The 72,089-nt window shown below is 43.3% G+C and overlaps 2 protein-coding genes and 1 long non-coding RNA gene across 5 annotated transcripts in view; 1 reads left to right on the top strand and 2 right to left on the bottom strand.

Annotated features, from left to right (window-relative positions):
* The window catches only part of LOC125514884 (uncharacterized), a 5,037-nt gene extending 4,138 nt beyond the window's left edge, over positions 1-899 (bottom strand). For all 3 annotated transcript variants that reach the window (XR_015608799.1, XR_015608798.1, XR_015608800.1), the window contains exon 1: positions 1-899. This exon is cut by the window's left edge. This is a non-coding gene — a long non-coding RNA (uncharacterized LOC125514884).
* A 22,531-nt stretch (positions 900-23,430) lies between these two features.
* On the top strand, positions 23,431-28,742 carry LOC125512661 (uncharacterized). Its single transcript, XM_087528732.1, has 5 exons — positions 23,431-24,057; positions 24,222-24,282; positions 25,087-25,378; positions 27,932-28,011; positions 28,358-28,742. The coding sequence occupies exons 3-5, from the start codon at positions 25,130-25,132 to the stop codon at positions 28,623-28,625; spliced, it is 597 nt and encodes a 198-aa protein (XP_087384858.1). The 5' UTR covers positions 23,431-24,057; positions 24,222-24,282; positions 25,087-25,129; the 3' UTR covers positions 28,626-28,742.
* Positions 28,743-31,263: 2,521 nt separating this feature from the next.
* Positions 31,264-33,418, bottom strand: LOC125516906 (uncharacterized). Its single transcript, XM_087530754.1, has 4 exons — positions 33,303-33,418; positions 32,481-33,069; positions 32,310-32,366; positions 31,264-32,154 (listed from the first exon to the last, which is right to left on the bottom strand). The coding sequence occupies exons 1-4, from the start codon at positions 33,416-33,418 to the stop codon at positions 32,029-32,031; spliced, it is 888 nt and encodes a 295-aa protein (XP_087386880.1). The 3' UTR covers positions 31,264-32,028.
* Between the last annotated feature and the right edge of the window lie 38,671 nt (positions 33,419-72,089).

Below are 72,089 nucleotides of genomic sequence, written 5' to 3'. Positions count from 1 at the left end.
GCGCGTGGAAGCAGGGGGGCGCCGGGAGCGAGGGAGGAGGTGGGGGCGGGGCGGGGCAGCGCTGGGATCCAGGAGGAGGTGGGGGAGGGGCGGCGCTGGAGACAGGGAGAAGGTGGGGGTGGGGCGGCGGCGGGATCCGGGAGGAGGTGGGGGCGGGGCGACGGCGGGATCCGGGAGGAGGTGGGGTGGGGGGGCGGCGCCGGGAGCATGGAGAAGGTGGGGAGCGGGGAGAAGGTGGGGGCGAGCCACGCCAGGAGCCTGGAGAAGGTGAGACCAGGGGTGAGTCGTATGGGTGGGGTGGGTTTTTTTGTCTAGTACCCGGCGGGTTAAGTAGCTGATCTGGAAAAACGAATGCGCGTCTATATATATATATATAGGACAACACTATTCTAACCCCAGAATTAGAATAATTATTTGGATCACAGCCAGCCCTATATAGGACCCGCTGGAGGTTCCTGAGATCTGAAAATGCCACCGAACACAAAAAGGAAAAAATCCCCCTGTACCTCCCCACGCCCCCACTCCCTCCCCGATCCAGCAACCATCCCCACGCCCCCAGTCCCTCCCCGATCCAGCTACCCACCATCGCCGGCGCCGGCCCGCCGCGGGATACGGCCACCGCACAGCAGCCGCGCCGCCCCCTCCCTGAGATTCGGCCACCGCTTCCCTCCCCGGATCGCGCCGCTGCCCCGTCACCCTCCATGGATCATGCCGCCGCCACCTTCCCTCCCCGGATCCCGCCTCCAACCGCGCCTCTGCCGGCCCCTGCAACCAACTGCGCCGTCGTCGAGGCCCGACCTCCAACCGCGCCGCCGCTGAGGCCCGACCTCCAATCGTGCCGCCGCCCCGACACTGCCCACAATCGGCGTCGCCGCCCCCGCCCCGCCACAACAGGCAACCCCTCCGCCCCAACCACTGGTGCCTGCCCGGATCCGTTACCACCATGCGTCGGCAAACTCCCTGCCAACCACAAGCGCCTGCCCGGATCCGTCGCCACCACTCACCGGCCACACGCCCTCCGCCCCGCCCCAATTTCCCCTACGGCGCGAACTTTCCTCTTCTCCGGCGCGAACTTCCCTCCCGTCCGCCATGACCTTCCTTCTACGCTGCCGCGACCTTCCCTTCCCTCCGGCATGCCCTCCTACTCCTCCGCGGCCCCGTCCCCACCCTCCCTCCCCCGAACAACTTCCTGGTGCCTACTCATTGCATCTTCCTCCATGATATTGCTGCCCTCTTCCTCCATGCTGTTGTTTGTGTATATGGCTAAAAAAAAAACGTGTTTTTTTAGATTTTACCTTGGCTGGGTGCATGCTCTATCTTTGGTTACAGGAGAATTTTGTATTGTGAGAAAAATTACTTCAACTGTTGGGTATTTGTATACAAACGTTATTTGTAACAATTTGTCGTGTTTATTAAAAATACAGAAGTTTGCCATTTAAAACTTGCGCAGTTCAATTTGTACTAAAAAGATAGAAAATAAAACAACAGTAAAGTTCACACATCATGGAAAAAATATGATCGTGTTATTTTCGGTGTTTGCTCATATAACTAATTTAAATGCAGAATCTTAGATATTTTTAGTTGAAACATACGAAACAATATTTACAACATGAAAAAGTAAATTCAATAGTAATTCAATTTTCTGTTTATAAAATACAAAACTAAGAAGTTAAAATTATAAATAACACATTAGTTTGATGTAAAAATAAAGAAATAGATTTTCCCTATTTCTAAAAAATAAAGCCATGAAGGTCAAATTAAACTAATAAAGTAGTCCAATGCTCATTAAAATTTTGGATTTTTCTTATTTCTAAAAAATAACCAATTTTTTAAAAGTTAGATTTTCCTCGTTTCTAAAAAACAAGAGAGAAGGTCAGATCAAAATACAGAGCAGTTCAAAAAATGTTTATAAAAAGATGGATTTAAAAAAATCTAGAAAATTTGACATAACCAAGAAGATAAAAAAAACATAGAAGTTCAATTTGAAATAACCGAGAAGGCCAAAAAACAAAGAATTTAAAATTTAAAAACCTAGAAAATTGTTGGCTTATTTAAAACCATATTTTTCTAAGAAGTTCAATATAAAAAGAGAGAAGTACGAAGGTTAAAAAAACTTAGATGTTTTCTCGTCACTAAATAATAAAATGAACAAATTAAAAAAAAGGAAAAACTATAATTTCAAAAACAAATTCATGTTCAAAAAAAACTAGGAGTATAAAAATAAAATAACGAAGTGGTTCAATATTTATTAAAAAAAACTAGGATTTTACCTTCTTTAAAAAAACTCAGGTATCAACTATTATTAAAGAATCAACCATGAAGATAAAAAAAGTCGTCAAATTTATGTTTAGTTAAAAAACAAAAACAAAAAATTTACTCAAAAAAATGTGAAGTTCAAATAAAAATAACATAGAAGTTCAAAGTATATCAAAACATGGGATTTAGAAGGTCAAAAAACAAAAACAAAAAATAATGTTGTTTTGGGCATTTTTCCCCAATACTAAAGATTAAAACCAAGAAGGTCAATTTTAAGAAATGGAGTAGTTCAATGTATTTAAAAAAACTCAGGTTTTCTCGTTACTAGAGAATAAAAACTAAAAATTTCAATTGGAAAAAGCGGAGCAGTTTGATATCTATTTGAAAAAATCGGATTTTTCTAGTTACTGAAGAATAAACCAATAAGTTCAATTTGAAACAACAAAGAAGTTCGAATTTTCTAAAACACCCTCCAATTTTCACATTTCTAAAAAGAGAGAATGAAGTTCAAATAAGAAAGGTAGAGCGGTTCAATGTCTATAAAAAGCTCAAATATTTTCACGTAACCGAGAGAAGTTTAGATTGATAACCACCAGAAGTTCGCGTAGTACACGGTGTGCATTTTTGTATTAAAAAGAATAAAAAACAAAGGCTAAAAGTTTTGCTGCTAGAAACTCAAGTGCTCGGCCCGAAAAAGTTCAAAATTTCTTGTGAGAGAGGTTGAACAAAAATACGTGATAGAAGTTCAAGGTGAAAACAGCGGGAAGTTCAACTACTGCAAAGAATGCATTTCAAATGAGAATAAAAGTATAGAAAATTAAAAGCTTAAAAGGTTTGTTGAAAGAAGTTCAAGTGCTCTGTCCGGGGAAGTTCAAAAATTCTTACGAGAGAAGTTCATCTTGTATTTCCATGTTCGATTTTTTCCGCATAAAAATCAAATACAATTCTTTACTCAAAAATATATAAAGTTGAAGTTCAAATTGAAACAACAGAGAAGTTCATAGTTTATTAAAACCTAGGATTTACCCGTTCAAAAAATAAAAAACACAACGACATTTTTTGCACTTTTAAAAACAACCTCATAAACGAAAAAATGGTTGCTAGAAGTTCAAGTGCTCGACGAGGAAAAGTTCGAAAAATTCTTGTGAGAGAGGTTCACCGTGTATTTAGATGTCCAAAATATATAAAAAATATATGTTGTTTTTTTGTGTTTTAAAATAACTCTCTCAAAGCAGAGAGAAGTTCAACGTGATAACAACCGGAAGTTCACGTACTACATGGTGTGTGTTTCATATAAGAAAAAATACAAATAAAGTGAAACAAAGTGAAGTTCAAACAGACATGCCCCAGAAGTTCAACTACTTCATGCAGCGCATTTCCGTTCGCGATGAACGCAAAAATCATGATCTCGCCATTTTCTAATTTACTAAACGGCAGGAATATTATTTGTGTAAATTCAAGTCCTCGGTCGGAGAAAGTTAAAAAAATATTGTGAGAGAGTTTGTACAAAAGAAATATCATTTGTGTAACATTGACGAATGGATGAGAAAATTACAAACGAAAATACGTCATAGAAGTTCAACGTGAAAACAGTAGGAAGTTCAACTACTACATAAAATGAATTTCAAATGAAAAACTTTTAAAATCGTCGCGAGTATGAAAAAATGATTAATACGGGAAAGTTGCGTGTTTACAACAGCTTTCCATCGGTATATCACCCGCTCAATTCCCGTGAGTGGATGGAGAGCTACGAGCAGTGGATGAAGATCTACTAGCAAAAAATCACATGAAAAACAGAGTGAAGTTCAGGAACACGCACCGAGAAGTTCAGGTTCTTCACGCGGTGCATTTTCGAAGAATCTGTTTCGTGATAGAGGCAGAACGAACGATCCCGCCGTTTTCGAAATTACATGAAAACGGAAAGGAATCAAAGAAAACCATCAACATGAAGAAGTTTCGCATTTTCCGTAGCTTTTCAATGGTATATTATTTGCCCAATTTCGATAAAGTTTGTAGAAATTACGGTGAAAATACATTTTTCACCATTTTCGAAACTGACTTAAAACCGTAAAGAATTGGGAGAAGCAATACATACCAAAAAGTTTCGTATTTGTTCAAGCATTCCAACGCCATATCATTTGCTGCATTCGGATGCACGATTAAAAAATTAGCTCGAAAATACGAACTCGGTAGAACTTGGACCATTTTCTAAATTACTCTTAAATCATTCAAAATTAGAAAAAAAACGTCCAAGATGAAAAAGTAGCGCATTTTCAGAAGCTTTCCAACGCCATATCATATGCCTCCATTGGATTAGCCGTTTAGAAATGACATCGGAAAAACTAACTCAGCTGTTCGGTTTACGAAATTATACGTTTTTTCAAATTACTCTTTAACCATTTGGAATTAGAGAAAACTTTCAACATGTGGAAGGAGCGGTTTTGCAGTAGCTTTCCAACGCCATATTATATGCCTCATTCCGATAAACGGTTTAGAAATGCGATCGAAAATACGATTCACATTTTTTTGTGAAGAAAAAACAGTTTTCAAAACTGCTCTTAAACCGCTTATATTTTGCCAAAAATTTAACTTGGGTCATGATACTGATGTTCATAGCTTTCCAACGGTATATCGCAAGCCCCGTTTGGGCAATGTTGGCGGAAGTTCAACCTAGTTCACACGGAAGTTCAACGTACTACTAGCGAGGCAGGTCAGGTTGTGATCAGAATATTATTCTGATCCCGTGATCAGAATAGTGTTCTATTCTGATAATATTATATCAGAATAGTTATTCTGATAACACTTCCGCACTGCACGCTCAATGCAAGTGCACGTCATTGTTTGAACCAAGTGTGCTGCAGTACTCACACGAGTGAACTTCCCGTCGGGAAAAACTGCACGCAGTGTTGTTCCGGTACTGTTTTCGCTCTAATTTTTTAATCATTATCGAAACAAGGCGTATAACATATCATTGAAAAGCTATTGATTAGGCGCAACTTCGCCATGTTGAACATTTTTCAAGATTCCTCTCGGTTTAAGAGCAATTTCAAAAATGGTGCGACGGATGACGAGTGGCAGCGAGCGTATTTTCATGATTTTTTCTAAACCGCTCATTGGAATAAGGCAAATGATACGCCATTGGATATCGTCGAGGCGCATCTTTTTCATATCTATTATTTTCTCTAATTCGTTACGATTTAAGAGCAGTTTCGAATTTACTAAATCGCAGAATTCTGTTTTTTTGAAATTTTTGCAATTTTCGGTACTGTTTTTGCTCTAGTTTTTGAACCGTTTGTTGAAACGAGGCGTGTAATACGTCGTTGGAAAGCTATGGACAAGGCGTGACTTTCATATGTAGAAATGGTTTTGAGGTTCCTTACAGTTTTAAGTTAATTTTGAAAATCGTGCGGCGGACAAAGAGTGGCAGCGATCATTTTTTGCAAAAAAATTACAAACCGGTTGTCGAAATGATTCAAATGATATGCCGTTGGAAAGATATCGACGAGACGCAACTTTTTCATGTAGAACACTCTCTAATTCCTTACGGTTTAAGAGCAGTTTTAAATTTACCGAAATGCGGACACTCTGTTTTCGCGACACCCAAATCGACGTGGGTACTTCATCCAACTGAAAACCGCACTGCATCGGATGAAAAACCACACTGCATCAGACATGTTAGAGAACGGCATGGTTTATTTTATTCAAACGTAATTTTTTCAAGGATGAGAAAGTTGAGTGCACTTCACATCGGCTGTAAATGAACCACAACACTATCAAGAAGTGAACCGCATTACTTTTTTTCGCTTCCGTAACAAATTTTTTTGCACTTACGGGATGAACAACATCATACGGCCGACTGCACTGCTTCAGAATGAAAACTGCACTGCATCAGACGGGCAAGCGAGCTGCATAATTTCTTTTGTCGGACACAATTTTTCTCATACAAGTTTTTGTTGTCTTCTTTTTACTTTTTTATGAGCGAGAGTAGACCGCAGAGACTAGGGCAAGTGAACCACATCATATATCGAAGTAAACCGCATTACCATCTTTGTTGTTTCGCTAAATTTTCACACTTTTCATGTTAGGTGCAAGTGAACAGCAACACTCTAAAAAGTAACCCACATCCGAGGACCAAACGCACTGCATGACCAAGTTTTGAAACACATGAACAAAACAGAGTGCACTCTCTCATATGCAAAATAAATGTGCCTCTGTGACATCGAGGCAAGGCAAGCGTAGTTCATTTTTTCTTTTTGCATTGCAAACACATAATTCGCGTCATGGGGATACATTGAAAAATGCATTCGCAAATCACAAGAGAACTGCACCCATGATCAGGCCAAACCTCCTGCCCAATCTAACCAAACTTCGTGCCGTGGCCGTGCCCGCAAACTGCAAGGCTGGACTGGTAGAACTTCACCTGCACGTCGACAATGCAAACTGCACGTAGATGAAAATGGGTCCAAAAAAATGCGAGCTCGGGGAAATATTCTCGCAAATAACAGCTGCCGAAACTGCACGCCGGCGGGCCGCAAGCTACCCCTGCTGGAGATGTGGGCTGCGGCAAACTCCGGCTACACAATGGATGATGGGTGCAACAGGTGGATGACTTTGCAGCGCGGCGAGGTGTGCACTGCACACGTCAGAGGAGGGCAGGAGGGCGTTACCCGGGCACCTTTGTCGCCTTGTTGGACGTCCCGGTGTTGATGTCACAGAGGAGGGACAAGGGGTGGCGGGTACGGTGGAGAGAAGGTCAAGGCATCTCGGATCTGACGGTAGGCAGCGGCCGCTCTTGCTGAGCCAGGCGGGGGGAGGGGTGCGCCACGGCCTGGATCCGGCGCAGGGCATTGCCGGGGGTGCGCCGCGACCTGGATCCGGCGCAGGGCGTCACCGGGAGGGTGCGGGATTGCGCTGCGGCCGGGATCTGGGGGCCAACAACGCGGGTTGCAGGTGGTCTGAGGAGGGAAGGTGGGGGACAGAGGGAGTAGGTATCGGACGAGGAGCTTGGTAGTAGTGTGGCTCGCCGTGGCCGCTCGTGTGGGAGGGGAGGAGGAGCGCTTCTCGCCGGATCTGGCGCCAGCTGGATGCAGGGGCGGGATGGCGCGTTGGTTGGGGTGGCTGGGCGGTGCGTCGGAGCGGGTAGGGCACGGGGAGAAGGTGGGTGGGAGGGGTGGCACATCAGAGAAGGATGAAGGTTGTGGGGTGGGAGCGACGGCGGATGGTGGTGTTGTGGTGGGCTGGCGTAGAGGAGAAGGTGGAAGGAATGGTTGTGGGGGCGGTTGCGGGTAGAAGGAGGCGGGTTGGATGGGGCAAGTTTTCGCTGCAGTTTGTTTTTGGATCTTTTTCGATGCTGAAGTGTTACCAGAATAAGCAGATTGTTATTAGAATAAGACTTTTAAAAGGTGTTATCATAATAGACCCACCCTATATATATAGGACAAATTTTATCTACCACCAATGGTAGTAACCACCTATCTAGGTGCCCTCCACGTGTCCCCTTTCCTCTCCCTTAAACGTAGCATCAAGTCTACCGGGTTGAGAGATATGGTTAACGGGTGTTGTAATCCAATAGGCAGCGACTTCGTTTTTGTGATTAAAATAATCCGGCAAGCTAATGACGCGCTGGTCCAACAACCTCCTCAATTTTGTGTGCAACAACTTGTCTATCTATGAGATAAGGATGCAAACGAGATCCGATTATTCTTGTTAGGTGGAGGGCAATTTTTTAGTCAGATTAGTTTTGGTTAAAAAAAGGTAGCGTGCAAACGTTATATCTCTTGGATTTTCTACACAATATAGTAAACAGTATATAATACTTTTAAAACCATTTGGAGTCTGTATACTTGTAGTATGGAGTATTAACATATAACTATTGGAGTAATGGTATGGCCTTTACGTGAAATACCTTAGCGTATAAAATAGTACCACAAAAACGTAGTATTGTGTATGTAGTATACCTCTTTTTAAGAAGTATACGGGTCTACATGCTACTTTTTTTTGGGAGGGGGGGGGGGGTGTACATACTAGTCTCGTTAGTACTCCCTCCGTCCGGAAATACTTGTCATTAAAATGAATAAAATGGGATGTATCTAGATGTATTTTAGTTCTAGATACACTCCTTTTTGTCCATTTTGATGACAAGTTTTTTCGAACGGAGGGAGTAGGCAAGTGTCCATGCTACTCTTAGTTGTAGTATGGAGTATATTACAAAACTTAGAATGGAGTATGTGTGTATTTTCTTTTGAAATGGTAGTACATAATTTTTTCACTTATGAAAAAATCATATAACTTTTCTTTGAACCAAAATATTGATTAGTATATTCATTCCAAAAAATACTATATCCAGAAAGTGACACGCAATATATCAAGAAAAAAATGTAGCATTGCTATAAAACGAATATGGTGCCATTTTTGGGAAGTATGGAGCATATAGTACATGCTGAAAGGAGGAGTATATAGAATGGAGTAATTTTTTTAGAACATATGGAGTATATAGTGTGTTATATATTTTCAAAAAACTATGGAGTATTTCCCTTTAGATGAAGTACAGAGTATATAGCATGAAAAACTATTGTATAATATAAATAATGATGTACTCCCTCTGATCCAAAATAAGTGTCGTGGTTTCAGTTCAAATTTGTACAAAAATCACGGCAATTATTTTGATTACATCATAAATACCGTATATACGCCACCGAGCGGTCTCCGGCGAGGACGAAATAAATTTAATGCATGCGTTACGTGCCAACTTGAAGTAGTATGTACTAGTATATAAAAAACGATAGTGGTATGAATTAGTATATACACAAAAGTAGTATGTAGTGTATAGACGTCCCTAAAAATTTATGTAGTATACACACACAATTAGTATGTAAAAGAATTAGCATGGATCGTGTGTATCACAGTCATGGTTACAAGTAGTTCGTTGATAAATTCATGAACTCCAGTCTGTGATTGATGCTCAAATGTTGCCTAGATGGATGTGGATGAGAGACCCAAAAATACATTGTTCTTTACTAGGAAATTAACCGTATATTTCTGTGAAGTACAAATGAATATCACGCATGCTACAACTGCCTTTATTAGATCTTGGAGTATCGTGTTCCTGAGCATGGGTCAGGTATGCGGACGTCGTCATCGTCGACGGCGATCGACAACGTTGCATGGTTTGGCTGGTTGTCATCGGCTACGGCAGTCGGCAACGTCGCATGATTTGGCTCGTCGACGGCGGTGAGTGATGTCGCATGTTCAAGTACACGACTAGTTGTCGTCTCCATCACGCGTACAGTCACCCACAGGTCACCGGTGAACATCGATCAACCTTGTGCATGTCACGTCGCCTCAACGCATTACTCCATGCGGTGCTCATAGCCTGTTGATCCACATGAAGCAATAGAGATGAGAGTTGAAAGATCAAGGGACGAATCATGGAAGCATGCACCTGATGTTCAAATTTCATGTATATAAGCCTATGGATGCACACAAACCTGCCGTCGGCTAACCACGTCGCCGCATGCATTGAGGACGGATGGTGCCACCTGTCACGACGCCGGCAATCAGTTTTGGATGCCCTTGGTCAAGATCGCATCCAATCTATGGATATGACACATGAGAAATTCCTGATCTGATCGAGGAAACAAGAGAGAGAAAGTCGACTAGCCATAAGCGAGAAAAGAATGATAGATATCCCCAGAATATAGGAACGGTAGTTCTCCATTGCAGGTCGTGTTCATATTTTAAACCCGCTAATTCCAACGCACCAGAAAAACCATTAAAGGCTGCACGCATCTTGGAATAATGTACTGTGGATGAGGTAGAGGTAACTACCACTATGTGGTAGGAAGGATTTTTCCTATATATACATAAACACTATTCTGATCACGGGATCAGAATAATATTCTGATCACAACCTGACCTGCCTCGCTACTAGTACGTTGAACTTTCGTGTGAACTAGGTTGAACTTCCGCCAACATTGTCCTAATGGGGCTTGCGATATACCGTTGGAAAGCTATGGACACCAATATCATGACCCAACTTAAATTTTTGGCAAAATATAAGCGGTTTAAGAGCAGTTTTGAAAACCGTTTTTTCTTCGTACAAAAAACGTGAATCGTATTTTCGATCGCATTTCTAAACCGTTTATCAGAATAAGGCATATAATATGACGTTGGAAAGCTGCTGCAAAACCGCTCCTTTCACATGTTGAAAGTTTTCTCAAATTCCCTATGGTTAAAGAGTAATTTGAAAAAACATAAAATTTCGTAAATCGAACAGTTGAGTTCGCTTTTTCGATGTCATTTCTAAACGGCTAATTCAATGGAGGTATATGATACGGCGTTGGAAAGCTTATGAAAATGCGCTACTTTTTCATCTTGAAAGTTTTTTTCTAATTTTGAATGGTTTAAGAGTAATTTAGATAATGGTCCAAGTCCTACCGAGTTCGTATTTTCGAACTAATTTTTTAACCGTTTGTCCGGATGCAGGAAATGATATGGCGTTGGAAAGCTTGAACAAATGCGAAACTTTTTGGTATGTATTGTTTCTCCCAATTCTTTACGGTTTAACTCAGTTTCGAAAATGGCAAAAAACGTATTTTCGCCGTAATTTCTACGAACTTTATCGGAATGGGGCAAATAATATACCGCTGAAAAGCTACGGAAAATACGAAAAAATTTCATGTTGATGGTTTTGTCTGATTCCTAGCCGTTTTCAAGTAATTTCGAAAACGGCGGGATCATGCGTTCTGCCTTTATCGCGAAACAGATTTTTTGAAAATGCACCGCGTGAAGAATCTGAACTTCTCGACGCGTGTACCTGAACTTCTCTCTGTTTTTCACGTGATTTTTTTGCTCGTAGGTCTCCATCCACTGCTCGTAACTCTCCATCCACTCACCGGAATTGAGCAAGCTATATACCAGTGGAAAGCTGATGTAAGCACATAACTTTCCCGTGTTGATCGTTTTTTCATACTCGCGATGATTTTAAAAGTTTTTCATCTGAAATTTATTCAGCGTAGTAGTTGAACTTCATGCTATTTTTACGTTGAACTTCTGTGACGTATTTTCGTTTGTAATTTTCTTATCCATTCGTTAGGGTTACACAAATGATATTCTTGTTGTACAAACCTCTCTCACAATAATTTTTTTAACTTTCTCCGACGGAGTACTTGAACTTATAACGACAACAAATTTAGCCTTTGCATTTTTATTTTTTTTAATACAAAATGCACACCGTGTAGAACGTGAACTTCTGGCAGTAATCAACCTGAACTTCTCTCGGTTACGTGAAAATATCTAAGTTTTTTTATAAATATTAATCTGATTTTCTTAATCCTTTTTTATGAAATTTTGAAGCGCTCTATTTTTAAAAGTTGAACTTCTTGTTATTTTATTTTTGAAATTCGTGTTTCCATTCTTTAATAATGAAGAAAATCTGAGTTTTCTATAATCATCGAACTTCTCCATCTTTTTAATATGGACTTCCTGGTTTTATTTCTCAATCTTTTTTTATCAATTTTTGAAGCGCTCTATTTTAAAAGTTGAACCTCTTGTTATTTAATTTTTGAACTTCTTGTTTCCAGTCTTTAATAACAAGGAAAACCTGAGTTTTCTATAATCACCGAACTTCTCCATCTTTTTAATATGGATTTCCTGGTTTATTTCTTAATCTTTTTTATGAACTTCTCGGTGTTTTCAATTTGGACTTCTTGTTGTTATTCATTTGTAAACCAAAAAAATCCTAGTTTTGTGATAAACATCGTACAACTTCTTGGTTATTTCGAACTAAACTTCTTGGTTATTTAAATTTGAACTTCTAGAGTTTTTATTTATAAATGGTGAAAATCCTTCTTTATTGAATTTTGAACCGGCCCACTATTTATATTTGAACTTGTATAGTTTTTTATTTAGAAAATTGTGAAAATCTTTTTTATGAATTTTAAAGTGCTCTATTTTTTTGTTTGAACTTCTCACTTTTCATTATTTTAGTAATAGAAAAACTCGGATTTATTTTAAACATCAAACTACTCTCTTATTTTTATATGAACTTCTCAACTTTTTTATTTTGAACTTTTGTTTATTTTATTTTTCGAAATGGGGGAAATAAAACCGATATAGTTTTCCCTATAAGGAATTTCGCGAGTTTATTCTTAAGTTGAACATGTATTTTTTTTTCTTTTTCTTATATATCTAGGTTTTCCATATAACTTTTGTTCATGAAATTCCTTTTTCTTTTCAAGAGAGGGGTTCTATTATTTTAGAAAAGAGGTGGGAGGCAAGTAGTAGGAAATTTTGGATTTATTTTAATATTTTTTAGCTTCCATATTTTGAACAATTTGAACTTGTCATAATTTTTCCTACGAACATTATTGGATATGTGTTTTTTTGGTTTTATGAACACAATTATATTTTCGAGCCATACAGGACAAAATAACTAACTGAATAATGGGGAGAGATAGCAATGTGAAGCATCGTATGTGCCGAAATGTTGTTTCCCTTGCTGGTGAAACCTTGGCCAATGCTAAAGTTGATCTTGGAGAACACACACAAATAGACATACACACATATGTGGAGAGAGAAATAATATGTGCACACACTTAGTAATACATGAACCTTCCTGGAACTAATACATGAACTTCTTTGTACAGACTTCTTTGACACGTTCAAATGCACATCTGTTCCAAAACAAAAGCTTAGGAGAATAAAATCGGGCAAAAACTTGGAAACATGAATGCACATATAAGGGGGTGGGCAAAACAATAAACTACGTGTATACGGCAATGGAAAACTGCAGCTAACTAGCATAAGAGATTGAGGAGGTTCTCATTTGTGTCACATATGGCCAATTGATGGCCTCGTAGTTCAAGATGGTTGTAGGTTGAGGTACTAGTAAGGATGAAAGAACGAACCTAGGCAAACAAGTGTATATGTAGCATGTTCTTTTTCTTGGACAGACCAAACATAATCAAGTTACATCACAATCAGCAGCTGATTGCACCTCTCGCACCAGTTGTACCATCACATGTGACCTTGCCACATCCATGGAGAAGAAGACTGTCATTTGTACTGCTCCTGGTGTCGTTTACACTAGCTTTCACTTTTGCCTGCACGATGCGCCCCTCTGAACTCATTGTGTGGTAGCAACAACACCCAAAAAACAAGGAATAACCTATCTGAATCTTAACCCCAATACTGTCTGAACTTCAGTCCCCCTCAAACTGATGTGTCCGCCATTTCAGAGTAGGGATGAGCTGCGTTCTCTTGGTGTGCTGCTGCAATTCCTCCGTGGAGATGGATCTTCAGCGACTTGAGCACAACATCATGAACTTCAGCGTGGAGTGAGCTTGCCGTGACAAGAGGAGAGGCACGACAGGGCTGGGCCAAGCCGGTGTCTTCGGCGGAGGACCACGGCCGCGCGATAGCTAGTTGGGTGCAGGGACTCTGTGGCTACACGTAGATGGACGACGACGGTCGGAGAGCGGGAAATTGGGCGGCCAAAATAGTGTGGGCTGGAGCATGCGACCGCGGCGGCACACGAGTGGCGGAGGCGGTGCCGACCTCGACGGAGCGGATGGCTGCACCACTCCGTCGTCCCCTGCAGTTTTGCCTGTGGTCGAACGCACGTGATGAAGGTCGGGGCGGCACCCCATGAAGGTCAGGTAGGGGCGCATGGAGACCAATGGCAGCGAATGTGCAGAGGATTGCCGGGGGAGACGCACGACTGCTGCCAGGAAGGGAGCCACAACGGCTGCTGCCGTGGAGGTCGGCCGCACCGGGCGCTAGCGCGAACGTGACGTGGGAAGGTGGTGGGATCGGGATGTTTCGTCGGTGGCACGTGGTCGTGAGGCAACAGAGGGTGGATGCGTGCACGCAGGATCCATGGCGGCCATGAGCCGCGGCCGGATGCGTACGCGCGGGATCCGGGGTGGCCGGATCCGCGAGCGGTGGCGCGTGGTTGGCCGGAACCCTGGAGGACAGGTCCTCGCGGCGGCGCGCGGGGAGCATCCGGGGAGAAGAGGTCCTGGCGGAGGCGCGTGTGTAGAAGGGCGGTGATGGCCGGCACGGTGGTGGAGGTGCGATATGGACGCGGAGGCGAGCTGCGCCGCTAGTGGTGGTGGCACGCATGGCCAGAAGATGGGGTGGGGGCGAGGCGGCGCGGCGTGCCGGACAGATCCGGGGGTGGGGGCGGTGCGACGGCTGGATCCGGGGGCGGCATGGCGCGGTGGCCGGGGAAGGGGTTGAGGCAGCGCGCGGTGAGCTCATGGCAGCGGCTCAATCGGTGGAGAGGAATAAAAGTGTGAAGGTTGGGGGAGGAGTGGGTGGGATCTGATTCGGGTGTTTTTATCTCAGGAACGTCTGATTGCCTCTATACTATATAGGGGCGCTCTGATCTAAATAACTATTCTAACCCCAGAATTAAAATAGTGCTACTATATATATATATACATACATATATATATATATATATATATATATATATATATATTAGGGAACGTAGCATAAATTTAAAATTTTCCTACGTGTCACCAAGATCTATCTATGAAGTCATCTAGCAACGAGGGAGGAGTGGATCTACATACCTTGTAGATCGCGCGCGGAAGCGTTCAAGAGAACGGGGTTGATGGAGTCGTACTCGTCGTGATCCAAATCACTGATGATCCTAGCGTCGAACGGACGGCACCTCCGCGTTCAACACACGTACGGAGTAGCGACGTCTCCTCCTTGATTCAGCAAGGGGGGAGGAGAGGTTGATGGAGATCCAGTACCACGACGGCGTGGTGGTGAAAGTAGCGGGATTCCAACAGGGCTTCGCCAAGCGCTGCGGGAGGAGGGAGATGTGTCATGGGAGGGAGAGGGAGGCGCCAAGGCTTAGGTATGGTTGTCCTCCCTTCCCCCCACTATATATAGGGCCAAGGGAGAGGGGGGGCGCAGCCTTGGCCCTTCCTCCAAGGAAGGGTGCGGCCAGGGAGGAGTCCATCCTCCCCAAGGCACCTCGGAGGTGCCTTCCCCCTTTAGGACTCTTCCTTTCCTTATCTCTTGGCGCATGGGCCTCTTGGGGCTGGTGCCCTTGGCCCATACAGGCCAAGGCGCACACCCCTACAGCCCATGTGGCCCCCCGGGGTAGGTGGCCCCACCCGGTGGACCACCGGAACCCTTCTGGTGGTCCCGGTACAATACCGGTGACCCCGAAACTTGTCCCGATGACCGAAATAGCACTTTCTATATATAATTCTTTACCTCCGGACCATTTCGGAACTCCTCGTGACGTCTGGGATCTCATTCGAGACTCCGAACAACTTTCGGGTTACCGCATACTAATATCTCTATAACCATAGCGTCCACCGAACCTTAAGTGTGTAGACCCTACGGGTTCAGGAGACATGCAGACATGACCGAGATGACTCTCCGGTCAATAACCAACAGCGGGATCTGGATACCCATGTTGGCTCCCACATGTTCCACGATGATCTCATCGGATGAACCACGATGTCAAGGACTTAATCAATCCCGTATACAATTCCCTTTGTCTATCGGTACGATACTTGTCCGAGATTCGATCGTCGGTATCCCGATACCTTGTTCAATCTCGTTACCGGCAAGTCTCTTTACTCGTTCCGTAACACATCATCCCATGATCAACTCCTTGATCACATTGTGCACATTATGATGATGTCCTACCGAGTGGGCCCAAAGATACCTCTCCGTTTACACGGAGTGACAAATCCTAGTCTACGTTTCGTGCCAACCCAACAGACACTTTCGGAGATACCCGTAGTGCACCTTTATAGTCACCCAGTTACGTTGTGACGTTTGGCACACCCAAAGCACTCCTACGGTATCCGGGAGTTGCACAATCTCATGGTCTAAGGAAATGATACTTGACATTAGAAAAGCTTTAGCATGCGAACTACATGATCTTGTGCTAGGCTTAGGATTGGGTCTTTGTCCATCACATCATTCTCCTAATGATGTGATCCCATTATCAATGACATCCAATGTCCATGGTCAGGAAACCGTAACCATCTATTGATCAACGAGCTAGTCAACTAGAGGCTTACTAGGGACATGGTGGTGTCTATGTATCCACACATGTATCTGAGTTTCCTATCAATATAATTCTAGCATGGATAATAAACGATTATCATGAACAAGGAAATATAATAATAACTAATTTATTATTGCCTCTAGGGCATATTTCCAACAGTCTCCCACTTGCACTAGAGTCAATAATCTAGTTCATATCGATATGTGATTAACACTCAAGGTCACATCCCCATGTGACTAACACCCAAAGAGTTTACTAGAGTCAATAATGTAGTTCACATTACCATGTGATTAACACTCGATGAGTTCTGGGTTTGATCATGTTATGCTTGTGAGAGATGTTATAGTTAACGGGTCTGAATCTTTCAGATCCGTATGTACTTCGCAAATTTCTATGTCATCTTGTAGATGCAACTACTACGCTACATTTGGAGCTATTCCAAATAACTGTTCTACTATACGAATCCAGTTTACTACTCAGAATAATCTGGATTAGTGTCAAAGTTTGCATCGGCGTAACCCTTTATGACGAACTCTTTTACCACCTCCATAATCGAGAAAATTCCTTAGTCCACTAGTTACTAAGGATAACTTTGACCGCTGTCTTGTGATCCATTCTTGGATCACTCTTGTACCCCTTGACTGACTCATGGCAAGGCACATTTCAGGTGCGGTACACAGCATAGCATACTGTAGGGCCTATGTCTTAAGCATAGGGGACGACCTTCGTCCTTTCTCTCTATTCTGCCGTGGTCGAGCTTTAAGTCTTAACTTCATACCTTACAACTCAGGCAAGAACTCCTTCTTTGACTGATCCATCTTGAACACCTTCAAGATCATGTCAAGGTATGTGCTCATTTGAAAGCACCATTAAGCGTTTTGATCTATCCTTATAGATCTTGATGCTCAATATTCAAGTAGCTTAATCCAAGATTTTCATTGAAAAACACTTTCCAAATAACCCTATATGCTTTCCAGAAATTCTACGTCATTTCTGATCAGCAATATATCAACATATATTTATCAGAAATTCTATAGTGCTCCCACTCACTTCTTTGGAAATACAAGTTTCTCATAAACTTTATATAAACCCAAAACTTTGATCATCTTATCAAAGCATACATTCCAACTCCGAGATGCTTACTCCAGTCCTTAGAAGGATTGCTGGAGCTTTGCATACTTATTAGCATCTTTCAGGATTGACAAAACCTTCCAGTTGTATCACATACAACCTTTCCTCAAGAAAATCGTCGAGGAAACAATGTTTTGACATCCTATCTGCAAGATTTCATAAATAATGCAGTAATCGCTAATATAATTCCAACAGACTCTTAGCATCGCTACGAGTGAGAAAGTCTCATCGTAGTCAACTCCTTGAACTTGTCAGAGAACATCTTAACGACAAGTCGAGCTTTCTTAATGGTGATACCTACCATCATTGTCTGTCTTCCTTTTAAAAATCCATATGTACCTAACAGCCTTACGACCATCAAGTAGCTCTTCCAAAGTCTACACTTTGTTTTCATATATGGATCCTCTCTCGGATTATATGGCCTCGAGCCATTTTGGAATCCAGGCCCACCATCGCTTCTCCATAGCTCGTAGGTTCATTGTTTTCTAGCAACATGACTTCCAAGACAGGATTACGTACCATTTTGAAGTAGTACGCATCCTTGTCATCCCACGAGGTTTGGTAGTGACTTGATCTGAAGTTTCATGATCACCATCATAAGCTTCCACTTCAATTGGTGTAGGTGCCACAGGAACAACTCCTGTGCCCTGCCACACACTAGTTGAAGAGACGGTTCAATAACCTCATCAAGTCTCCACCATCCTCCCACTCAATTCTTTCGAGAGAAACTTTTCCTCGAGAAAGGACCCTGATTCTAGAAACAATCCCTTATTGCTTTCGGATCTGAGACAGGAGGTATACCCAACTGTTTTGGGTGTCCTATGAAGATGCATTTATCCGCTTTGGGTTCGAGCTTATCAGCCTGAAACTTTTTCACATAAGCGTCGCAGCCCCAAACTTTTAAGAAATGATAGCTTAGGTTTCTCTAAACCATAGTTCATACGGTGTCATCTCATCGGAATTACGTGGTGCCCTATTTAAAGTGAATGTGGTTGTCTCTAATGCCTAACCCATAAACTATCGTGGTAATTCGATAAGAGACATCATGGTATGCATCATATCCAATAGGGTGCAGTTATGATGTTCGGACACACCATCACACTATGGTGTTCCAGGCTGTATTAGTTGTGAAACAATTTCCACAATGTCTTAATTCTGTGCCAAACTCGTAATTCAGATATTCATCTCTATGATCATATCATAGATATTTTATCCTCCTGTCACGACGATCTTTCAACTTCACCCTGAAATTACTTGAACCTTTCAATAATTCAGACTCGTGATTCATCAAGTAAATATACTCAACATCTACTCAAATCATCTGTGAAGTAAGAACATAATGATATCCACTACATGCCTCAGCACTCATTGGATTGCACACATCAAAATGTATTACTTCCAACAAGTTGCTTTCTAGTACCATTTTACTGAAAACGAGGCTTTCAGTCATCTTGCCCATGTGGTATTATTTGCATGTCTCAAGTGATTCAAAATCAAGTGAGTCCAAACGGTCCATTTGCATGGAGTTTCTTCATGCATATACACCAATAGACATGGTTCGCATGTCTCAAACCTTTCAAAACAAGTGAGCCCAAAGATCCATCAACATGGAGCTTCTTCATGCGTTTTATACCGATATGACTTACGTGGCAGTGCCACAAGTAGGTGGTACTATCATTACTATCTTTTGGCATGAACATGTGTATCACTATGATCGAATTCAATGAACCATTCATTTTAGGTGCAAGACCATTGAAGGTATTATTCAAATAAACAGAGTAACCGTTATTCTCCTTAAATGAATAACCGTATTGCGATAGACATAATCCAATCATGTCTATGCTCAACGCAAACACCAATCTCGATGGTAGAGGGAGCGTACGATATCTGATCAACCTTGGAAATACTTCCAACACATATCGTCATCTCACCTTTAGCTAGTCTCCGTTTATTCCGTAGCTTTTATTTCGAGTTACTAACACTTAGCAACCGAACCGGTATCTAATACCCTGGTGCTACTAGGAGTACTAGTAAAGTACACATTAACACAATGTATATCCAATATACTTCTATCGACCTTGCCAGCCTTCTCATCTACCAAGTATCTAGGGTAATTCTGCTCCAGTGGCTGTTCCCCTTATTACAGAAGCACTTAGTCTCGGGTTTGGGTTCAACCTTGGGTTTCTTCACTAGAGCAGCAGCTGATTTGCCGTTTCATGAAGTATCCCTTCTTGCCCTTGCCCTTCTTGAAACTAGTGGTTTCACCAACCATCAACAACTGATGCTCCTTCTTGATTTCTACTTTTGTGGTGTCAAACATCGCGAATATCTCAAGGATCATCATATATGTCCCTGATATATTATAGTTCATCACGAAGCTCTAGCAGCTTGGTGGTAATGACTTCGGAGAAACATCACTATCTCATCTGGAAGATCAACTCCCACTCGATTCAAATGATTGTTGTACTCAGATAATCTGAGCACAAGCTCAACAATTGAGCTTTTCTCCCTTAGTTTGTAGGCTAAGAAAATCGTCAAAGGTCTTATACCTCTTGACGTGGGCACGAGCCTGAAATCCCAATTTCAATCCTTGGAACATCTCATATGTTCTGCGATGTTTCAAAAACGTCTTTGATGCCTCAATTCTAAACCATTTAGCATTACGCACTGAACTATCATGTAGTCATCAAAACGTGTATGTCAGATGTTCGAGGTTCAGCACACTGAGCGGTGCATTAAGGACATAAGCCTTCTATGAAGCAATGAGGACAAACCTTAGTTTATGGACCTAGTCCGCATAATTACTACTATCAACTTTCAACTAAATTTTCTCTAGGAACATATCTAAACAATAGAACTGAAGCGCGAGCTACGACATAATTTGCGAAGACCTTTTGACTATGTTCAGGATAATTAAGTTCATCTTGTGAACTCCCACTCAGATAGACATCCCTCTAGTCATCTAAGTGATTACATGATCCGAGTCAACTAGGCCGTGTCCGATCATCACGTGAGACGGACTAGTCATCATCGGTGAACATCTTCATGTTGATCGTATCTACCATACGACTCATGCTCGACCTTTCGGTCTCTTGTGTTCCGAGGCTATGTCTGTACATGCTAGGCTCGTCAAGTCAACCTAAGTGTTTCGCGTGTGTAAATCTGTCTTACACCCGTTGTATGTGAACGTTAGAATCTAACACCCGATCATCACGTGGTGCTTCGAAACAACGAACTGTCGCAACGGTGCACAGTTAGGGGGAACACTTTCTTGAAATTATTATGAGGGATCATCTTATTTACTACCGTCGTTCTAAGTAAACAGGATGCATAAACATGATAAACATCACATGCAATCAAATAGTGACATGATATGGCCAATATCATTTTGCTCCTTTTGATCTGCATCTTCGGGGCTCCATGATCATCGTTGTCACCGGCATGACACCATGATCTCCATCATCGTGTCTTCTTGAAATTGCCTCGCCAACTATTACTTCTACTACTACAGCTAACGGTTAGCAATAAAGTAAAGTAATTACATGACGTTTATGTTGACACGCAGGTCATAAATAAATTAAGACAACTCCTATGGCTCCTGCCGGTTGTCATACTCATCGACATGCAAGTCATGATTCCTATTACAAGAACATGATCAATCTCATACATCACATATATCATTCATCACATCCTTTTGGCCATATCACATCACAAGGCATACCCTGCAAAAACAAGTTAGACGTCGTCTAATTGTTGTTTGCATGTTTTACGTGGTTGCTATGGGTTTCTAGCAAGAACGTTTCTTACCTACGCAAAACCACAACGTGATATGCCAATTGCTATTTACCCTTCATAAGGACCCTTTTCATCGAATCCGATCCGACTAAAGTGGGAGAGACAGACACCCGCTAGCCACCTTATGCAACTAGTGCATGTCAGTCGGTGGAACCAGTCTCACGTAAGAGTACGTGTAAGGTCGGTCCGGGCCGCTTCATCCCACAATGCCGCCGAATCAAGATTGGACTAGTAACGGTAAGCATATTGAACAAAATCAACGCCCACAACTACTTTGTGTTCTACTCGTGCATAGAAACTACGCATAGACCTAGCTCATGATGCCACTGTTGGGGAACGTAGCATAAATTCAAAATTTTCCTACGTGTCACCAAGATCTATCTATGGAGTCATCTAGCAACGAGGGAGGAGTGGATCTACATACCCTTGTAGACCGCGCGCGGAAGCGTTCAAGAGAACGGGGTTGATGGAGTCGTACTCGTCGTGATCCAAATCACCGATGATCCTAGCGCCGAACGGACGGCACCTCCGCGTTCAACACACGTACGGAGCAGCGACGTCTCCTCCTTCTTGATCCAGCAAGGGGGGAGGAGAGGTTGATGGAGATCCAGCACCACGACGGCGTGGTGGTGGAAGTAGCGGGATTCCAACAGGGCTTCGCCAAGCGCTGCGGGAGGAGGGAGATGTGTCATGGGAGGGAGAGGGAGGCGCCAGGGCTTAGGTATGGTTGTCCTCCCTTCCCCCCACTATATATAGTGCCAAGGGAGAGGGGGGGGGGGGCGCAGCCTTGGCCCTTCCTTCAAGGAAGGGTGCGGCCAGGGAGGAGTCCATCCTCCCCAAGGCACCTCGGAGGTGTCTTCCCCCTTTAGGACTCTTCCTTTCCTTATCTCTTGGCGCATGGGCCTCTTGGGGCTGGTGCCCTTGGCCCATACAGGCCAAGGCGCACACCCCTACAGCCCATGTGGCCCCCCGAGGTAGGTGGCCCCACCCGATGGACCACCGGGACCCTTCCGGTGGTCCCGGTACAATACCGGTGACCCCGAAACTTGTCCCGATGACCGAAATAGCACTTCCTATATATAATTCTTTACCTCCGGACCATTCCGGAACTCCTCGTGACGTCCGGGATCTCATCCGGGACTCCGAACAACTTTCGGGTTACCGCATACTAATATCTCTATAACCCTAGCGTCACCGAACCTTAAGTGTGTAGACCCTACGGGTTCGGGAGACATGCAGACATGACCGAGATGACTCTCCGGTCAATAACCAACAGCGGGATCTGAATACCCATGTTGGCTCCCACATGTTTCACGATGATCTCATCGGATGAACCACGATGTCAAGGGCTTAATCAATCCCGTATACAATTCCCTTTGTCTATCGGTACGATACTTGCCCGAGATTCGATCATCGGTATCCCGATACCTTGTTCAATCTCGTTACCGGCAAGTCTCTTTACTCGTTCCGTAACACATCATCCCGTGATCAACTCCTTGATCACATTGTGCACATTATGATGATGTCCTACCGAGTGGCCCAAAGATACCTCTCCGTTTACACGGAGTGACAAATCCTAGTCTCGATTCGTGCCAACCCAACAGACACTTTCGGAGATACCCGTAGTGCACCTTTATAGTCACCCAGTTACGTTGTGACGTTTGGCACACCCAAAGCACTCCTACGATATCCGGGAGTTGCACAATCTCATAGTCTAAGGAAATGATACTTGACATTAGAAAAGCTTTAGCATACGAACTACATGATCTTGTGCTAGGCTTAGGATTGGGTCTTTGTCCATCACATCATTCTCCTAATGATGTGATCCCGTTATCAATGACATCCAATGTCCATGGTCAGGAAACCGTAACCATCTATTGATCAACGAGCTAGTCAACTAGAGGCTTACTAGGGACATGGTGTTGTCTATGTATCCACACATGTATCTGAGTTTCCTATCAATACAATTCTAGCATGGATAATAAACGATTATCATGAACAAGGAAATATAATAATAACTAATTTATTATTGCCTCTAGGGCATATTTCCAACAATATATATATATATATATATATATGACAGGGTTATTCTGTTACCAATAGAATAATATTCTGTTACCATCGGTCCCTATAAAGTCGTGACGCGCAGACCACAAAACTCCCTAGCCCGCCCCAACCTAACCCGCCTCCTACCCACACGCTGCCGCCGGCCGTCCGCCCGCCCCACCCTACCCACGCGCTGCTGCTGCCGTCCGACCGCCCCACCCTACCCACGCGCCTCCGTCGCGAACCCCACCACATCCCTCAATCGCACACCGACGCCCTCTCCCTCCGCTCCGGCCGCCGCCTTCTCCCCGTGCTCCGGCTTGCAACAACGGCCTTCTCTCTCTCCCAGCGCTCCGGCCTTCTCTCTCCCAGCGCTCCGGCCTTCTCTCTCCCGCGCTCCGGCCCTCTCTCTCCTAGCACTCCGGCCCTCTCCCTTCCCGCGCTCCGGCCTCCTCCCTCTCCCGAGCTCCGGCCTCCTCCCTCTCCCGAGCTCCGGCCTCCTCCCTCCCCGCGCTCCAGCGTCCTCCCTCCCCGCGCTCCCGCCTCCTCGCACTCCTCGGTCTATTCGCCTTGCTCCTGTGGTCCGGTCGCCTTCGTCACCGCGCTCCATCCGCCTTTCTCCTCGAGGTTCGGCCGCCTCCCCCTTTCCCCGAGGCCCCACGGCTGCGTCGCCGCCGCCCAACCGATCGGTCCACAAGCTAGGGATCTGGGCCGCCCTCCTCGCCGTGGTGGCCCTGCTGGCCGTTGGTGACAGAAGCGGGGTGGAGGTTTTTAAAGCTTGTCTGGTATATTTTCTTTCTGCCCTGCAGCAGTTCTTCAGTGCGCATAAAAGAAGACCAGCAGTTCAATTACTAAAAATACTAAATTCATTTTTCAGTTCAGTTCAATTGATAAATTTAGATCGGTCCAAATCCTTGTTATAGTTTCTGTTCAAATTCTTATTACGCAGTGCCTGCATGCTGATCCATCTACAAGTAGACAACAATTGCAGGACCTGCGCACAACACTCGGTAAGATAGCATTTCTTCTATCCCAGTTTTATGAAGGCCAGCAAAAGCTCATCAATCCCCAAAAAAAATCACATTTTAGGTGCTTGCCGACGCTAGCCTTGAGTTGTAAGCGAATACTGTAACTACATCAACTACAAAAATTGCAGCGAGCATGGGTGTAGAAACTTCGAGTACGGCACCCTGCTTCAGCTCCGCATCAGGCAGAAGTGCCGCATGGAGCAGCTGCCTTCTGCTCCCATACATGTCGACGCTTTAGATTTCTATATATGAATATAAATGTATGTGTAGTCTCCATAGTAAGAAAAATGCAGACTTGTTCAGTCACGTGATGTGTAGTTGCTGTTTGGAATTCATGCATGTTCTGGTTCATGCTGAAATTATGTCGTGAAAAGAAGTCATCCCATCTACTTTCATGATGGGCAACCACTTTATTTGAGTGGATAGCTCTGAGTTCTGACTTGCATTCATAGTTCTAAGTTCTGTAGTTCTTCAATTTCTTAGTCGTACAGTGGTATGATCCCCTTAACTCATGGCTCCTTTCTTTCCATGTTACTGGTGAGTCATCGTTTGCATTTGCCAGTGCCACTAGTAGTACATAATTTGCAATGTCGTTCTACTTCATAACTAAGACATAAAAAGTTGAGATTCAGAAGACACGTTCGGCCAGAGCTGAAGGGAAAAGGCATGTCGATGGTGTTCTATCTTCTATCCTATATCTATCTTGGTTTCTCTTTGTATAATTACTTTGTAATTATTTCAATTTTGTTTAAGTCCTTTCTCTGATATATCTGTTGTAAATTGTAGGTACCGAGGCAAAATTCATAGTTGTAGTTGTCTGCAATTTACTATGGCAAAAGGTCAGAAGATTGTCCTTCCAGCGTGTCGTGGCCACCTCCCCATAGCACCGCCTCCATCCAGCGCGCCGCCCCGCTTCCCCACAGCGTGCCGCCGCAGGCGTAACCCTACATCGCACATTGAGAAATGGTGGCGCGCGGGGTGTGAGGCGGCGTCTCCCCACCATTTTTGTAGGTTGCCACAAAAACAAGATGCACAAGTTCATCTTTTGTATGCTTTTCAGTACATCTACTTCCCAATGGTGAGTCCGATTTCCTTTGTGTTTCCATCTTCATGTAGCACAAACAATTGCTTGTGGTTATGCTTGAGAATGAGTACCGTACTGTCAATTGGTTAACCAATTTTATAATGAAGATGTGCTGTTTGAGGTTGTTTGAAATAAACTATGCAAAAATTGAAAGTGTCAAAGTCCACCTTGCAAAACAACATCAGTTATCTTCAATTCAAGTACATAAGAAAACATAAGCCCACTCTATAAAAACAACAATAGATGTAGGAAGTTCAGTTTGGCTATATGCGATTGGTAATGCATATGTGTTCTTTTGTGGTGGAGATTTCGGGAGTAAACTATGCAAACAATTTAAAAGTACTAAGTCCAACATGCAAACCAGTAGCAGTTCTATAAGTGCAACATGCATCAAATTCAGAAAATAGCAAACCTGGCTTGAAACAAATTCACATCTGGTTGTTTAGTTCATAGCTCATCGTTTCTAATATAAGCCAATGCTTCTATTATAATATAGTTGTTTATTCTGTAGCTCACTTTTTCTAATATAATGTTAAAAGTCCACTAGATGAAAATTTCTCTGTTTTAGCTATATCAGTACTAGTGCTCATCGGTACAACAAAGTAGCAGTAATGATCAGTACAACTTAGAAAGTACTAGTCGATACCGATTTGCAGCAGTGTAGTTTGTACCGATTTTAAAGATGGCTCTGTATAGTATTGGTCAGTCATTTCGTTAAACTGCCTCGGTTGGCAGCCTGAACAAACTGGGCGTGGTGGCTGTGAACGGCCCCGGACTAGAGCAGAGGGCGTTCAGGACCTGCGTAATGGCCGGGTGGCTGTGAATGACCATGCAGGCTCCGTGCTCCATCTCCTGGGTAACGGCGACGATGCCCAAGCCTAACAACAACAACAATGCGTTGGGAGATGGCGTTTACCTGTGCGGCAGCAAGGATGATAGTGATGACACCTATAGAATTGTTTCCTGTGTTGCTACATTATCAGTCCAAAGGGTGGTGAAGATGCAGTCCTCGCGCGAGCCACCGCCGGCCACCTTCCTCCGGTGAGCAACCGCCGGCCGCCTTCCTCGCGCGAGCCTTCGCCGTCTGCCTTCCTCCGGCGAGCAACCGTCGGCCGCCTTCCTCCGGCGAGCCACCACCGGCCGCCTTCCTATGCCGCGTCTGCCTTTGCGCGCTGCGCTGTGTCTCCACTACCGCCTCTGGTCACGCACCGCCCCGTTCATGGCTAGCTTGTGTATGGAACCTGCAAGTTCAACATTTGCACTATATTCAGTTATTGTACTCCCCCCACACCATCCTCGGAACCCCTCACTCGCGCCACGGCTGCAGCTTCACTCCCGTGCGCCACCGTCGGCTGCCGTGCCATGGCCTGCGCTCAACGGCTGCGGGTGGAGCCGCTGGGTCGAGGAACTTTGCCTCGACAGCACAACATCACACTCTGCTATCGGTCGCGAGAAGAGCTGCGTGCAGGCCACCCCGTGTCCGCCCTCGATCCGTCTCAGTCATCTCCCTCTCATCCTCTCTCTCCAGTCTGCATTTATGTGTGCAGGGAGCGGGAGGAGATAGAGCAGGGGAGTGGGAGGCCCTTCCATGGCAAATTCGTTGGCATCTTCCATGGAGATTGCGACCTCTCTTGATTTTTGCTTGAGGATTTCTCCTCTGGATCTGTCCACTGTAGTTCCTGTATAGCGGTGTCCTTTTTTCTAGTGTTCCTCAATATTGATGCATGTGTTTAATAACCCACTCATACGAATTCTAAAAACAAGCTTCAGTACAAGAAAAATGGGTCGTTCAGTTCAATTCCTGTTGCTATCAAGCTTCAGTACAAATGATAAGAACTAAGAACTAGTTCTATTCCTGCTACTATCAAGCTGTTTGTTGATATGCTTACAAGAAATGAAATATCCTTTTTGATGTTTCTTTGTTGCCAAATAAAAAGCTAATATTTACGGACATGTGCAGTATAAACATTTGTTATGGAGTAGTACGCATTTTAAAACTTTTATATAATTGCAAAAAAACAGTATTCTCATTCCCAAAAACCTACAAAAAAACATCAGCTTATATTGATAGTTTTGGTTCTAGTCCTTATGGCCCGGTTCTAGTAACTGTGTCGCCCACTCGTTTTAGTTTTTTGTTATCTCTCCTGGATGCTTTTGAAGAGCTTCAATTGTTTTTAGTTCATCTTTTGAATTCTTTTCAGTACATCTACTTACCAATCATAAGTCCAGTTTCCTTTGTGTTTCCATGCTATTTCTATAGCACAACAGGTGTGTGTGGTTATGTTAATGATCGCATGTAACAAAGTTTATTTTGTAAGTTCAGAGAAGCAACGAGGTAAAAGCAAAACACTAAAACCATGCAATTCTTGTAAAGATATCTGAAAGTTCAACAATAAAAATTATATAAGTTTAGTCTCAAGTGGAGAGAAGTTGCTGCATCTCTGTCTGCCTGTGGATGCTCGTGTGCTATTGTTGCTTTCTCCCCTTCCTATACATGCTGCTACTCACCTTTTTATCTCTCTAATGCGTTGTGTTGCACTACTACAGCTCGATCCAGGAGGTGCTAGCTCATGCTGGCTGGAACTAGGATGCAAAAGGGTTGACGGATCCATGCCGCACAAGCACTGGTGCTCTACTTTCTTCTTACTTTGTGTTCTAATTTGCTTTCTTCTTATTTTCAGTTTGCGAGATACAGAAAAAAGTTTAAAACATGTTGTGCCTGGAGTTCATACTATTTGCTACCCCAGGATGTACGTCTATAGTTTCTCCCTCCAAATGTGTTGATCCATGTGGTTGTATTTTCTGTGTTTCTCCCTCCAAATGTATGCAAGTACAGAAGTTGCACACAAACCGAAGTTTGTTTTAGTGAGAAAAATGCATACTGTCTTCTATAACTCATTTCACTTCACGATTACTTCACCAGTTTGTTGTTTCCTATTTATCCTAATTCCTAAATGTTCTACTCAACTTCAGCGCCATGCTCAGTCCAACCACGTGGCTTCAGGGTGGCCGAGTTCGTCGCGACCATCAGTTCAGAGACCTGCGTCACTGCCCGTGTCGCTACCATGGCCACCTGTATCACTGCGTGATCGGTCAACAACCTCCTGCACAAGGAAAAGCAACAGGAGTAGAGGCATCTGAGATGCTCTTTTCTGGCGAGGTGGCTGATTATGGTTGTCAGTTTGTAATACTTTGGCCGCAGTGTACTTATGTATCTTTTTCTGGCCGGAGCATGATCTGAACTTATGTCAGTAAGAACTTTGATTGTGATGGTACTACAAACTCTATAAAAACACCAGCAATCCATTTTTACCGGTACTTACCTTTTATTCAATTCACATGGATTGTGCCCCTATTACCAATTGTGATACAAAAATGCACCATGCTCACTATTTTATTTTAGTTCGTCAGTTTGTAATACTTTAAAGAGAGGAGGTAAAAGTGAGCCCTTCGGTTTTGTATTATAAAAAGTGCTAATGTGAGAAACTTCAAAAACATCTTGTTTAATAAGTTCTGCTTGTTCCGTGTATAGTATTTATTGAGCTAAAATGGTATGGTTCATACATTCTCGTCCATCTCGTTGTAATCATCCTTGTTTTTGTGAGTTTCCTGATGCAACTTTTGTGGTCAGTCCAGATGGGAGAAGGTGATCCGTTCAAAGTGTAATTCGGTCACGTTGACGTCCAAGTTCTACAACTGATCCGTACAAACAAAAACGGTGGTCCATTCTACAAAGGAAAAATGTTTGAATTAAATATATTGATCAGTACAAGTTAAAAATGATGGTCCGTTCGGAATAAAAGAAATGACAGAAATTCAACTTGTTAAAGTTCAAGCAAAAAAGATACCCCATGCAATTCACATGGGAAAAGTACAAGTCGTAAAAAAAGAGAAGTCCGGAACATCATTGTAAAAAATGTTTAGTTCAAAAAACTATCATTCAGTTTGATGATACAAACCATGCAAATACAGGGACGACGATACAATAAACCGTTGAAAACTTACGAGCAAAAAAATTACCCAAAACAGAGCAAAGTCTATTTAGTGAAAACACGCTTAGTACAAACCCATGCAAATATCAGCTCAAGTACTTTTTTCGGAACCTTTCAAAATTACTCTCTGAAGTATACATCAGTACAAACACACACGTAGATCAGTACAAGTACTCTGTTTTTTCTGACGGAAAAACAGCATGATGGGTCTCATCGTAATCCAAATTACTCTTCAACGGTTGCAAATTTGAGAAAACGTTCAACATGATTAAGTTTCGTATTTTGGATATCTTTCCAACCGTATATTTTTTGCCTCATTTTGACAAACTTTTAGAAAAAATCACGTTCAAAATTAAATTTGACCGTATTTGAATTCATTTTTAAACCGTAAGGAATTAGAAAAACATTCCAATACGAAAACGTTGTGCATTTTCCATAGCTTTCCAATGCCGTATCATTTGCATCAATCCGACAAACCGTTTGCAAAAAATCGCGAAAATACGTTTCGCCCAGAATTTCACCGTTTTCCAAATTACTTTTAAATCGTATAGAATTAGAAAAAATAATAGATATATGGAAGATGCGGATTTTCACCAGCTTTCCAACGCCATCTTATTTGCTCAATTTCGACAAACAGTTTGAAAATTAAGTCCAAAATACGATTCACGTTTTTGATTTTGAAAAAAATGATTTTTTCAAAACTGCTCTTAAACTATAATGATTTTGCAAAAAAATTCTATATATTTGTAATGTAGACGTCAAGAGCTTTCCAACGATATGTTACACGCCCCATTTCGACGAAAAGACGAACAGTTCAACGAGATGAAAATCATCAGTACGATCGCCTGAACTCATCATTTCAAATAGGGTATTTGTTACGCGTAACAGAATAGCCCAGATATATGTGTGTGTGTGTGTGTGTGTATAGCAAAAAATTCCCATGCGTTGCAACGGGAGAAACAATCCACCCACATGACCATGTATTTGTGAATGCATGGCGCAGTACTGTATCAACTATGATGAAATCAAAAGCCAAAATGAGCAAAGCTAGAGGATTAACATACATCTCCAGTTACAAGATTGATTATGCAAAGCGAAAAAGGATAACAATGTATCAACAGACTTAGCTTGATGCCACATCAATTCACATGTTCAAAGTTTGATCCTCAAACGTACCAATCTTGAAAATATTTTGTTTTTGAATAAATATGAACCACGAAGGAAGCAAACATATAAAATAATGGTGGTGTTAATAGCAGAATGACCATTTTCTTAAACAAATTTTAGAATCAAAGATATTAGATGTGAAACTTCTGGCTTCTGAGATAATGGAACTGGGTCTTCTCATACTGCTCAAATACATCCTTACCTTCTCATTTAGGACCTAAATGCTCAAAGTAAGCAAAAAAGGAAGTCAAATTTGTGGTCCCTGAAAACATTTACAATGTAAACCAAAAATATGGTCTTCCCACGACTACCTTATCAGAGAACTTGTATATAATTGGAGGTTTGTCTAGAAGGCAATTAATTAAGTCTAACTGAAGGGTAGCGTTTTTATCATAAAAGTGTTTTTTCAGTCAGCAACTGATAAAAAATGCATCTTGTACTCCAAATGGTAGGTAAATGCTGCATTTTGGAGGAAACGACATTCCAAACATGTTAAGAAACATGAATATAAGCAAAAACCAGGAAATTATTAAAGATGATTTTACTCTTCTTGGAAGCAAGATAAGTTCGTTCGGATGTAGTCGACTTCATTTATTGTCCAACTCTATAGTGTTACTAACATGTCTACACTTTTAACTAAAATCCAAACTAAGTGGCAACTATTCTGTACCTTGCAGTTGTGTTTTCTGGAGCTCACTAATGACAAGGGAACAACACATGTGACAGAAGAAGGAGGGGGCAGGGAGTTTAGTATGTACATGATAAGCATTCGAAAAACAGTCTTTGATGTAAATACGCAAGAGATTGGAATCTACAATGTTTAAAGATGGTAATTCCAAAAGGAATAAGAATTCTCCTTGAGACCAGAAACATATGTGGAAAATGAGAACTACACAGATTTTCCATGGTCAACCATTGAGAAGTTTAACGCATGACAAAACGGCAGTGCATCTCGTCAGCTTGCTTCTTCGTAGTTCTACAACAGTACCTTGCTCTGAAGTGGATTTAGTTCCACTCGCTCCCTCCCGATCCTCCCGAGGAGAGGAGCTCCTCACGCGCAAGACCAGTGTCCTCGCACTGCTGCACCCGTGTTGCACCGTTCCTTCTTCCCGTCCTTCTTCTCCTACCTCTCCTCCTCCTTTGTCTCTCTTTTCTACCAGAAAAATCGAAGCCCCGCCATGACCTTGGAGCTCTCCCTGCTAGCCACAGAGGCCCGCCTCCACCTTCGTGTCGCCGCGCCAGATCCCTCCTTCTCCCACGCCCGCTGGATCTCGCCGGCGCCGTTCTGCATCGAGCAGAAACACAATAATTCTTCCAAACAGAAAAGGAAATCATGTGTAGACGCGGCGATTCAAATATGTTGTCTATGCGAACATTCAAAACCATCACATATCATGTATGGACGCAAGCAGGTAACAAAGAAGCCATTAGATTTCATTCGTAGGCCTAAAAGTGTGGAACATGCCAATGTGGCAAAGAAAAGGATCAAGAGCTGCTGCTTTCGATTGCTGCTGCCATGATTTCTCTTGTCGGTGTCGCCAGCGATTCCTTATCGGTGAGATATGCTCCAGCTTCTTCCTCTAGTAGTGTTGAAGCCAGTGTGACCGGACCCTGAAACATGAAGGACAGATCAAAATCAAGCATTTCGTCCAATGACTAATCAAAGTACAGAGTTCAGATTTCTCGATGAATTTGAGAAGAAAACGTGAGATCCAGACACATTTTTGCCAACCTGTAGGCCAAAAACCGATGAGCAGAGCATTTACCGGAGGATCTGAAGACGCGGTCCCCTGTTTCCTCTTTCTTTCCTCCCGGGAACTCAGCTATTCCAGTGGAACATATATAGACCAGCCGCCGCCATGATCAGCACCCCACAGACATTGAGAATCAAGCGCCAGAGCATCTACCAAACAGAATCGAAACAAATGGAACCGTACCTCCGGCATCCCGATGAGGCGCATCAGCTCTGCCACGACCCAGCGCTGCTCGTCCGCCCTGCACTCCCACTCCCGCATCTCCCGCCGCGGCGCCTCGTCCGCCTCCGCCAGCACCCTCTCCGTGACCTGCCTCGCGTCCCGCAGCCGGCCCCACCGCTCCCGCGCCTTCTCTAGCTCCTCTGCCAGCACAGCTCCTTCTCCCTCACCGCCGCCGCCGTGCTCTCCGCCTCGGCACGGCTGGCATAGGACCTCGCCGACGGCGGAGACGCAGCCGCCCGCGCCTACGCCTACGCCTTCAATTTGGCAAAGCCGATGGCGACTGACGGGGAGGCCGCCGCGTTGCTGTCCCTCGGCTAAAGTGGAATCCGCCGCGCGCCCCCGGACCAGGCCTCCGACACCATCGTACTGGAGGCGAGCGGGCAGAGGTGCGGCCGTGGCCGCGGGCGGGTTGAGGTCGGCGGCGGCTAGGGGGATTTGGTTCGGCTTGGCCAGGTCGAGGCGAGGAGGCGGATGTGTACATGTATTTTTTTGTCCTGCGAACCGTTTTTCGTCGCAGATTAAATTTAGTACCACCTCGGTTAGATTCAAACTGAAAGCGTAAAATCACAGGGAAAAAGCATATTGTGACGGTGAACCTACGGAGTCAATCCATGCTTTATTATTACTAGCAAAAATGCCCGTGCGTTGCAACGGGAGAAAAAATGTCACGACCCTAACTCAATAAGTATTCCCTCTCATCCCACACACGATCAAAAATTTATCCTCGACCAAAAATCTATCTTACTGGCCTGTTCATTTAATCAAATCGAGACTCATGCAAACTCGAGACTCTGAATATTCAGGATGCGGAATGGAGTGCAGAGTTGAAATCCTAGAATAGAAGTACAACTGTACATGAGGAGGGACATGAACAACCTCGTTCGCAGAATGGCCTTCATGGCGAACTGACCCAAAGATGATGATGTAGATCTTGAGGATGGTCGTCCATCGTAGGTCCAGTACTTCATCATCCACAACCGCCGCAAGCACTGGCCACACGCCCTACCGTGAAACGTTGCGCGCTACTGTTTGCCACGCTGCTAGCCCCATCGCCTCCAGCCACCATTGTTGTCGCCACCATCCGAAAAGCTTGATTTTGGCACTGCCCAGTTAATCATGCCCATACTGCAGCTCCCGGATCTTTGGGTCTGAATGTGATGGCGATATGCATCAAGGTGATCCCCTGCTTGTTGCTTTAGTGAACTCGGTAGGCTTGGCATAGGGGATGCAACTTATTGCCCAACCACATCTCATACTGGAAACATGATGAGCCCCAAATTATTTCTATCTCGAAATAGATATATCGATGCTAAACAGAACTCTGCGCATGGTTAAAACTGACAGACAACATCCTGTTCTGGCTGTACTTTTAAAATTGAATTCAGATTGACCAAAATAGGTACCATTTGAAAGCTTATGACAAAAGACTTCTACCTTTATTTTCAAAATACTAACTGCATCTATTGTGTGCGGTTTCTTCTAATCTACACATCAAACTATCATATTAGGTATTATATAGATGTTACATAAACTGGACTTGAACAAGTGAGAATTTTTTAAAAGTTTAAGACATACACATGATCCAAGTCAACCAGTCTAGGCATGGTAAAGTCTACAAAGATGATTCACTACCTTACTGTGTTATCAATTGATGAAAAATTGGCACAACTTCTAGGATAATCCTACTAGTACAACTGTAACAGTTACAATAATAATCTTGGTTTTTTCATTTCAATAAAACAACACAAACCATCATGAGGCCCCTATGGAATCAGCACAACCATGATTCTGATCTCTCTTTTTTTGCGTGGACCATGATTTTGATCTGCTATAAGATTTATCCTTAAGTTCATAGTATTCAGAGTTCAGACCTCATCAGTGGAAAAACTCCTAGCAAAGCCATGTATGCGTGAAAGAAACATCAATAGTTAGTATTATCTAGATAATCATGGGAAGAACATATAAAATTAATAAAGTCCTAAAGGAATAAATCAAGCATGGGAAATTTACATGGTTGCTAGCTAGCTAGCATGGGCTATTGGCCAATGAAACACGTACCAGAGGATCATTCAGGCATGATGTATGGTCGTTTCGTGCACATCTGGTTGGCTTGCTTCATCGTCGTTGCCGGCTACTACTTGTACATCTGGTCAGCTTGTTTCTTCGTACTTCTACAACAGTACCTTGCTCTAAAGTGGATTTGAATTTCATTCACTCCCTCCAGATCCTCCTGAGGAGAGGCGCTCCTCACGCGGGAGACCAGTGCCCTCGCACCGCTGCACCCTGCCGCACCCTTCCTTCTTCTCCCACCTCTCCTCCTCCCTGGATCCTCCCTTGTCTCTCTTTTCTACCAGAAAAATGAAAGCCCCGCCATGACCTTGGAGCTCTCCCTTCCAGCCATGGAGGCCCACCTCCAGCTGCAAGGACTTCGCCCGCGGCGCCGGATCCCTCATTCTCCCGCGCCCGCTGGATCCCGCCGCCGCCGTTCTGCACCGAGCAGATGCGTTGTCCCCAGCCTCTCGAGCAGCCGCGTTGACCTGATCCAGAAGTTGTGGTCGAGAGCACGGCAGGAGCGGCGAGCGGGCCGAGGTGCGGCCGCAGCGGCCAGGGGATTTGGCTCGGTAAGGCCAGGGTCGTGGGGGGAGGCGGAAGCGTACGGGTGTTTTTTTCCAGTGAATCGTTTTTTCTTCGCAGATTAACGATAGATTGCGGGTTCAATGCACAAAATCACAAGGGCTTTTCTGCAAATAGTGCGTGATGGTGAACCCGGAGACTCAACCCGTGCTTTATTATTAGGGATATATATATATATATATATATATATATGGTTGCTCAACGTTGAGGCGATCGCGGAGCGCTCTGCTCGCGTCCCTCCGCAGGCGCTCTGCCAGTGGTTGCACATGCACATGATCACATCAGGGGCCCCATATGCATGCGGTTGCGCCGCGCGCGTTGCCACGCGATGCATTTACGTGCGGCACGATGGAGTTACGCGCTGCAAATTAGAACTGCCATCAGGGTCTGCCGATATTCCTAGCCGTCCGGCTTCTCTTTTAATTCCCGCGGCCATTATAACCTTAGTCTCTTTATCCTTTCGATCGCGCCCCACAACACAACAAGCACACCCACGATGAAACATCGAGAGGGCATGTCTAGCGGTGCTCCAATGGAGTTCGCGAGCATAAAGTGGAGACCCACGCGAGGGAGACAGATCTCTCAGTGGTGTACACCATCAACCCGGTCGTGGTAGACGACTACATCAACAGCGTTGAGCAGTCGCTTGCTCGAGACAAGTACAAGGTGGTCGACATCGACCTCCAGTACACCGCCGGCCGTCCCGACATAGATCAGAAGGCTATCGTCGCCCAGTTGTGCATGCGCCATCATGTCCTCACCTACCACTACTGCATGGCCACAGAGCCTTGCGACCATTTCAACAGGTTTGTCAACAGCATCGACTACAAGTTTGCCATGGTGGAAACCACCAAAGATGTAAAAGCGCTCAGGGTTATGGTTGCTAGCTAGCTAGCATGGGCTATTGGCCAATGAAACACGTAGCAGAGGATCAATCAGGCATGATGTATGGTCATTTCGTGCACATCTGGTTGGCTTGCTTCATCGTCGTTGCCGGCTACTACTTGTACATCTGGTTAGCTTGCTTCTTCGTACTTCTACAACAGTACCTTGCTCTGAAGTGGATTTGAGTTTCATTCACTCCCTCCAGATCCTCCCGAGGAGAGGCGCTCCTGACGCGGGAGACCAATGCCCTCACACTGCTGCACCCTGTCGCACCCTTCCTTCTTCTCCTACCTCTCCTCCTCCCTGGATCCTCCCCTGTCTCTCTTTTCTACCAGAAAAATGAAAGCCCCGCCATGACCTTGGAGCTCTCCCTGCCAGCCATGGAGGCCCACCTCCAGCTGCAAGGACTTCGCCCGCGGCGCCGGATCCCTCATTCTCCCGCGCCCGCTGGATCCCGCCGCCGCCGTTCTGCACCGAGCAGATGCGTTGTCCCCAGCCTCTCGAGCAGCCGCGTTGACCTGATCCAGAAGCTGCAGTCGAGAGCACGGCAGGAGCGGCGAGCGGGTAGAGGTGCGGCCGCGGCGGCGGGCGGGTTGAGGTCAGCCGCGGCGGCTAGGGGATTTGGCTCGGCAAGGCCAGAGTCGTGGGGGAGGCGGAAGCGTACGGGTGTTTTTTCCAGCGAACCGTTTTTTCTTCGCAGATTAATGATAGATTGCGGGTTCAATGCATAAAATCACAGGGGCTTTTCTGCAAACAGTGCGCGACGATGAACCCGGAGACTCAATCCGTGCTTTATTATTAGGGATATATATATATGGTTGCTCGACGTTGAGGCGATCGCGGAGCGCTCTGCTCGCGTCCCTCCGCACGCGCTCTGCCAGCGGTTGCGCATGCGCATGATCACATCAGGGGCCCCATATGCATGCGGTTGCACCGCGCGCGTTGCCACGCGATGCATTTACGTGCGGCACGATGGAGTTACACGCTGCAAATTAGAACTGCCATCAGGGTCTGCCGATATTCCTAGCCATCCGGCTTCCCTTTTAATTCCCGCGGCCATTATAACCTTAGTCTCTTCATCCTTTCGATCGCGCCCCACAACACAACAAGCACACCCACGATGAAACATCGAGAGGGCATGTCTAGCGGTGCTCCAATGGAGTTCGTCAAGCATAAAGTGGAGACCCACGCGAGGGAGACAGATCTCTCAGTAGTGTACACCATCAACCCGGCCGTGGTGGACGACTACATCAACAGCGTTGAGCAGTCGCTTGCTCGAGACAAGTACAAGGTGGTCGACATCGACCTCCAGTACACCGCCGGCCGTCCCGACATATATCAGAAGGCTGCCGTCGCCCAGTTGTGCATGCGCCATCATGTCCTCACCTACCACTACTGCATGGCCACAGAGCCTTGCGACCATTTCAACAGGTTTGTCAACAGCATCGACTACAAGTTTTCCATGGTGGAAACCACCAAAGATGTAAAAGCGCTCAGGGTTATGGGCTTGGCCTGCTAGAACATTATGGAAATCTGTGAGCACTACAGGGTCTGGGACAGCATGAAGAAGGACTCCCTGGTTGAACTTGCCTCGGCCATCATCAACCCATACTACGAAAAGATGAAGCATGATGCCCAGAGAAAAATTCCCGTATCCTAGCACATGGCCTGGATGCGGCAACTGGATGAACCTCACCTCAGTTCCGCGGCCAAGATCGTGTACACATGCTATGAGATGCACAGGCGGACCGTTGACATGTGGAAGTGCCTTGTTACCCAAATCGACGAGCCCGGATCGAGCCACAAGCAGAGCAAGCGTCACAAGAAGTAGATGATGATCAGATGATCGTTTATGCTAGTTAATCATGCATGTAATATATAGTTTACTTTATTGGTGTGTGGAAATGTCATGTGTGTAGTAGCCACCTATGTAATTATGCATGTAATAGTTTACTTTGGTGTGTGCAAATGCCATGTTGTAGTAGCCACCTATGTAAGTGGATGTTCAATTTGGTTATGCAACCATGTCCTTATAAGTGTGTGTGTATATATGTTGTTGTTCTGTATGCAATCCCATCGCACAACACACACATCTTATTAGGAGCGACCGTCTGTGTTATTATAGGTCTTCGCACACATTTCTGATTATAGACTTGTTTGCCGCGTATCACACACATCTTGTTATATTGAACCATTTCTATTCTCTTGTCTCAACACAAATAGTTCATCCGAGTGAACCGCATGCCGTATATCACGCACACCTTGATCTGGCTGACCATTTATTTTGTGTTGCCGAATCACAAACAGTTCATCCAAGTGAACCGTATGCTGTATATCGCACACACCTTCATCTGGCTATCCATTTCTTTTGTTCCTCCTCATCGCAAACAGTTCATTGAACTGAATCGTATGCCCTGCATCACACACGCAACTAAAATCTGAACCGTGTTTGATGCATCCTCCATCGCAAACGTTTTGCACCTTTTTGACGCATTTTTTACACCACTGTTTGAGATTATTGCATCGCACACAGTTTCGTCGAAGGGTATCTGATCGTAGTATCGCGTTAGTAGCATCCTGTAGTAGTGATTCCTCTAATGGGTAGACACCTATTTTGGTTGCTGTTGATTATGTTATTAAATGGGTAGAAGCTATTCCAACTAGTAGTGTTGATCACAACACTTCCATTAAAATTCTTAAAGAAGTTATTTTCCCAAGGTTTGGAGTCCCTACATATTTAATGACTGATGGTGGTTCACACTTTATTCATGGTGCTTTCCGAAAAATGCTTGCTAAATATGATGTTAACCATAGAATTGCATCATCCTATCATCCTCAACCTAGTGGTAAAGTTGAACTTAGCAATAGAGAAATAAAATTAATATTACAAAAAACTGTTAATAGGTCCCGAAAGAATTGGTCTAAGAAATTGGATGGTGCACTTTGGGCCTATAGAACAGCATATAAAAATCCTATGGGTGTGTCTCCTTAGAAAATGGTTTATGGAAAAGCCTGTCATTTGCCTCTTGAGTTAGAACATAAAGCTTATTGCGCAATTAAGGAACTCAACTATGATTTCAAACTTGCGGGTGAAAAGAGGTTATTTGATATTAGCACACTAAATGAATGGAGAACCCAAGCCTATGTTAATGCCAAGTTATTTAAAGAAAAAGTTAAAAGATGGCATGACAAAAGAATACAAATGCAGGAATTTAAAATTGGTGAATATGTCCTATTGTACAACTCTCATTTCAGATTCTTTGCAGCAAAGCTCCTCTCTAAATGGGAACGACCATATTTCGTCGAGGAGGTTTATCATTCTGTAGCCATCAAAATAAATAACTCGGACGGTTGTCAATGGGCAAAGAATTAAACACTATATATTAGGTATGCCTATTAATGTTGAAAGCAATATTATCCAAACAATGACACCGGAGGATCACATGAAAGAAACCTTCCGGAACACTCCATAATAACCAAAAAAAGAAGAGGTATGTGATACGGTAAGTAAAAGGACTCCAAAAAATCCACAAAAATATTTTTTGTCAGTTTTTGAATATTTCAAAAATTAGGAAAATAAGAAACAACCAGGAAGGCACTCGAGGGGGGCACAAGACACCAGGGCACGCCTAGGCCCCTGGCATGCCCAGGTGGGTTGTGCCCACCTCGGGAACTTTCCGGACTCCGTTTTTCTCCTATTTGCTTGTTTCCCAAGATAAAAATATTTATATACCCCCCGAAAGCATTGACCATCGTATCGTGGAGAAATCTCCTATTCTTCTTTCTTGCTGTTTTCTGGCAGATCTGAAAATATATCATCTCAAGACTCAAAGGGTGAGAGCTATTTTGATGATTATATGGCAAACCCCAAGGTGTACGGAGATGTGGAACATTATGGTTGGACCATGGAGGAAGAAGAAGACTATGATCCGAAAGGGTAAGAAGAGACAAGCTCAGATGAAGATGAAGTTCCATTACCCCAACCTGGGGACATGCACGTGGAATTCAAGAAATCGAGTATCCCCAATAAAGCAAAGAAACCTAAGATCCAATTTGTCCCTTTTCATCTCTTGCGGGAAAATAAGCAGGAATTATGCAAAAAGATACTGAATCTTGAGCAGGAGATCACTGAATTGAGGGAGGAAAATTCCATCCTCAAGCATAAGCTGAGGAAGAACAACACTCATGCAACCACATCATCACCACCACCTTCTTCATCACCAAAAGATACTTGAGTTCATGGTATGGAAACTCCCCCTGGCTTGTGCCAAGCTTAGGGGAGGTGTACCGGTATCGTATCACCACCATTATCTTTGCCTTTATCTATTTTAGCTCGATCTTTAGTTATCTTTTGATTTAGTTCAATAAAATGTTTAGTTCGGTCCTTTCTTTTGAGTGCTTGCTTTGTGATATATCTATGTAATCATGTTCAAGATATATAATAAAGCTTAGTTTATGTATTACTTTCTTTATTTTTATGTTTCAATAAAAAGAAAGAGAAATAAATGAAAAAGATCATATGCTAATCTTATGGTGAGTAATGACATCACATAAGGAAAAGTATATGTGGTAAAATTCATTGGAGATTGACAAACATAGCATTGGTCAATGATGCAATTCATGAAAGAATTAATAAGGGAAGAGAGGATTAACATGCAAATACACTATCTTGGACATCTTTTATGATTGCGAGCCCCCATCAAAATATTATATGCCAAAATTGTTGACGCTGGACAAGGACGACAACGTAATGATTTATGCTTGTTCATATTCACATAAAAGTTATATTTTCATAGATCCTTTAACATGTGGTTCTTGCCCAATATCTTTGCTAGCCAAAAATTCCGCACTAAGTAGAGATACTACTTGTGCATCCAAAACCCTTAAACCCAAATCTTGTTTTGAGAGTCCACCATACCTACCTATGGATTGAGTAAGATCCTTCAAGTAAGTTGTCATCGGTGCAAAAAGGCAATAAAATTGCTTCTAAATGTGTTATATCATTTGGTGTAAGAGAAAGTTGAGCATTATACGAACTTGTGATGGCAAAATAATAAAAGCGACAGACTGCATAATAAAGGTTGCTATCATAAGGGGCAATATAATGTGACGTTCTTTTGCACTAAGAGATTGAGCATAGAACCAAAAAGCGCATGGAAACCTCTGCTTCCCTCTACGAAGGGCCTATCTTTTACTTTCATGTATACAATTTTATTGTTGGGGAACGTAGTAATTTCAAAAATTTCCTACGCACACACAAGATCATGGTGATGCATAGCAACGAGAGGGGAGAGTGTTGTCTATGTACCCTCGTAGACCGTCCGCGGAAGCGTTATATCAACGTGGTTGATGTAGTCGTACGTCTTCATGATTCGGCCGATCCAAGTACCGAAAGCACAGCACCTCCGAGTTCTGCACATGTTCGGCTCGGTGACGTCCTCGCCTTCTCGATCCAGCAAGAGGGGCGAAGTAGTAGATGAGTTCCGGCAGCACGACGGCGTGGTGATGGTGTTTGGTGAAGAACAATCTCCGCAGGGCTTCGCCTAAGCACTACGAAAACTAGGACGGAGGATAAACTAGAGGGGACGGGGTTGCCGGCACACGGCTTGGTGTTTCTTGATGTGTCTTGGGTGCTAGCCCTACCCCTCTATTTATATGTTGAGCCTTGGGGTCGAAACTTGGAGTAAAAGCCTCCACAAAGTCGGTTTCACCCGAAAGGCAAGAGTCCTTCTCGGACTCTAGGGCCAGACGCCAGGGTTCCCGACGTCTGGACCCATACGCCAGGGACTCTAGCGTCTGGCCCCTGGACTCCGCAAAACTTCCTTTTGCGCTTTCCAAAAACTTTGTGGGCTTTCCCCTTTGGCCCAAATAAAGTGTTCTCGTACCCAAACATTTCGGGAAACATCCGGAACCCCTTCCGGTGAATTTCGGAACCCTTCCGGTGACCAAACACTATTATCCCATATATCAAACTTTATCTCGGGACCATTCCGGAGTTCCTCGTCATGTCCGTGATCTCATCCCGGACTCCGAACAACATTCGGTCACCAACATACATAACTCATATAGTACTATATCGTCAACGAACGTTAAGCGTGCGGACCCAACGGGTTCGAGAACTATGTAGACATGACCGAGACACCTCTCTGGTCAATAACCAATAGCGGGACCTGGATGCCCATATTGGCTCCTACATATTCTACGAAGATCTTTATCCGTCAGACCGCATAACAACATATGTTGTTCCCTTTGTCATCGGTATGTTACGTGCCCGAGATTCGATCATCGGTATCTCAATACCTAGTTCAATCTCGTTACTGGCAAGTCTCTTTACTCGTTCCGTAATACATCATCTCGCAACTAACTCATTAGTTGCAATGCTTGCAAGGCTTATAGTGATGTGCATTACCGAGTGGGTCCAGAGATACCTCTCCGACAATCGGAGTGACAAATCCTAATCTCGAAATACGGCAACCCAACAAGTACCTTTGGAGACACCTGTAGAGCATCTTTATAATCACCCAGTTACGTTGTGACGTTTGGTGGCACACAAAGTGTTCCTCCGGTAAACAGGAGTTGCATAATCTCATAGTCATAGGAACATGTATAAGTCATGAAGAAAGCAATAGCAACAAACTAAACAATCAAGTGCTAAGCTAACGGAATGGGTCAAGTCAATCACATAATTCTCCTAATGATGTGATCCCGTTAATCAAATGACAACTCATGTCTATGGTTAGGAAACTTAACCATGTTTGATCAATGAGCTAGTCAAGTAGTGGCATACTAGTGACACTTTGTTTGTCTATGTATTCACACATGTATTATGTTTCCGGTTAATACAATTCTAGCATGAATAATAAACATTTATCATGAAATAAGGAAATAAATAATAACTTTATTATTGCCTCTAGGGCATATTTCCTTCAGTCTCCCACTTGCACTAGAGTCAATAATATAGATTACACAGTAATGATTCTAACACCCATGGAGCCTTGGTGTTGATCATGTTTTGCTCGTGGAAGAGGCTTAGTCAACGGGTCTGCAACATTCAGATCCGTATGTATCTTGCAAATTTCTATGTCTCCCACCTGGACTAAATCCCGGATGGAATTGAAGCGTCTCTTGATGTGCTTGGTTCTCTTGTGAAATCTGGATTCCTTCGCCAAGGCAATTGCACCAGTATTGTCACAAAAGATTTTCATTGGACCCGATGCACTAGGTATGACACCTAGATCGGATATGAACTCCTTCATCCAGACTCCATTTGCTGCTTCCGAAGCAGCTATGTACTCCGCTTCACACGTAGATCCTGCCACGACTCTTTGTTTAGAACTGCACCAACTAACAGCTCCACCGTTTAATATAAACACGTATCCGGTTTGCGATTTAGAATCGTCCGGATCAGTGTCAAAGCTTGCGTCAACATAACCATTTACGATGAGATCTTTGTCACCTCCATAAACAAGAAACATATCCTTAGTCCTTTTCAGGTATTTCAGGATGTTCTTGACCGTTGTCCAGTGATCCACTCCTGGATTACTTTGGTACCTCCCTACTAGACTTATAGCAAGGCACACATCAGGTCTGGTACACAGCATTGCATACATGATAGAGCTTATGGCTGAAGCATAGGGAACATCTTTCATCTTCTCTCTATCTTCTGGAGTGGTCGGGCATTGAGTCTTACTCAACTTCACACCTTGTAACACAGGCAAGAACCCTTTCTTTGCTTGATCCATTTTGAAATTTTTCAAAACTTTGTCAAGGTATGTGCTTTGTGAAAGTCCAATTAAGCGTCTTGATCTATCTCTATAGATCTTGATGCCCAATATATAAGCAGCTTCACCGAGGTCTTTCATAGAAAAACTTTTATTCAAGTATCCCTCTATGCTATCCAGAAATTCTATATCATTTCCAGTCAGCAATATGGCATCCACATATAATATCAGAAATGCTACAGAGCTCCCACTCACTTTCTTTTAAATACAGGCTTCTCCAAAAGTTTGTATAAAACCAAATGCTTTGATCACACTATCAAAGCGTTTATCCCAACTCCGAGAGGCTTGCACCAGTCCATAAATGGATCGCTGGAGCGTGCACACTTTGTTAGCTCCCTTTGGATCGACAAAACCTTCTGGTTGCATCATATACAAATCTTCTTCCAAAAATCCATTCAGGAATGCAGTTTTGACATCCATGTGCCAAATTTCATAATCATAAAATGCGGCAATTGCTAACATGATTCGGACAGACTTAAGCATCGCTACGGGTGAGAAGGTCTCATCGTAGTCAATCCCTTGAACTTGTCGAAAACCTTTTGCAACAAGTCGAGCTTTATAGACAGTAACATTACCGTCATCGTCATTCTTCTTCTTGAATATCCATTTATTCTCAATTGCTTGCCGATCAACGGGCAAGTCAACCAAAGTCCACACTTTGTTCTCATACATGGATCCCATCTCAGATTTCATGGCCTCAAGCCATTTTGCAGAATCTGGACTCACCATCGCTTCTTCATAGTTTGTAGGTTCGTCATGGTCTAGTAACATAATTTCCAGAACAGTATTACCGTACCACTCTGGTGCGGATCTTACTCTGGTTGACCTACGAGGTTCAGTAACAACTTGATCTAAAGTTTCATGATCATCATCATTAACTTCCTCACTAATTGGTGTAGGTGTCGCAGAAACCATTTTCTGTGATGAACTACTTTCCAATAAGGGAGCAGGTACAGTTACCTCATCAAGTTCTACTTTCCTCCCGCTCACTTCTTTCGAGAGAAACCCCTTCTCTAGAAAAACTCCGAATTTAGCAACAAAAGTCTTGCCTTCGGATCTGTGATAGAAGGTGTACCCAACAGTCTCCTTTGGGTATCCTATGAAGACACATTTCTCCGATTTGGGTTCGAGCTTATCAGGTTGAAGCTTTTTCACATAAGCATCGCAGCCCCAAACTTTCAGAAACGACAACTTTGGTTTCTTACCAAACCATAGTTCATAAGGCATCGTCTCAACGGATTTCGATGGTGCCCTATTTAAGGTGAATGCGGCCGTCTCTAAAGCATATCCCCAAAACGATATATAGTGGTAAATCAGTAAGAGACATCATAGATCGCACCATATCTAGTAAAGTACGATTACGATGTTTGGACACACCATTACGCTGTGGTGTTCCAGGTGGCGTGAGTTGCGAAACTATTCCGCATTGTTTCAAATGAAGACCAAACTCATAACTCAAATATTCTCCTCCATGATCAGATCGTAGATACTTTATTTTCTTGTTACGATGATTTTCAACTTCACTCTGAAATTCTTTGAACTTTTCAAATGTTTCAGACTTATGTTTCATTAAGTAGATATACCCATATCTGCTTAAATCATCTGTGAAGGTGAGAAAATAACGATATCTGCCACGAGCCTCAACATTCATTGGACCACATACATCTGTATGTATGATCTCCAACAAATCTGTTGCTCTCTCCATAGTTCCGGAGAACGGCGTTTTAGTCATCTTGCCCATGAGGCACGGTTCGCAAGTACCAAGTGATTCATAATCAAGTGGTTCCAAAAGTCCATCAGTATGGAGTTTCTTCATGCGCTTTACTCCGATATGACCTAAACGGCAGTGCCACAAATAAGTTGCACTATCATTATCAACTCTGCATCTTTTGGCTTCAATATTATGAATATGTATATCACCACTATCGAGATATAGTAAAAATAGACCACTCTTCAAGGGTGCATGACCATAAAAGATATTACTCATATAAATAGAACAACCATTATTCTCTGATTTAAATGAATAACCGTCTCGCATCAAACAAGATCCAGATATAATGTTCATGCTCAACGCTAGCACCAAATAACAATTATTTAGGTCTAATACTAATCCCGAAGGTAGATGTAGAGTAGCGTGCCTACCGCGATCACGTCGACTTTGGAACCATTTCCCACGCGCATCGTCACCTCGTCCTTAGCTAATCTTCGCTTAATCCGTAGCCCCTGTTTCGAGTTGCAAATGTTAGCAACAGAACCAGTATCAAATACCTAGGTGCTACTGCGAGCATTAGTAAGGTGCACATCAATAACATGTATATCACATATACCTGTGTTCACTTTGCCATCCTTCTTATCCGCCAAATACTTGGGGCAGTTCCGCTTCCAGTGACCAGTCTGCTTGCAGTAGAAGCACTCAGTCTCAGGCTTAGGTCCAGACTTGGGTTTCTTATCCTGAGCAGAAACTTGTTTGCTGTTCTTCTTGAAGTTCCCCTTCTTCTTCCCTTTGCCCTTTTTCTTGAAACTGGTGGTCTTATTGACCATCAACACTTGATGCTCCTTCTTGATTTCTACCTCCGCGGCCTTTAGCATCGCGAAGAGCTCAGGAATTGTCTTATTCATCCCTTGCATATTATAGTTCATCACGAAGCTTTTGTAGCTTGGTGGCAGTGATTGAAGAACTCTGTCAATGACACTATCAACAGGAAGATTAACTCCCAGTTGAGTCAAGTGATTATGATACCCAGACATTTTGAGTATATGTTCACTGACAGAACTATTCTCCTCCATCTTGCAGCTATAGAACTTATTAGAGACTTCATATCTCTCAATCCGGGCATTTGCTTGAAATATTAACTTCAACTCCTGGAACATCTCATATGCTCCATGACGTTCAAAACGTCGTTGAAGACCCGGTTCTAACTATCGAGTAGTCATCAGCTTTGCTCTGCCAGACGTTCATAACATCTGGTGTTGCTCCTGCAGCACGCGTGGCACTTAGCGGTGCTTCCAGGGCGTAATTCTTCTATGCAGCAATGAGGATAATCCTCAAGTTACGGACCCAGTCCGTGTAATTGCTACCATCATCTTTCAACTTTGCTTTCACAAGGAACGCATTAAAATTCAACGGAACAACAGCATGGGCCATCTATCCACAATCAACATAGACAAGGAAGATACCACCAGGTACTAAGTTCATGATAAATTTAAGTTCAATTTAATCATATTATTTAAGAACTCCCACTTAGATAGACATCCCTCTAATCCTCTAAGTGATCACGTGATCCATATCAACTAAACCATGTCCGATCATCACGTGAGATGGAGTAGTATCAACGGTGAACATCACTATGTTGATCATATCTACTATATGATTCACGCTCGACCTTTCGGTCTCCGTGTTCCGAGGCCATATCTGTTATATGCTAGGCTCGTCAAGTTTAACCCTAGTATTCCGCAAATGCAACTGTTCACCCGTTGTATTTGAACATAGAGCCTATCACACCCGATCATCACGTGGTGTCTCAGCACGAAGAACTTTCGCAACGGTGCATACTCAGGGAGAACACTTATACTTCGATAATTTAGTGAGGGATCATCTTATAATGCTACCGTCAAGCAAAGCAAGATAAGATGCATAAAAGATAAACATCACATGCCATCAATATAAGTGATATGATATGGCCATCATCATCTTGTGCTTGTGATCTCCATCTCCGAAGCACCTTCATGATCACCATCGTCACCGACACGACACCTTGATCTCCATCGTAGCATCGTTGTCGTCTCGCCGATCTTATGCTTCCACGACTATCGCTACCGCTTAGTGATAAAGTAAAGCATTACAGGGCGATTGCATTGCATATAATAAAGAGAAAACCATATGGCTCCTGCCAGTTGCCGATAACTCGGTTACAAAACATGATCATCTCATACAATAAAATTTAGCATCATGTCTTGACCATATCACATCACAACATGCCCTGCAAAAACAAGTTAGACGTCCTCTACTTTGTTGTTGCAAATTTTACGTGGCCGCTAAGGGCTTAGCAAAAACCGTTCTTTCCTACGCATCAAAACCACAACGATAGTTTGTCAAGTTGGTGCTGTTTTAACCTTCGCAAGGACCGGGCGTAGCCACACTCGGTTCGACTAAAGTTGGAGAAACTGACACCCGCCAGCCACCTATGTGCAAAGCACGTCGGTAGAACCAGTCTCGCGTAAGCGTACGCGTAATGTCGGTCCGGGCCGCTTCATCCAACAATACCGTCGAACCAAAGTATGACATGCCGGTAAGCAGTATGACTTATATTGCCCACAACTCACTTGTGTTCTACTCGTGCATATGACATCTACGCATAAAACCTGGCTCTGATACCACTATTGGGGAACGTAGTAATTTCAAAAATTTCCTACGCACACGCAAGATCATGGTGATGCATAGCAACGAGAGGGGAGAGTGTTGTCTACGTACCCTCATAGACCGTTTGCGGAGGCATTATATCAACGCGGTTGATGTAGTCGTACGTCTTCACGATCCGACCGATCCAAGTACCGAAAGCACGGCACCTCCGATTTCTGCACATGTTCGGCTCGGTGACGTCCTCGCCTTCTCGATCCAGCAAGAGGGGCGAAGTAGTAGATGAGTTCCGGCAGCACGACGGCGTGGTGACGGTGTTTGGTGAAGAACAATCTCCGCAGGGCTTCGCCTAAGCACTACGAAATCTAGGATGGAGGATAAACTAGAGGGGACGGGGTTGCCGGCACACGGCTTGGTGTTTCTTGATGTGTCTTGGGTGCTAGCCGTACCCCTCTATTTATATGTTGAGCCTTGGGTCGAAACTTGGAGTGAAAGCCTCCACAAAGTCGATTTCACCCGAAAGGCAAGAGTCCTTCTCGGACTCCAGGGCCAGACGCTAGGGTTCCCGGCGTCTAGACCCAGACGCCAGGGACCCTGGCGTCTGGCCCCTGGACTCCAAAAAACTTCCTTTTGCGCTTTCCAAAAACCTTGTGGGCTTTCCCCTTTGGCCCAAATAAAGTGTTCTCGTACCCAAACATTTCGGGAAACATCCGGAACCCCTTCCGGTGACCAAACACTATTATCCCATATATCAAACTTTATCTCCGGACCATTCCGGAGTTCCTCGTCATGTCCGTGATCTCATCCCGGACTCCGAACAACATTCGGTCACCAACATACATAACTCATATAGTACTATATCGTCAACGAACGTTAAGCGTGCGGACCCTACGGGTTTGAGAACTATGTAGACATGATCGAGACACCTCTCTGGTCAATAACCAATAGCGGGACCTGGATGCCCATATTGGCTCCTACATATTCTACGAAGATCTTTATCGGTCAGACCGCATAACAACATACGTTATTCCCTTTGTCATCGGTATGTTACTTGTCCGATATTCGATTGTTGGTATCTCAATACCTAGTTCAATCTCATTACCGGCAAGTCTCTTTACTCGTTCCGTAATACATCATCCCACAACTAACTCATTTGTTGCAATGCTTGCAAGGCTTATAGTGATGTGCATTACCGAGTGGGCCCAAAGATACCTCTCCGACAATCGGAGTGACAAATCCTAATCTCGAAATACGGCAACCCAACAAGTACCTTTGGAGACACCTGTAGAGCACCTTTACAATCACCTAGTTACGTTGTGACGTTTGGTGGCACACAAAGTGTTCCTCCGATAAACGGGAGTTGCATAATCTCATAGTCATAGGAACATGTATAAGTCATGAAGAAAGCAATAGCAACAAACTAAATGATCAAGTGATAAGCTAACGGAATCAGTCAAGTCAATCACATAATCCTCCTAATGATGTGATCCCGTTAATCAAATGACAACTCATGTCTATGGTTAGGAAACTTAACCATCTTTGATCAACGAGCTAGTCAAGTAGAGGCATACTAGTGACACTCTGTTTGTCTATGTATTCACACATGTATTATGTTTCCGGTTAATACAATTCTAGCATGAATAATAAACATTTATCATGAAATAAGGAAATAAATAATAACTTTATTATTGCCTCTAGGGCATATTTCCTTCATTTATGCAAGAGTCAAAGTATTCTTTTCCATTCCTTTTTATTTTCTCTTTTGCAAGCATCACGTGGTGAGGAAAGATCTAGGCACATATATCTAGTTGGATATGGGTGGGCATGAGTTATTATTGTTGACATCACCCTTGAGGTGAATACGTTGGGAGGTGAAACTATAAGCCCCTATATTTCCATGTTTCCGGTTGAAACTTTTTGCTCATGTGTATGCAGTGAGTGTTAGCAATCATAGAAAAACTATATGATGGTTGAGTATGTGGACTTGCCAAAAGGCTCCGATAGGTGACCCTTCCTGAAAAGATGATGAATTGTAGTTACAAGTTGACTAAGAACATAGTTTGTTGGTTTCCAATAGAGTTTATGCTTTATACTTCAATGTTGTGATGAATTATTACTTGATCATGAGAAGTTATATGATAGAAGATATATGATAAAAGTTATATATGTGATAAATTTTTACGATAAAGTTTATTGTTCTTATAATAACATGCATGATGCTTCTATGTCCGTATTTTGTTTTTATCGACACCCCTCTCTCTAAGCATGTGGACATGTTTTTCGATTTCGGCTTTCGCTTGAGAACAAGCGAGATCTAAGCTTGGGGGAGTTGATACGTCTATTTTGCATCATGTTTTCCTACTGTTATTTATAATGTTTTTATGCATAATAATGCTTTTTGGTGTATTTCTAATGCCTTTTCTCCCATAATATGTAAGGTTTATGTAGCACCCCGAGACCGATGTGCCAGGTGTCTTCCAGTTGTTCGCCGTCGTTGCCATGTCATTTGCTTGCGTGTTGCATCTTGCCATGTCATCATCCGCATTGCATCATCGTGTTTTCAAAACTTGCATCCGTCCTGGCCTCCTCATTCTCTTCGTTGTCCGTTCTGAGCCCTAACACACTTGCACGCGCCCGCGGCACGTCCGAAATATTATTTTATAAGTGGCCGGAAAAATGTTCTCGGAATGGGTTGAAAGTTGGCATGCGGTGTTGTTATGTTATGGGTAGGCCGCCTGCCAAGTTTCATCGCATTCGGAGTGTGTTTGATGCCCCAACGGATAACTATAGCGACATTATAGTCGGTCAAAACGTCGGGCGTTTTCGGTCTCCGAAAACAGTTGACGGGCTGCACTCCTCAGCCCACTACCACTCACCGCCAGGCCCTACCTAATCTCTCGTCAACCCGCGACCCTCCTCGCGCGCGTGCCCGAAAGCTGTCTCGGACCCGACCCGGGCAGTCGTCACTATTGGATCCGGATCATCCCCTAACGTCTACAAAACGTCTCCGTTTTCTTATTTGGGCTCACTAGCCTATTTTTCCCGACCGTCCGATTACGATCGGAAGGACGGATTAGCCCCTACCCAAAAATCTCCTGCTATATATATAGGTCCAACCCTAAATTTTAGAGAGATGTCACATCCATCCTTCTCTGCCGCCGCCACCCTCTTCCTTGGGATCGCTCCCGATCCAAAATCCTCCAACCAACCACTTCTCCTCGATCCAAATCCTTCCCGACCACCGCCCTTGTTTTCCGCCGCTCACCCTGTTTTTCAGCGCCGAGCCAACCAGCCCCTCCCCCTCGATCCAACTCCACCTCACCCGATGCCTTCTTCCCCCCCTGCCCGAGTGCGCCCGTCCTTGCAGCTCCGCCATGAACAGCCGCGCCATCCTCTTGCCTGCGCCCCACGCCGAGCTCGTCCTCGAGCACGCCGCCACCTGTAGTTTCCACGGCCGCCGACCACGACCAGCTCCGCCAGACCGGCCTCGCCCCATGCTTTCCCTCCTTCCTTTTCTTTCTCCCTCTCTCTTTTCTTACCTCTCTCCTCGTCATGACAGGAGCAGCCATGGCACCCAAGTGCCTCGAGTTCGTCAGCCCGTCGGATGGATTCAGCTCGCGCCCCTCTCTCTGGACCTGCGGGAAACATGGAGCCCGAAGCCATGGCCGCGCCTCCCGTTTTCCTCGACCCCGGCGTTGCCAAGTTCCTCGTCGCCGGACGCCGATGCCCCGCCTCAAGCCACTGCCGCCGGCCACCGAGACCACCCTGACCTCGACCTGGACCGCTCCTTGGACCCCGTCGTCCTCCAACTTCCCTGCAGCCTCGCGCCACCGGAGAACCGAGCCTCCTCTGCCCCACTTCTCCTCCCGTCACCTCCGCCTCGTTCCAGGGAGGGACACCCCCGAGCCGCCGCACTATCTTCCGGATCCGCCGTCCTCCGCCAAGCTCCTGCCGCTGCCGCTTCCTTGCAAGTCCAACCGCGCGCCCAGCTCTCCTGCTTCGAGCGCAGTCGAGTCCTGCTTCCCCTGCGCGTGCTCCCTCCAAGTCGTTCAGATCGAGCAGGGCGCCCGCGTTGACCTCGCTCAGCCTCTGCTTCGATTCGATCCTGCCAAGCTGCCTCCTCACGCACCTCCACGTGGGCCATGCCCCGAACGGCCCAGCTTCGCAGCGCCACCCTGCCCAGCGACGGATTCAGCTGGGCTTGGCCCAATGTGAGCAACCCTTGCCAGATCCAGATTCAGCCCGTGTAGCTTTATTCCAGTCCGTGCGTTTTTATTTTATTTTTCCAATGCATGCATAATTACAGGAGGATGCCATTATTTTATTTTGCTCACAAGTAAATAACCGTCCGTCATATATAAAAACTTCATATATGTAAAGTGCTTAGAAATTTGTGTAGTTTAATTATATCCAACTTTCACCAATGTTTGAAATGTTTAAAATGATGTTTGTTTAAATTTTGCTCTATGAACATGCTAAAATGCTTTAATTCATAACTAAATAACCGTAACTCGGTTTGTAATAAATTTTATATGTAAATGGGGTAGAAAAATGCCTAGTTTAACATGATGCACTCATCTAGAATGTTTAACAACTCTAAAATTATGTTTAGGGCAGAACAGTACCAAACCTAATATATGCATATGAGGAGTTTCCGGACTTGTTGCTTTGTTGTTCCGGCCTCATTTAAACTTGCCTAGATTAGATAGTTTCATCATGATTCACCTCTTGCCATGCTAACAACATTTAATATTGTTGGGTACATAAACGAGATCGAATTAAATAACTTGAATGTGGTGTTTTGTCAATATGCAACGGAGTTGCATATTAAGCTCCACTTAAGTTGTAGTGTTGTTTGTTGCACTTTGCCATGCCATGCCATGTATCTTTAAACCAGACATGCATCATACTTGGTTGTGCATCATGCCTTGTCCATGTGTTGTTTGTTTGCTATGTTGTGTGCTTCTTTCCGGTGTTGCTTCTTCGGGTTGGTTCCGGTAACGTCGCGTTTGTGAGGACCCGTTCGACTACGTCCGTTTGTCTTCTTCATGGACTCGTTCTTCTTCCTTGCGGGATTTCAGGCAAGATGACCATACCCTCGAAATCACTTCTATCTTTGCTTGCTAGTTGCTCGCTCTTTTGCTATGCCTATGCTGCGATACCTACCACTTGCTTATCATGCCTCCCATATCGTTAAGCCAAGCCTCTAACCCACCTTGTCCTAGCAAACCGTTGTTTGGCTATGTTACCGCTTTGCTCAGCCCCTCTTATAGCGTTGTTAGTTGCAGGTGAAGATTGAAGTTTGTTCCTTATTGGAACATGGAGATGTTGTTCATTGTTGGAACAGGTTTACTTGTTGGGATATCACAATATCGCTTATTTAATTAATGCATCTATATACTTGGTAAAGGGTGGAAGGCTCGGCCTTATGCCTGGTGTTTTGTTCCACTCTTGCCGCCCTAGTTTCCGTCATATCGGTGTTATGTTCCCGGATTTTGCGTTCCTTGCGCGGTTGGGTTATAATGGGAACCCCTTAACAGTTCGCCTTGAATAAAACTCCTCCAGCAATGACCAACATTGGTTTTACCATTCGCCACCTAGCCTTTTTTCCCTTGGGTCGGCCAGCCCAAGGGTCATCTTTATTTTAACCCCCCTCCCCGGGCCAGTGCTCCTCTGAGTGTTGGTCCAAACTAGAGCCCTGTGCAGCGCCCCCTCGGGGAAACTCGAGGTTTGGTTTTAGTTGTATGGAGAGCTCATCTGAGTGTGCCCTGAGAACGAGATATGTGCAGCTCCTATCGGGATTTGTCGGCACATTCGGGCGGTGTTGCTGGACTTGTTTTACCATTGTCGAAATGTCTTGTAACCTGGATGCCGAGCCTGATCGGATTGTCTTGGGAGAAGGAATATCCTTCGTTGACCGTGAGAGCTTGTGATGGGCTAAGTTGGGACACCCCTGCAGGGATTTGAACTTTCGAAAGCCGTGCCCGCGGTTATGGGCAGATGGGAATTTGTTAATGTCCGGTTGTAGAAAACCTGAAGTTGACCTTAATTAAAACACATCAACCGCGTGTGTAACCGTGATGGTCTCTTCTCGGCGGAGTCCGGGAAGTGAACACGGTGTTGGAGTTATGTTTGACGTAGGTTGTTCTAGGATCACTTCTTGATCATAGTTTCTCGACTGTGCTTTTGCCTTCTCTTCTCGCTCTATTTGCGTATATGTTAGCCACCAAATATGCTAGTCGCTTGCTGCAGCTCCACCTCATACCTTTACCTTACCCATAAGCTTAAATAGTCTTGATCGCGAGGGTGCGAGATTGCTGAGTCCCCGTGACTCACAGATACTTCCAAAACCAGTTTGCAGGTGCCGATGATACCGTGCAGATGACGCAACCAAGTTCAAGGAGGAGCTCGATGAAGATCTTGTCCTTTATGTTGTTCCGTTTCTAGTTAATCAGTAGTGGAGCCCAGTCGGGACGATCGGGGATCTGTGTAGCTTTTTGGGGTAGTCTTCTTTTATTTTGGGTTCCGTAGTCAGACCTTGATTGTATCTGGTTGATGTAATGCTTTATTCATGTAATTGTGTGAAGTGGTGATTGTAAGCCAACTATGTATCTCTTTCCATTATGTATTACATGGGTTGTGTGAAGATTACCTCACTTGCGACATTGCTTTCAATGTGGTTATGCCTCTAAGTCGTGCTTCGACACGTGGGAGATATAGCCACATCGAGGATGTTACATTTTACACAAAGAGGAAGGATACCAGCAGCTAGAATTCTGGACCTAAAAAAATGCTACATCAGAGTTACCTATTTTGCACATCTCCAAATGAGCTGAAAATTTATGGATAATTATTTTGCAATATATGAAAAGTATTGGAGCAAATAACTACCAGAGGGGGCCCACCGGGTGGGCACAACCCACTTGGGCGTGCTAGCGAGCCCAGGCGCGCCCTCATGGGTTGTACCCTCCTCGGTCCACCTCCAGTGCCCATCTTCTGGTATATAGGTCATTTTGACCTAGAAAAAATCAAGGGGGGGCCTTCAGGGTGAAGCACCGCCGTCTCGAGGTGTAACTTGGGCAGGAGGATTTTTGTCCTTCTGTGGAGCGATTCTGCCGAGGGAACTTCCCTCCCGGAGGGGGAAATCTTCGTCATCATCATCACCAACAAATCTCCCATCTTGGGGAGGGCAATCTCCATCAACATATTTAACAACACCATCTCCTCTCAAACTCTAGTTCATCTCTTGTGTTCAATCTTTGTACCGGAACCTTAGATTGGTACTTGTGGGTGACTAGTAGTGTTGATTACATCTTGTAGTTGATTACTATATGGTTTATTTGGTGGAACATTATATGTTTAGATCCTTTATGCTATTTAATACCCCTCTGATCTTGAGCATGATTATAATTTGTGAGTAGATACTTTTGTTCTTGAGGTCACCGGAGAAATCTTGTTGCAAGTAATCATGTGAACTTGGTATGTGTTCGATATTTTTATGATATGTATGTTGTGATTCCCTTAGTTGTGTCATGTGAACGTTGACTACATGGCACTTCACCTTATTAGGGCCTAAGGAATGCATTGTGGAGTAGTTATTAGATAATGGGTTGCTAGAGTGACAGAAGCTTAAACCCTAGTTTATGCGCTGCTTTGTAAGGGACTGATTTGGATCCAAAAGTATAATGATATGGTTAGATTTTATCTTAATACTTTTCTCATAGTTGCGGACACTTGCAAGGGGGTTAATCATAAGTAGGAGGTTTGTTCAAGTAAGAACATCACCTAAGCACCGGTCCACCCACATATCAAATTGTCAAAGTAGCGAACACGAATCAAACCAACATGATGAAAGTGACTAGATGAAATTCCCGTGTACCCTCAAGAACGCTTTGCTTATCATAATAGAATGTTTTAGCCTGTTCTTTGCCACAAAAGGATTGGGCTACCTTGCTGCACTTTATTTACCGTTATTGTTACTTGCTTGTTACAAGTTATCTTGCTACCAAACTACTCGTTACCGACAATTTCAGTGCTTGCAGAGATTACTTTGCTGAAAACCACTTGTCATTTCCTTCTGCTCCTCGTTGGGCCTTTGCCGGTCCCATAGATCGTCATACGCATGACATAAACCTGTGTTGAGTTCAATGTGTGAATTACGAAAAGGCAACTTTGGTAGAAACTAGAATCAATCCGCTTGAATAGCTTGAGACATTGTAGTCAACACAAGGTAGAAGCAGAGTCCGGGTGTAACACCCACGATGCGGCTATATCTCTCGCGTGTCAAGGAACGACTTATAGGCATAACCGCATGGTGGTTTTGTCGCAAGAGGGGTAATCTTCACACAATCCCATGTACTGAAAAAGAAAGGGATAAAGAGTTGGCTTACAATCGCCACTTCACACAAATAACAAGTTAAACATACATCATCCAGAGTACAATCAAGGTCCGAATACGGAACCAGAATAAAAGAAGAAAACCCCAAATGCTAGATCCCCGATCGTCCCAACTGGGCACCACTACTGATCATCTGGAAACGACACAAAACAACGACCAAGATCTTCATCGAGCTCCCACTTGAGCTCGGTTGCGCCACCTGCAATGGTATCATTGGCACCTACAACTGTTTGGAAGTATCTGTGAGTCACGAGGACTCAGCAATCTCACACCCGTGAGATCAAGACTATTTAAGCTCAAAGTAAAATAAAAGCAAATAAAATAACTAAGTATTGGAAGAATAATATGATGAAGATAGACCCGGGGGCCATAGGTTTCACTAGTGGCTTCTCTCAAGAGCATAAGTATTTTACGATGGTGAACGAATTACTATTGAGCAATTGACAGAATTGAGCATAGTTATGAGAATATCTAGGTATGATCATGTATATAGGCATCACGTCCGAGACAAGTAGACCGACTCCTGCCTGCATCTACTACTATTACTCCACTCATCGACCGCTATCCAGCATGCATCTAGAGTATTAAGTTCATGAAAACAGAGTAATGCCTTAAGCAAGATGACATGATGTAGAGGGATAAATTCATGCAATATGATAAAAAAAACCATCTTGTTATCCTCGATGGCAACAATACAATACGTGCCTTGCTGCCCCTACTGTCACTGGGAAAGGACACCGCAAGATTGAACCCAAAGCTAAGCACTTCTCCCATTGCAAGAAAGATCAATCTAGTAGGCCAAACCAAACTGATAATTCGAAGAGACTTGCAAAGATAACCAATCATACATAAAAGAATTCAGAGAAGATTCAAATATTTTTCATAGATAATCTTGATCATAAACTCACAATTCATCGGTCTCAACAAAACACCGCAAAAAGAAGATTACATCGAATATATCTCCACAAGAGAGGGGGAGAACATTATATTGAGATCCAAAAAGAGAGAAGAAGCCATCTAGCTAATAACTATGGACCCTAAGGTCTGAGGTAAACTACTCACACTTCATCGGAGAGGCTACGGTGTTGATGTAGAAGCCCTCCGTGATGGATGCCCCCTCTGGCGGATCTCCGGAACAGTCCCCAATATGGGATCCCATGGATACAGAAGGTTGTGGCGATGAAATTAGGGTTTTGTCTCCGTATCTGATCATTTGGGGGTACATAGGTATATATAGGAGGAAGGAGTACGTCGGTGGAGCAACAGGGGGCCCACGAGGGTGGAGGGCGCACCTAGGGGGGTAGGCGCGCCCCCTACCTCATGGCTTCCTCCTTTATTTCTTGACGTAGGGTCCAAGTCTCCTGGATCATGTTCGTTCCAAAAATCACGTTCCCGAAGGTTTCATTCCGTTTGGACTCCATTTGATATTCCTTTTCTTCAAAACCCTAAAATAGGCAAAAAAAAAACAGAAATTCTGGGCTGGGCCTCCGGTTAATAGGTTAGTCCCAAAAATAATATAAAAGTGGATAATAAAGCCCAATAATGTCCAAAACAGTAGATAATATAGCATGGAGCAATCAAAAATTACAGATACGTTGGAGACGTATCATGTATCGTGATCTTGTTTTTGGTCAGGTCGTCTGTGTGTGCCCTGTGTGGGGTTTGTGATGTACGTTTTCACACGATGTTCCTCTAATTAACCGGGCAACTCTCTTTTTCTTAGTCAGTGAAAATGGAAAAAAATTGTCTCGTCTCAAAAAAGTTAATACAAAAAAGTGTATGTATACGTACTTTCTAGCCAGAATGAATAGATTGAGGATCTAGCTTCTACAAGTGCATCTCCCTCTATGATGTGTTATGGAGGAACAAATCGGAAATCAAGTGCGCAACGAGTCGAGTCCTACGCCAACACCTTGAAACGATGGCATATGGTTGAGCGGCAAGGAACGATCCCATCTAGCTGAACTGTGAGTGGAGCGGCAACCCTGACACATACGCCAAAAGCAATGCGGACGACAGAGCTATCCATCTAGCTGAACGAAGCGACAAACATGCCCGACGCTAACGCCAAAGGCAACGCGAACAAAAAGGACGATCCCATCTACCTGAAAGAGAGATGAAAATAGCTTTTTTAAAAGGAGGTTAAACCTTCGGTCTTTGCATCAATTGATGCATGCAGCCATCTTTATTAATTATTCCACAAAGCCGACAAAAACATACATCAATTCACCCAAAGCTACCACAAACACCTACAAACTCGATAATGTAGAGGGCTCTTACTCCCCATATCTAAAACCAGTGTCGTCGCCAATCCATCCACATAATGTATCAGGACCAACAGCCAGTGCAGCCTACCTAAAGCACACACCACATGCATGCTACGTCTTGAGCTTGCGTTGGTTTTCCCTGAAGAGGAAGGGATGCTGCAGTAGAGTAGCGTAAGTATTTCCCTCACTTTTTGAGAACCAAGGTATCAATCCAGTAGGAGACCACGCTCAAGTCCCTCGTACCTACACAAAACGATAGCTACTCGCAACCAACGCGATTAGGGGTTGTCAATCCCTTCACGGTCACTTACGAGAGTGAGATTTGATAGATATAATATTTTTGGTATTTTGGTACAAAGATGCAAAGTAAAGAGTAAAAGCAAAGTAAAAAAGCAAAGCAAGATTAAAGTAATGGAGATTGATATGATGAGAATAGACCCGGGGGCCATAGGTTTCACTAGTGGCTTCTCTCAAGAGCATAAGTACTCTACGGTGGGTGAACAAATTACTGTTGAGCAATTGACAGAATTGAGCATAGTTATGAGAATATCTAGGCATGATCATGTATATAGGCATCACGTCCGTGACAGGTAGATCGAAACGATTCTGCATCTACTACTATTACTCCACTCATCGACCGCTATCCAGCATGCATCTAGAGTATTAAGTTAAAAACAGAGTAATGCCTTAAGCAAGATGACATGATGTAGAGAGATAAATTCATGCAATATGAAATAAACCCCATCTTGTTATCCTCGATAGCAACGATGCAATACATGCCTTGCTGCCCCTTCTGTCACTGGGAAAGGACACCGCAAGATCGAACCCAAAGCTAAGCACTTCTCTCATGGCAAGAACTACCAATCTAGTTGGCCAAACCAAACGGATAATTCGAAGAGACTTGCAAAGATAACCAATCATACATAAAAGAATTCAGAGAAGATTCAAATATTATTCATAGATAGACTTGATCATAAACCCACAATTCATCGGTCTCAACAAACACACCGCAAAAAGAAGATTACATCGAATAGATCTCCACAAGAGAGGGGGAGAACTTTGTATTGAGATTCAAAGAGAGAGAGAAGAAGCCATCTAGATACTAACTATGGACCCGAAGGTCTGAGGTAAACTACTCACACTTCATCGGAGGGGCTAGGATGATGTAGAAGCCCTCTGTGATGACGGCCCTCTTCCGGCGGAGCTCCGGAACAGGCCCCAAGATGGGATCTCGTGGATACAGAAAGTTGCGGTGGTGGAATTAGGTTTTTGGCTCCTGTTCTGATCGTTTGGGGGTACGTAGGTATATATAGGAGGAAGGAGTACGTCGGTGGAGCACCGAGGGGCTCACGAGGCAGGGGGGCGCACCCCCCACCCTCGTGACCTCCTCTTTGACCCCCTGGAGTAGGGTCCAAGTCTCCTCGATCACGTTCGGTGAGAAAATCACGTTCCCGAAGATTTTATTCCGTTTGGACTCCGTTTGATATTCTGTTTCTCCGAAACACTGAAATAGGCAAAAAACAGCAATTCTGGGCTGGGCCTCCGGTTAATAGGTTAGTCCCAAAAATAATATAAAAGTGGAAAATAAAGCCCAATATAGTCCAAAACAGTAGATAATATAGCATGGAGCAATCAAAAATTATAGATACGTTGGAGACGTATCAGGCATCCCCAAGCTTAATTCCTGCTCGTCCTCGAGTAGGTAAATGATAAAAAAAGAATGTTTGATGCGGAGTGCTACTTGGCATAATTTCAATGCAAATCTTCTTAATTGTGGTATGGATATTCAGATTAGAAAGATTCAAGACAAAAGTTTATATTGGCATAAAAATAATAATACTTCAAGCATACTAACAAAGCAATTATGTCTTCTCAAAATAACATGGCCAAAGAAAGTTATCCCTACAAAATCATATAGTCTAGCTATGCTCCATCTTCACCACACAAAGTATTTAAATCATGCACAACCCCGATGACAAGCAAGCAATTGTTTCATACTCTAACTTTTTCAAAACTTTTTCAAAACTTTTTCAATCTTCACGCAATACATGAGTGTGAGCCATGGATATAGCACTATAGGTGGAATAGAATGGTGGTTGTGGAGAAGACAAAAAGGAGGGGAAGATAGTCTCACATCAACTAGGCGTATCAACGGGCTATGGAGATGCCCATCAATAGATATCAATGTGAGTGAGTAGGGATTGCCATGCAACGGATGCACTAGAGCTATAAATGTATGAAAGCTCAACAAAAGAAACTAGTGGGTGTGCATCCAACTTGCTTGCTCACGAAGACCTAGGGCAATTTGAGGAAGCCCATCATTGGAATATACAAGCCAAGTTCTATAATGTAAAACTCCCACTAGTATATGAAAGTGACAACATATGAGACTCTCTATATGAAGAACATGGTGCTACTTTGAAGCACAATATATGAGAGTCGCTATATCATGGTGCTACTTTGAAATACAAGTGTGGAAAAAAAGATAGTAGCATTGCCCCTTTTTATTTATTTTATTTTTTTGGGCCTTCTTTTTTTCTTTGGCCTTTTTTTGGGACAATGCTCTATTGAATGATGATCATCACACTTCTATTTATTTACAACTCAATGATTACAACCCGATTCTAAAACAAAGTATGACTCTATATGGATGCCTCCGGCGGTGTACCGGGATATGCAATGAATCAAGAGTGACAAGTATGAAAAAATTATGAACGGTGGCTTTGCCACAAATACTATGTAACCTACATGATGATGCTAAGCAATATGACAATGATGAATGTGTCATGATGAACTATATGGTGGAAAGTTGCATGGCAATATATCTCGGAATGGCTATGGAAATGCCATAATAGATAGGTATGGTGGCTGTTTTGAGGAAGGTATATGGTAGGTGTATGATACCGACGAAAGGTGCGCGGTATTAGAGAGGCTAGCAAAGGTGGAAGGGTGAGAGTGCGTATAATCCATGGACTCAACATTAGTCATAAAGAACTCATATACTTATTGCAAAAATCTAGAAGTTATCAAAGCAAAGTATTACGCGCATGCTCCTAGGGGGATAGATTGGTAGGAAATGACCATCGCTCGTCCCCGACCGCCACTCATAAGGAAGACAATCAATAAATAAATCATGCTCCGACTTCATCACATAACGGTTCACCATATGTGCATGCTATGGGAATCACAAACTTTAACACAAGTATTCTTTAAATTCACAACTACTCAACTAGCATGACTTTAATATTATCACCTCCATATCTCAAAACAATTATCATGCTTCAATCTTTTCTTAGTATTCAACACACTCAAAAGAAAGTTTCACAAATCTTGAATACCAAGCATATTATTATTAAGCAAATTACCATGCTATTAAGAGACTCTCAAAATAATTTAAGTGAAGCATGAGAGATCAATAGTTTCTTTAAAACAAATCCACCACCGTGCTCTAAAAGATCTAAGTGAAGCACATAGACCAAAATTATAACGCTCAAAAGATATAAGTGAAGCACATAGAGCAAAACTACTTAGCTCAAAAGATATAAGTGAAGCAAATAGAGCAAAACTACTTAGCTCAAAAGATATAAGTGAAGCACATAGAGCAAAACTACTTAGCTCAAAAGATATAAGTGAAGCACATAGAGTATTCTATCAAATTTTAATTCATCTATGTCTCTCTCAAAAGGTGTGTACAGCAAGGATGATTGTGGCATACTAAGACACAAATAATACAAGACGCTCCAAGCAAAACACATATCATGTTGGTGAATAAAAATATAGCTCCAAGTAAATTACCGATGGAAGTGGACGAAAGAGGGGATGCCTTCCGGGGCATCACCAAGCTTTGAATTTTTGGTGTCCTTGGATTATCTTGGGGGTGCCATGGGCATCCCCAAGCTTAGGCTCTTTCCACTCCATGTTCCATGATCCATCAAAAGAATTCACCCAAAACTTGAAAATTTCACAACACAAAACTCAAAATAGAAAACTCATGAGCTCCGTTAGCGAAAGAAAACAAAAGACCACTTCAAGGTACTGTAATGAACTCATTATTTATTTATATTGGTGTTAAACCTACTGTATTACAACTTCTCTATGGATTATAAACTATTTTACTAGCCATAGATTCATCAAAATAAGCAATCAACACACGAAAAACAGAATCTGTCAAAAACAGAACAGTCTGTAGTAATCTGTAGCTAGCGCAAGATCTAGAACCCCAAAAATTCTGAAATAAATTGATGGACGTGAGGAATTTATCTATTAATCATCTGAAAAAATAATTAACTAAATATCACTCTTCAAATAAAAATGACAGCAGTTCTCGTGAGCGCTAAAGTTTCTGTTTTTAACAGCAAGTTCAACAAGACTTTCCCCAAGTCTTCCCAACGGTTCTATTTGGCACAAACACTAATTAAACACAAAAAACACAAACAAAATAGAGGCTAAATAATTTATTTATTACTAAGCAGGAGCAAAAAGCAAGGAATAAAAATAAAATTGGGTTGCCTCCCAACAAGCGCTATCGTTTAACGCCCCTAGCTAGGCATAAAAGCGAGGATAGATCTAGGTATTGCCATCTTTGGTAGGCAATCCATAAGTGGCTCTCATGATAGTTTCATATGGTAATTTTATTTTTTTTCTTGGAAAGTGTTCCATGCCCTTTTTTAATGGAAATTTAAATCTAATATTCCCTTCCTTCATATCAATAATCGCACCAACCGTTCTAAGGAAAGGTCTACCAAGAATAATAGGGCAAGAAGGATTGCAATCTATATCAAGAACAATGAAATCTACGGGCACATAATTCCTATTTGCAACAATAAGAACATCATTAATCCTTCCCATAGGTTTCTTAATAGTAGAATCCGCAAGATGCAAGTTTAGAGAGCAATCATCAAAATTACGGAAATCTAGTAAATCACACAAAGTCTTGGGAATAGTAGAGACACCAGCACCCAAATCACAAAAGCATAAAACTCATGATCTTTAATTTTAATTTTAATAGTTGGTTCCCACTCATCATAGAGTTTTCTAGGGATAGAAACTTTTAACTCAAGTTTTTCTTCATAAGATTGCATCAAGGCATCAACAATATGTTCGGTGAAGGCTTTATTTTGCCTATAAGCATGTGGAGAATTTAGCACGGATTGCAACAAGGAAATACAATCAATTAAAGAGCAAATTTCATAATTAAATTCCTTGAAATCCAAAATAGTGGGTTTAGCAACATCTAGATTTTTATTTCTTTCAATCCCACTTTCATCAATTTCATCATTAAGATCTAAATACTCCGAATTTTTAGAATGCCTTCTAGGTAAAGGAAGATCATATTCAGTTTCATCAAGATTCATATTGCAAAACAAAGATTTAATAGGGGACACATCAATAACTTTTAGATCTTCATCTTGATTTTCATAGGAATTGGAGGAACACGCTTTAATAAAGGCATCTTTGGAAGCACGCATCCTAGCGGTTCTTTCCTTCCACTCATCAATGGAAATTCTCATGGCTTTGAGAGATCATGCTTAGGAGAAATAGATCTAAGCTTTAAATAATCAAATTCAAGAGAAATTCTATCAACGTTTCTAGCCAAATCATCAACTTTAAGCAATTTCTCTTCAAGCAAAGCATTAAAATTCTTTTGTGAATTCATAAATTCTTTAACACTATTCTCAAATTAAGAGAGGGCATCTCATTATAATTTCCATAAGAGTTGTTGTAGGAATTCCCATAATTATTAGAAGGATTACTAGGATATGGCCTAGGATTAAAATTCCCTCTATAAGCGTTGTTACCAAAATTATTCCAACCAACAAAATTCACATCCATAGATTCATTGTTATTCTCAATCAAAGTAGACAAAGGAATATCATTAGGATCAGAAGAAACACTCTTAGTAGCAAATAATTTCATAAGTTCATCCATCTTTCCACTCAACACATTGATTTCTTCTATCGCATGCACTTTTTTATTAGAAGATCTTTCAGTATGCCATTGAGAATAATTAACCATAATATTATATAGGAGTTTAGTAGCATCTCCTAAAGTGATTTCCATAAAAGTGCCTCCCGCGGCCGAATCTAAAAGATTTCAAGAAGCAAAATTCAATCCGGCATAAAATTTTTGTATGATCATCCACAAATTCAAACCATGAGTATGGAAATTACGTATCATTAATTTCATTCTCTCCGAAGCTTGTGCAACATGTTCATGATCAAGTTGTTTAAAGTTCATAATATCGTTTCTAAGAGAGATGATCTTAGCGGGAGGAAAATATTTAGAGATAAAAGCATCTTTGCACTTGTTCCATGAATCAATACTATTTTTAGGCAAAGACGAAAACCAAGCTTTAGCACGATCTCCAAGCGAAAAAGGAAATAGCTTCAATTTAATGACATCATTATTGACATCTCTTTTCTTTTGCATATCACATAAATCAACGAAGCTATTCGGATGAGTAGCGGCATCTTCACTAGGAAGGCCGGCGAATTGATCTTTCATAACAAGATTCAACAAAGCAACATTAATTTCACAAGATTCAGCATCGGTAAGAGGAGCAATCGGAGTGCTAAGGAAATCATTATTATTGGTATTGGTGAAGTCACACAATTTAGTATTATCTTGAGCCATCGCGACAAACAAGCAATCTAACACACAAGCAAAGAAAAAGCAAGCGGGCAAAAGAGGCAAATAGAGAGGGAGGATAGAGAGAGAGAGAGAGGGCGAATCAAACGGCAAGGGTGAAGTGGGGGGAGAGGAAAATGAGAGGCAAATGGCAAATAATGTAATGCGAGAGATAGGGATTGCGATGGGTACTTGGCATGTTGACTTTTTGCGTAGACTCCCCGGCAACGGCGCCAGAAATCCTTCTTGCTACGTCTTGAGCTTGCGTTGGTTTTCCTCAAAGAGGAAGGGATGATGCAGCAGAGTAGCGTAAGTATTTCCCTCAGTTTTTGAGAACCAAGGTATCAATCCAGTAGGAGGCCACGCTCAAGTCCCTCGTACGTGCACAAAACGATAGCTACTCGCAACCAACGCGATTAGGGGTTGTCAATCCCTTCACGGTCACTTATGAGAGTGAGATCTGATAGATATAATATTTTTGGTATAAAGATGCAAAGTAAAAAAGTAAAAGTAAATTAAAAAGCAAAGAAAGATTAAAGTAATGGAGATTGATATGATGAGAATAGACCCGGGGGCCATAGGTTTCACTAGTGGCTTCTCTCAAGAGCATAAGTATTCTACGGTGGGTGAACAAATTACTATTGAGCAATTGACAGAATTGAGCATAGTTATGAGAATATCTAGGCATGATCATGTATATAGGCATCACGTCCGTGACAAGTAGATCGAAACGATTCTGCATCTACTACTATTACTCCACTCATCGACCGCTATCCAGCATGCATCTAGAGTATTAAGTTAAAAACAGAGTAACGCCTTAAGCAAGATGACATGATGTAGAGAGATAAATTCATGCAATATGAAATAAACCCCATCTTGTTATCCTCGATGGCAATGATGCAATACGTGCCTTGCTGCCCCTTCTGTCACTGGGAAAGGACACCGCAAGATCGAACCCAAAGCTAAGCACTTCTCCCATGGCAAGAACTACCAATCTAGTTGGCCAAACCAAACGGATAATTCGAAGAGACTTGCAAAGATAACCAATCATACATAAAAGAATTCAGAGAATACTCAAATATTATTCATAGATAGACTTGATCATAAACCCACAATTCATCGGTCTCAACAAACACACCGCAAAAAGAAGATTACATCGAATAGATCTCCACAAGAGAGGGGGAGAACTTTGTATTGAGATTCAAAGAGAGAGAAGAAGCCATCTAGCTACTAACTATGGACCCGAAGGTCTGAGGTAAAATACTCACACTTCATCGAAGGGGCTAGGATGATGTAGAAGCCCTCCGTGATGACGGCCCTCTTCCGGCGGAGCTCCGGAACAGGCCCCAAGATGGGATCTCGTGGATACATAAAGTTGCGGCGGTGGAATTAGGTTTTTGGCTCCTGTTCTGATCGTTTGGGGGTACGTAGGTATATATAGGAGGAAGGAGTACATCGGTGGAGCACTGAGGGGCCCACGAGGCAGGGGGGCGCGCCCCCCACCCTCGTGACCTCCTCTTTGACCCCCTGGAGTAGGGTCCAAGTCTCCTGGATCACGTTCGGTGAGAAAATCACGTTCCCGAAGATTTTATTCCGTTTGGACTCCGTTTGATATTCTGTTTCTCCGAAACACTGAAATAGGCAAAAAAAACAGCAATTCTGGGTTGGGCCTCCGGTTAATAGGTTAGTCCCAAAAATAATATAAAAGTGGAAAATAAAGCCCAATATAGTCCAAAACAGTAGATAATATAGCATGGAGCAATTAAAAATTATAGATACGTTGGAGACGTATCAATGCACACGTTTTAGAAACCGCCATGAGAGATGAAAATAGCTGCAGATGCCGAAGCCAACATAGGCCACCGTAATGGCAGTGATGGCTTGGAGGAGCATGTACCGACCGAGAAACTTAGACCAGTAGGACATGCAATCTCTAGAAGTCCTCGAAGTAGAACAAGGCATAAGACGCCCGTCTTGACGATAGTGAGAGGTCCGACAAAAAAGAGTGCAACATTCGATGGCAACAGAAACACCAAGACGATAGGATGGGCCATGAGTTGCCCATGTAGTACATGCTCACGAGATTATATGGAAAAGGGAGTTACACGGGATAGCTTATGTGCTCGGTTGTTACGCTCGATTTTTTATTCCAATGGTAATTTGTTGGATATTGTATTCACCGGAAATTCCTCAGCTATTGTGGAAGAGAATTGAACATGGTCCAAAGCTGGTTAAAAAAGGGATCATTCGGTGGGTTGGAGATGGTTCTTCGATACGTACAAGGAGGGATCCATGGATTCCCCGTGGCCAGAATCTCCAACTGGTCACACCCAAAAGGAACTGTCGATTTAACCGAGTATCCGATTTTCTTGATGATAATGGTGCATGGATGGTGCAACGTTTGAATGACCAATTTTGGCCGATGGACATGCAAAACCGGACAAGTTCAACTAAAATTAAAGAAGATAAAACAAAAAAGCTACGCGAGGTACCGAACAGTGATCTGCTACCTCTTGAGCATGCGTTCGTTTTCCCTTGAAGAGGAAAGGGTGATGCAGCAAAGTAGCGTAAGTATTTCCCTCCGTTTTTGAGAACCAAGGTATCAATCCAGTAGGAGACAACGCACAAGTCACCAAGTACCTGCACAAACAATCAAGAACCTTGCAACCAACACGATAAAGGGGTTGTCAATCCCTTCACGGTCACTCGCAAAAGTGAGATCTGATAAAGATAGTAAAGTAAATATGTTTGGTATTTTTGTTGTATAGATTGGAAAGTAAAGATTGCAAAATAGTAAACGAGATGCGAAGTAAATAAAAGAGATGCAATATTATAAGAAAGAGACCTGGTGGCCATAGGTTTCACTAGTGGCTTCTCTCAAGATAGCATGTATTATGGTGGGTGAACAAATTACTGCCGAGCAATTGATAGAAAAGCGCATAGTTATGAGAATATCTAGGCAATGTTTATGAATATAGGCATCACGTTCGTGTCAAGTAGATTGAAATGATTCTGCATCTACTACTATTACTACACACATCGACCGCTATCCAGCATGCATCTAGAGTATTAAGTTCATAAGAACAGAGTAACGCATTAAGCAAGATGACATCATATAGAGGGATAAACTCAAGCAATATGATGTAAACCCCATCTTTTTATCCTTGATGGCAACAATACAATAAGTGCCTTCCTGCCCCTACTGTCACTAGGAAAGGACACCGCAAGATTGAACCCAAAGCTAAGCACTTCTCCCGTTGCAAGAAAGATCAATCTAGTAGGCCAAACTAAACCGATAATTCGAAGAGACTTGCAAAGACATCAAATCATGCATATAAGAATTCAGAAAACAAGCAAATAATATTCATAGATAATCTTGTTCATAAACCCACAATTCATCGGATCTCGGCAAACACACTGCAAAAGAGTATTACATCGAATAGATCTCCAAGAACAACGAGGAGAACTTTGTATTGAGAATCAAAGAGAGAGAAGAAGCCATCTAGCTAATAACTATGGACCCGGAGGTCTGTGGAAAACTAATCACGCTTCATCGGAGAGGCTATGGTGTTGATGTAGAAGCCCTCTCTGATCGATTCCCCCTCCGGCAGATCGCCAAAAAAGGCCCCAAGATGGGATCTCATGGGTACAGAAGGTTGCGGTGGTGGAAAAGTGGTTTCGTGGCTCCTTGTGATTGATCTAGGGTATAAGGGTATATATAGGCGAAAGAAGTACGTCGGTGGAGCTTTGTGGGGCCCACGAGGGTGGGGGCGCGCCTACCCCCCTGGGCGCACCCGCATGCCTCATGGCCGCCTTGCGAAGTTCCAGACTTCCACCCCAAGTCTCCTGGTTTGCTTTCTGTACAAGAAAGATCATCGCAAAGTTTTCATTCTGTTTGAATTCCGTTGGTATTCCTTTTCTGCGAAACTTTAAAATAGAAAAAAAACAAAAACTGGCATTGGGCTCCGGTTAATTGCTACGTCTTGAGCTTGCGTTGGTTTTCCCCGAAGAGGAAGGGATGATGCAGCAGAGTAGCGTAAGTATTTCCCTCGATTTTTGAGAACCAAGGTATCAATCCAGTAGGAGGCCACGCTCAAGTCCCTCGTACCTGCACAAAACGATAGCTACTCGCAACCAACGCGATTAGGGGTTGTCAATCCCTTCACGGTCACTTACGAGAGTGAGATCTGATAGATATAATATTTTTGGTATTTTTGGTATAAAGATGCAAAGTAAAAGGTAAAAGCAAAGTAAAAAGCAAAGCAAGATTAAAGTAATGGAGATTGATATGAAGAGAATAGACCCGGGGGCCATAGGTTTCACTAGTGGCTTCTCTCAAGAGCATAAGTATTCTACGGTGGGTGAACAAATTACTGTTGAGCAATTGACAGAATTGAGCATAGTTATGAGAATATCTAGGCATGATCATGTATATAGGCATCACGTCCGTGACAAGTAGATCGAAACAATTCTGCATCTACTACTATTACTCCACTCATCGACCGCTATCCAGCATGCATCTAGAGTATTAAGTTAAAAACAGAGTAACGCCTTAAGTAAGATGACATGATGTAGAGAGATAAATTCATGCAATATGAAATAAACCCCATCTTGTTATCCTCGATGGCAACGATGCAATACGTGCCTTGCTGCCCCTTTTGTCACTGGGAAAGGACACCGCAAGATCGAACCCAAAGCTAAGCACTTCTCTCATGGCAAGAACTACCAATCTAGTTGGCCAAACCAAACGGATAATTCGAAGAGACTTGCAAAGATAACCAATCATACATAAAAGAATTCAGAGAAGATTCAAATATTATTCATAGATAGACTTGATCATAAACCCACAATTCATCGGTCTCAACAAACACACCGCAAAAAGAAGATTACATCGAATAGATCTCCACAAGAGAGGGGGAGAACTTTGTATTGAGATTCAAAGAGAGAGAGAAGAAGCCATCTAGATACTAACTATGGACCCGAAGGTCTGAGGTAAACTACTCACACTTCATCGGAGGGGCTAGGATGATGTAGAAGCCCTCTGTGATGACGGCCCTCTTCCGGCGGAGCTCCGGAACAGGCCCCAAGATGGGATCTCGTGGATACAGAAAGTTGCGGTGGTGGAATTAGGTTTTTGGCTCCTGTTCTGATCGTTTGGGGGTACGTAGGTATATATAGGAGGAAGGAGTACGTCGGTGGAGCACCGAGGGGCCCACGAGGCAGGGGGGCGCACCCCCCACCCTCGTGACCTCCTCTTTGACCCCCTGGAGTAGGGTCCAAGTCTCCTCGATCACGTTCGGTGAGAAAATCACGTTCCCAAAGATTTTATTCCGTTTGGACTCCGTTTGATATTCTGTTTCTCCGAAACACTGAAATAGGCAAAAAACAGCAATTCTGGGCTGGGCCTCCGGTTAATAGGTTAGTCCCAAAAATAATATAAAAGTGGAAAATAAAGCCCAATATAGTCCAAAACAGTAGATAATATAGCATGGAGCAATCAAAAATTATAGATACGTTGGAGACGTATCAGGCATCCCCAAGCTTAATTCCTGCTCGTCCTCGAGTAGGTAAATGATAAAAAAAGAATGTTTGATGCGGAGTGCTACTTGGCATAATTTCAATGCAAATCTTCTTAATTGTGGTATGGATATTCAGATTAGAAAGATTCAAGACAAAAGTTTATATTGGCATAAAAATAATAATACTTCAAGCATACTAACAAAGCAATTATGTCTTCTCAAAATAACATGGCCAAAGAAAGTTATCCCTACAAAATCATATAGTCTAGCTATGCTCCATCTTCACCACACAAAGTATTTAAATCATGCACAACCCCGATGACAAGCCAAGCAATTGTTTCATACTCTAACTTTTTCAAAACTTTTTCAATCTTCACGCAATACATGAGCGTGAGCCATGGATATAGCACTATAGGTGGAATAGAATGGTGGTTGTGGAGAAGACAAAAAGGAGGGGAAGATAGTCTCACATCAACTAGGCGTATCAACGGGCTATGGAGATGCCCATCAATAGATATCAATGTGAGTGAGTAGGGATTGCCATGCAACGGATGCACTAGAGCTATAAATGTATGAAAGCTCAACAAAAGAAACTAGTGGGTGTGCATCCAACTTGCTTGCTCACGAAGACCTAGGGAAATTTGAGGAAGCCCATCATTGTAATATACAAACCAAGTTCTATAATGTAAAATTCCCACTAGTATATGAAAGTGACAACATATGAGACTCTCTATATGAAGAACATGGTGCTACTTTGAAGCACAATATATGAGACTCGCTATATCATGGTGCTACTTTGAAGCACAAGTGTGGAAAAAAAGGATAGTAGCATTGCCCCTTTTTATTTATTTTCTTTTTTTTGGGGACTTCTTTTTTTTCTTTGGCCTTTCTCTTTTTTTATTGGGACAATGCTCTATTGAATGATGATCATCACACTTTTATTTATTTACAACTCAATGATTACAACTCGATTCGAAAACAAAGTATGACTCTATATGGACGCCTCCGGTGGTGTACCGGGATATGCAATGAGTCAAGAGTGACAAGTATGAAGAAATTATGAACGGTGGCTTTGCCACAAATACTATGTCAACTACATGAT

The sequence above is a fragment of the Triticum urartu genome, chromosome 6A (genome assembly GCF_056163025.1).
Source record: "Triticum urartu cultivar PI428250 chromosome 6A, HENAU_Tu73, whole genome shotgun sequence".
NCBI classification, from domain to species: Eukaryota; Viridiplantae; Streptophyta; class Magnoliopsida; order Poales; family Poaceae; genus Triticum; species Triticum urartu.
This window is presented reverse-complemented; position numbering and strand designations above follow the sequence as displayed.

Bases quoted from the DNA above. Each gene is read 5' to 3' on its own strand.
- LOC125512661 (XM_087528732.1), top strand. From the start codon at position 25,130: ATGGCAAAAGGTCAGAAGATTGTCCTTCCAGCGTGTCGTGGCCACCTC. The intron at 25,379-27,931 runs GTGAGTCCGATT...GCACTACTACAG, and splicing joins AGTACATCTACTTCCCAATG to CTCGATCCAGGAGGTGCTAG. The intron at 28,012-28,357 runs GTGCTCTACTTT...ACTCAACTTCAG, and splicing joins TCCATGCCGCACAAGCACTG to CGCCATGCTCAGTCCAACCA.
- LOC125516906 (XM_087530754.1), bottom strand. From the start codon at position 33,418: ATGAAGGCCATTCTGCGAACGAGGTTGTTCATGTCCCTCCTCATGTAC. The intron at 32,367-32,480 runs GTACGGTTCCAT...CCACTGGAATAG, and splicing joins GCCTCATCGGGATGCCGGAG to CTGAGTTCCCGGGAGGAAAG. The intron at 32,155-32,309 runs GTAAATGCTCTG...TTCATGTTTCAG, and splicing joins CCGCGTCTTCAGATCCTCCG to GGTCCGGTCACACTGGCTTC.